This window comes from Cricetulus griseus (assembly GCF_003668045.3).
Source record: "Cricetulus griseus strain 17A/GY chromosome 1 unlocalized genomic scaffold, alternate assembly CriGri-PICRH-1.0 chr1_0, whole genome shotgun sequence".
Taxonomy (NCBI): domain Eukaryota; kingdom Metazoa; phylum Chordata; class Mammalia; order Rodentia; family Cricetidae; genus Cricetulus; species Cricetulus griseus.
The window spans coordinates 224,632,759-224,704,847 of record NW_023276806.1 but is presented as its reverse complement, the minus strand read 5'-3'; positions in this window follow the sequence as shown (position 1 = coordinate 224,704,847).

The following is a 72,089-nucleotide window of genomic DNA, read 5'->3' as shown; positions in this document are numbered from 1 at the left end:
CTTAGGCCACTATTCTGGCATTTCACAGTAAGAAACTTTTTCTTTTTATTTAAGCCTTCCTGTTTTCCCATAGTCACATCAAAGAAAAGTGTCTTTTAAATAATATTACATAAAGGCTGTAATGTTCACCACAAGAGCCAAAAAGTAAATCCAATCTTGAAAATATCCAAACTCAAAAATACTGAAGGAACAAAAGAATCTATGGAAAATATATACAAACATATACATAATGCATAGCCCATGCATATTAGTATTTGTCTAAAAAATTGTCCTGGCCTACAATATAATTTAACAGTTTTATTTGGAGGTTATTAAAATTTTTATCGTTTTTGATACTTCCTCAACTGTGATTCAAAAATATTAGTTACAAGTAACTAGAAATGATTTTATTGCAACCCAGGGACATTTGAATGATAACCTGCATTTCATGTCCATTTTAAGTGCTTTTATGTAACAATTTGTTTCCAGAATAATCAGTAACATATTTTATTAAAGAAGTGATGTTAAATATCACCTCTCCATATATATTTATTCTTACATGCATTTAATTTGAGCTGATGTATGCTTCCTGTTAAAAATATATAATTCCATGAAAATATCTGAAAAATAGATTTCTTTAAATAGAATTGATATTTCATGATTTTTAAAAAAATTTCATGTAGCATATTTAAATGCTAAGGAACAGATAGTCACCTCTATAGAGTTAAAATGTTTACCAAATATTTATTTCCAGTTCTTTAGTTATTTTCAGTAGCATGAGAGTGCTGACCTCTTTTTTTGTATGTGCATTAATTTTTATTTGTTCAAATTAGAAACAAGCTTCCTTTACATGTCATTGGTGTTATTGATTTTAGCCATTCTGACAAGAGTAAGATGGTATCTCTGAGTTGTTATGAGTTGCATTTTCCTTATGGCTAAGGATGTTGAGCACTTTGTCAAGTGACTTTCAGCCATTTTGGATTCCTCTGTTGAGAATTCTCTATTTAGTTCTGCACTCCATCTTTTAATTTCATTGTTTGGTGTTTTGGTTGCTAGCTTCTTGAATTCCTTGAATATTTTGGTGATCAGCCCTCTGTCAGATGTGGGGTTGGCGAATATCTTTTCCCATTCTGTGTGCTGGCTTGCTATCTGTGTCCTTGGCTTTACAGAACCTTCTCAGTTTCAGGGGGTCCCATTTATTAGTTGTCGATCTCAATGTTTGAGCTACTGGTGTTATGTTCAGAAAGCTGTCTCCTGTACCAATTTGTTCAAGGGTGCCACCTACCCTCTCTTCTAGGTGGTTCAGTGTGGCTGAATTTATGTTGAGGTCTTTGATCAATTTGTACTTAAGTTTAGTGCCTGGTGACAGATATGGATCAATCTGCAATCTTCTACACGTCTAAATCCAGTTATGCCAGCACAATTTGTTGAAGATGCTTTCTTTTATCCATTGAATAAATTTAGCTTCTTTTGTCAAAATCAGGTGTTCATAGGTGTGTGGGTTAATATCAGGGTTTTCAATTTGATTCCATTGGTCAACCTGTCTATTTTTGTGCCAGTACCAAGCTGTTTTCAGGTCTATGGCTTTATAAGTCAGGGATGGTGATGCCCCCCAGGAGTTTCTTCATTGTACATGGTTTTTGGCTTTCCTGGGCTTTTTCAGCAGCTAGTGAGATGATCATGGGGTTTTTCTTTTTCAGTTTGTTTATATGGTGGGTTACATTGATGGATTTTCATATGTGGACCATCCCTACATTCCAGGGATAAAGCCAACTTGAACATGGTGGATGATTTCTCTGATGTGTTTTTGGATTCAATTTTCCAGTATTTTGTTGATTTTTTTGCATCAATGTTCTTGAGGGATATTGTTCTGTAATTCTCTCTCTCTTTTTTTTGTTTTGTCTTTGTGTGGCTTGGGTATCAAGGTAATTGTAGCCTGATAAAAAAGACCTTGGCAATGTCCCTTCTGCTGCTATTGTGTGGAACAATTTGAGAAGTACTGGTATTAGCTCTTTGAATTTCTGGTAGAATTCTGCACTGAAGCCACCTGGCCCTGGGCATTTTTTGGTTGGTAGATTTTTGATGTTGCTTCTATTTCAATAGGGGTTATAGGTTGGTTTAAATTTCTTATCTGTTCTTGGTTTAATTTTGGTAAATGATATCTATCTAGAAAATTGTCCATTTCCTTTAGATTTTTGAATTTTGTGGAGTACAGGTTTTCAAAGTATGACCTGATGATTCTCTGGATTTCTACAGTGTTGGTTGTTATGTCCCCCTTTTCATTTCTGATTTTGTTAATTAGTGTGCTCTCTCTCTATCTTTTGGTTAGTTTGGATAAAGGTTTGTCTATCTTGTTGACTTTCTCAAAGAACCAACTCTTTGTTTCATTGAGTCTTTTAGTGTTTTCCTATTTTCTACTTTATTGATTTCAGCCCTCAGTTTGATTGTTTCCTGTTGTCTACTCCTCTGGGGAATGTTTGCTTCCTTTTGTTCTAGAGCTTTCAGTTGCGCTGTTATTTCTCTAGTATGACTATTCTCCGGTTACTTCATGTGGGCATTTTATGCTATGAACTTTCCTCTTAGCACTGCTTTCGAAGTGTCCCATAGGTTTGGGTATGTTCTGTCTTCATTCTCATTAAATTCTAGTAAGTCTTTAATTTCTTTTTTTTATTTCTTCCTTCACCAAGGAATGGTGCAATTGCACATTGTTTAATTTCCATGAGTTGGTATGTTTTCTGCAATTTGTGTTGTTGTTGAATTCTAACTTTAAAGCATGATGGTCTGATAGGATACAGGGAGTTATTCCAATTTTTTGTATCTGTGTATATTTGCTATGTTGCCAAGTATGTGGTCAATTTTAGAGAAGGTTCCATGTGACGTGGAGAAGAAAGTATATTCTTTTGTGTTCCGATGGAATGTTCTATAGATATCTGTTAAACCCAATTGGGTCATAATATCTGCTAGTTTTTTTGTTTCTTTGCTAAGTTTCTGTCTGGTGGTCCTATCTAGTGGTGAGAGCAGGGTGTTGAAGTCTCCTTCTATAAGTGTGTGAAGTTTTATGTGTGATTTGAATTTAGTAATGTTTCTTTTACAAATGTGGGTGCCTCTCTATTTTGGGCATAGATGTTCAGGACTGAGACTTCATCTTGATGGACTTTTCCCATGATAAGTATGAAATGCCCTTCTTCATCTCTTTTGATTGACTTTAGTTTGAAGTCTAATTTGTTAGATATTAGGATTGCTACACCATCTTGTTTCTTGCATCCATTTTATTGGAAAATCTATTCCCAACCCTTTATTCTGAGGTACTGTCTGTCTTTGAAGTTGAGATATGTTTCTTGTATGCAGCAGAAGGATGGATTCTGTCTTTATATCCATTCTATTAGCCTGTGTCTTTTTATAGACAAGTTAAGACCATTGATATTGAGGAATATTAATGACCATTGATTGTTGATTCTTGTTTGTTTTGGATTTGTTGATGGTGGTGTTGTTGTGTGTAGATTTCTCCACTTTTTGTGTTTGTCTATGGTTTTTTGAGCATAGTTTTCTTCATTATGTTTGAGCTTTCCTTCCATTAATTTCTGTAGGGCTGGATTTGTGGATATGCATTGCTTAAAATCTGGTTTTGCCATGAAATATTTTGTTTTCTCCATCTGTAGTGATTGAAAGATTTGCTGGATACAGTAGTCTGGGCTGACAACCATGTTCCCTTAGAGTTTGTAGAACATCTATTCATGATCTTCTGGCTTTCAAAGTTGCCATTGAGAAGTCGGGAGTAATTCGGATAGGTCTGCCTTTGTATGTTATTTGGCCTTTTTCTTTTGCTGCTCTTAATATTTTTTCTTTATTCTGTAAATTTGGTGTTTTGATTATTATGTGGTGAGGGGACTTCTTTTAGTGGTCCAATCTATTTGGTGTTCTGTAAGCTTCTTGTAATTTCATAAGCATATCCTTCTTTAGGTTGGGGAAGTTTTCTTCTACGATTATGTTGAATACGTTTTATGTACCTTTGAGCTGAATTTTTTTTTTGCCTTCTTCTAATACCTATTATTCTTAGGTTTGGTCTTTTCACAGTGTTCCATTTTCCTGGATATTTTGTGTTAGGGATTTGTTGGACTTGAGATTTTCTTTGGTCAATGACTGCATATCTTCTAATGAGTCTTCAACACCTAAGAGTATCTCTTCCATTTCTTGTATTCTATTGGTTATACTTACATCAGTGGTTCCTGATTGTTTACCCAGCTTTTATATTTCTACCATCCCTTCATTCTGTTTTCTTTATTGTTTCTAATTGTGATTTCAAACTGTGAACTGTTTGAATTTTTTCCTTCACTTGATTGGTTGTTATTTATTGGCTTTCTTTAGATTCTTTAAGAGATTTGTTTATTTCTTGAATTTTTTAGTTTGTCTTTTCCTCCATTTCATGTAATTTTTTGCTTGTTTTTCTTCTATTTCTTAAAGGTATTTCATTGTTTCCTCTTAAAAGGTTTCCATAAGATAATTTTTAAGGTCCATCTCTTCTTCATCCTCTGTCTTGGGCTTTTCAGTTCTTGCTGGTGTGGAGTCCCTAGATTCTGGTGGTGTCATATTGGTCTTTCTGTTGTTGAGTGTGTTCTTACTCTGTTGCCTTCCCATCCCTTCTTCCAGTGGATGCAGGTGAGGTAACTCCCTCTCTCAGGTGGCAGGCAGAGGGCTCAGGCTCAGGCAGTAGGCTCAGGCTCAGGCAGCAGCTGGAGGGCAGAGGACAGTGGGTGGACAAGGGTGAGGTGTGTCCGGATTCAGGGATTCAGGGATTCAGGGATTCAGGGTGGGTCTTCTTGTCTGGGCAGGTCCACTCTTGTGTGTGGAGGGCTCAGGCAGAAGTGAGCAGGGGTTGATGGGGGAGGTTTGGGGCAGAGAAGCACCCAGACTTACCTCAGGTTCCGGCGCCAGCTGGAGGACAGATGGTGGAGGGCAGACAGAGGTGAGGTATGTCCAGACTCTGCTCTTTTTTAAAAAATGAAATCACACATATATGTATAAATACATTTGGAAAAACTTATACACAAAATATGACAGTTAGTTTTGTTTTAAGTAGAATCTGTTGAGTTGAGTGTTTCTAGGTCTCAAATAGCAAATCTGGACAGATCCCTAACAGTTTGTAATTTATAATCTGTCACTGTTGTTACAGTTCATCTTTGGTTATTTATCTAGAGTTTTCATTGGTCTCCACAATGTTTCAAGTCACTTACATCACCTTTCCCATTATCATTTATAACATGATAAAGTTTGTAATACAGTAATACATATTGTATAAAAAGTAGTTCATTTTTCATGCTATCAATAATACTTTGTTAGAATCTTTATTTATTTATTTATTTTTAGTTTTTTGAGACAGGGTTTCTCTGTGTAGCTTTGGAGCCTATCCTGGCACTCGCTCTGGAGACCAGGCTGGCCTCAAACTCACAGACATCCGTCTGCCTCTGCCTCCCAAGTGCTGGGATTAAAGGCGTGTGCCACCAATGCCTGGCAGAATCTTTATAATTTTAAATGATTGTATATAAATATTATCTTTTTATTTTTGAAAATGTTCTCCATATATATCTGAATTGGGGGATTTTTCTACTCACCACCACCCTCTTTTATAACTCCTCAGTACTTCCCTACTGAAACCCATCTTGCTAACAATCCCCCTGTTACTTTAATATGTTTTTAGTTGAATTTAATTATAATTTGTTGCACAAGTCAGTGTGTGAGGCTATTCACTGGAGAGTGAGAAAATTGTTGGAACCTATGCCACTGAAGGAAAACTCTCCTTATCCTCTAGCAATGATTAAGTGTCCATAATCCCTAGTGAGGGTTGGGGCTTTGTGAGTCCCTCCCCATGCATGGTGGAATGGTTTGAATTCCAACCTTACAGAGATCTTGTGTAGGTATCTACTAAGGAGATGATTTAGAACCCTCTGAAGACTTACATTTGTGTGAGTTTGCAAAGCACACACACACACACACACACACACACACACACACACACACACACACAAACAAACAAAACCTTTTAAAACAGTTTTAAAGGAGTAACCCTGCATGACTGGATAATGTTCTTTTGTAAATCTTTATCCCAGATTATATGGGTCTACATCTTATATTTTTCCAGATGTGGCATTAACCCTAACTTTCATTAGACACCCTTAAGTGACTGATAAATGATATTCCAAGAGTCTCCTGAATGCCTTCGAGACAAGCTTCTATCTTCCTTTGAAAATTAAACATCACAGAAATTATGTTCATGTAGTATGAATAATTAGAAGAATTTAGTTTTAAAATATTTTGAATTAATTTTCTTAAGAAAAGTATGTCAAAGAAGTTTAACGAAGCTGAATTTTCTGCCTTTAGAATCTGAGTTAACCGATTTAATATCACTGCCGATGATATGACTGTGAGTCACAACTTCCTGCATAGCAGGAAAAGCAAGATGTGCTGGCATGTATCTCCTTCACTTGGACCCGATGTCCCCATGTTTGTCTCATCATTATCCAGCATCACCTCCCTTTCCTTAGCCTGTGAAGCAGAGATTCACAGATATTAAGATCCTGGTGCAAAGCCAGTGCATTTACACAATATACTTCAGTCTTTGCTAATAATGGGTAGAGTCCAGATTCTAATTGCCTGACTCTCTTCACTACACTGGCCTAGGCTTCCCACTGCAGAGATCTTCTAAAGATCATGCATCTTGGCTGACCTGCATGAAGACTACTGCCGATGCAGGGGTGTGAAATGAACTCTGATTACTGCCTGTGATGCCTCAATTGAAAATTCCTTCAAAGGCATTCCTTTATTACTAAGTAAGTCCCAAGCAGGATCAGCAGGGCCCTGTGAATTATTCACAATATAATGTGGGTTATCAGATGAACAGAATCAAGATCCCTGACAAAGAAGAGAGAAGAAAAGGCAATGGGAAATCAGAGCAATAAGAAGGAAGAACTGTCATTTTATTGGAACCTGTTACAGCTCAGCATGATTGTCTATGTCCACTAATTGTTCATGGTGTTTAGGTGGACACAATCTAAATTTCACAGTTGGCTGGAGACGGTGCATGCTTTCTTTGGACTTTGACTTTTCTCCAATGTTTGCCACCAATTAAACTCTATCAGAAATCATGGTGTTCAAAATCTTGATGAATTTTGGAAAGGAAGCGATGAGCAATGAAAGATTCATACTAGCATTATTGATCACATTGGAAAGAAAACTGCAATATTGCAAGATAATGAGATATAGATTTACTATTATATAGTGATATAATTTAAAAGATAGGTAAAAACAAAACATATACTGCCTTTTGCATCTCAAAATAGAGATACTTGTTGAAGGGGAGAGGTGCTAACTTGTCTGAACTGGTTACAACTCAGTCGACATGTGAGCCAGAACACCAACACATTTTTTTTCCTTCAGAAATGTGTGCAAATGTTGTATACAAATAAAAAACAAGCAGATAATATATAAGGATCGATACCTAAGCTGGAAAGAACACAATTCTTGATAACTGAGTGAACCAACAGAAACTATTTAAGAAAATTTAAAAGTTACTGTCAGACTTCATTCACCAAATTAACACAACAAAAACTATTGTCCTCTCCTCCCAGAGTAGTTTTTTCTAAAGCAAATAACTTCACCACACTGCACTGTTGGTTATCCACAAACCCATGCTATCTACCTTTCTTTCAAGCTTGCAAGTGCTAATCCTACTTCTATAGTGTTTAAAATGTGCCACCTCATGCAAAAGGACTGAAATGACAGAACAAAGACTTGTCAAGAGCCAGAGGAGGAGGAGGATGTCAGGTCTGTTTGCCTAATTAATTGCCCCTAGTATATAGGATATTGCGAGAATGATGGATCTAATAACTCTAAATTTCAGAATGCTGGATATGCTAGTGGAGTAGAATACTGATGAAAAGCTGTGGAGTGGTGACCACTGGTTTAAAAACGAATCAAACTAAGGAAGAGGCTCTCTATTGTGAACATTGTTGGGAAGGCATGTAACTCACAAAGGGGTGCTCTCTAATGATTGTAAACTCTTATCTGATTTCTAAAATCGATTCCAGGCATCTGTTTGGCAGCGGAACCATCTGATATGATGATCCCTTGATACACAAGATAAAATCAGCGGCACCGCCACTAGGTGAGTGGACACGACATAGCACACTCGCCACCTAGTGGGCATTCTCTGCAATGTCCCCTTTTTATAATTTCTCTCTCTCTCTCTCTCTCTCTCTCTCTCTCTCTCTCTCTCTCTCTCTCTCTCTCTCTCTCTCTCTCTCTCTCTCTCTCTCTCTCTCTCTCTCTCACTCACTCTCTGTCTGTCTCTCTCTCGCTCCATATATATATATATATATATATATATATATATATATATATATACATATATATGCAGGGCACGAGACCAAGCTATTAGTGACATACATATTGCTATCTAAACACGGGGAAAGTACAAGGAAGACTAAATTATAGCCATGTACCCATGGAATTACATTCTTTCTAAGGTTCTGACTGAGGTGGTCATGCTCCTTCCTCACAATTTTGACAGAAAAACCTACTCTATCAGTAACTGTGGATAAACCAGTTCTCCTTTTTATTATTATTTCTTTATTTTTTGAGATTATAATTACACCATACCCCCGTCTCCTTACTCTCACCAAACCCTCTCTTTCATATTCATGGTGTCTTTTTCATTAATTGTTTATCACATGCATATTTCATTAGGATTTTTCCTGCCTCCCACTCTGATATTGCTGCTCTCTTGATATCCTTTGGAGTTTGAAGAACCTCCAAGTTGGGCATTTGGGCATGATGTGCAGCCAAGGAGCAGCTGTTTAAAGATTTGGTTGGGATGGGTTTTGCTGATATTTATAACATCTCACAAAATCTTCCAATTGGCTGATCCACGTTACCATCCACCTACCAGTGAGGCTGTGCTTGCAGAGCCCCTCTCTCCAGCATCACTGAATTGATGAGACAGAATAATCACCAGATAGGACTGTCAAGGTTTGTCATTCCAGTCACCACAGTTTTAAGACTTCTTGGTACTTGTCTCTCTATGGCTTCACATCTAATGACTTGCTAAGCTCTCTTGCCTTTGAATTTCTAATAACAACACCAGCTCTTCTCACGATACATCCATACAGTGTGAGGTTCCCCAGATAGTCCCTTCAACTGTGCCATACTCAGCCGATATACCCAGTGCATCACTATGCATCACTACCCTACAATCTGCATAAAATCATTTCCTAATGGTAGCTTCTATTGTTATCTGATCCACTTCCATGGTCTCTTCTTTTCATTACTCCATTTTCTATCTTCTTTGGTACTATCTGAACAATTATGTTTGTCACTCTCCACTTAGCAAAAAAAATCTTTGAATCATATAAATCAAACACTAACTTTAGTAATAATCATTTTCACTAAGCAGAAAACAATGACCAAAAAAAAAAGAATATGGAAAACGAAATGTAGCTCATCAAATGAGGTGATGGAAATATAGAGTTAATGACAATAAGGATATAGATTAACCATTGAGTATAATAAAGTTATCCTGTGCGTTGCAATATGACAAGGGAAGGAATCGATAGTGTAAGAGTATGAATGCTGTGCTTGATTTTGGAAAGGAGTTCATTTAAAAAATCTTGAATTTTATCATGACTCAACATAGATGGAAATCAACCTAGTAGTGAGAACCATGAAAAGGACACACATTTCCTGAGAAAACAGGTTAAAATGAGGTAAGAAAGTGAATGGCTTTAAGAACCCTTGATATCTATTCTGTGTTGTCAACTTGACACATTTGGAAAAATTGAAACCTCAGTAGAGGAATTGCCTCTATCAGATTGGCCTGTGAGCTTATCTAAAGGGCAATTACAATTACTACTATTACTACTACTACTACTTGAAAGAGGAATGCTGAGCCCTTTGTTGGTGGTACTATTCTTAGTTAAGTGGTCTTCAGCCGTATCAGTAGGGTAGCTCAGCAGTTATCCTGGAGCAAGGCAGTAAGCAGCCTTGCTTCATGGTCTATTCTTCAGTTCCCCAGTCATTGTCCCTGCCTCAGCTTATCTCAATGGTAGACTCTAACCTGTAAGCTGCAATGAAAGCTTTCCTTCCCAAAGTTGCTTTTGGGTCAAAATGTTACATCAAAACCATAGTAAAAAACTAGAACAGAAGCCATGTGCAATGGTGTAGAATTTGAAGTTTAAAATTTTTGTAGTCAATTCTGTCCTTTATCCTATAGTAGTTACAGGAATTAGGCCATTTCATCATTTCATTCTCTGTCTCTGTCTTTGTCTCTGTATCTCCTCTCTCTCTCTCTCTCTCTCTCTCTCTCTCTCTCTCTCTCTCTCTCTCTCTCTCTCTCTCTCTCCCTGTCTCTTGTTCACTAGCTCACTCAGGATCACATTGGAAACAACACAACATCAGCAAATCACATTCAGGGTGCTGCAGTAGTATACTGATACAAATTTGAGTTTGTGTCTGACATGGGAGCAATTGATTCAAGTATTACATAATATTCCTAAACCAATGAGCTAACTGTTAATTTCAGCCATTAATGAAATTAAATTATATAATATAATTTATTATATTATATAATTTAAATAATATAATTAAATTAAATAATCATCAGAGAACATAGTAAGAATTCAATAATTCACCATTTCAATGTTTTCCTTTTGTATTTGCTGTTGATGTCACTCATACGCCCATTTCAACCAAGAAGCAGAAGAGTGTAAAATAGCAAGCAAGTGTACATATCTAAAACTCATCCCTTAGAGATGTGTAGATGATACATGATATATATATATATATATATTATGGAATATATATATGATGGAAATAAATACTGGCTACCATAGAGGGTATTTTCCATGGTGGCTAGAGACTAAACATCCATGAGTCTATCAAATGGAGGACAGCAACTTCATCATAAAATTCAGGTGATTGACCAAGCTTTGTGATCTTAGCATTTTTTTAAGTAAGAAAGTGGTAATTCAGTTTTTTTATTTAAATTAAATAAAATCATCTTTACATACCAATCCTAGTTCCCCCTCCATCCTGTCCTCCCAATCCACCCATCATCTCCCCATCCCACCCCATCCACTCCACAGATAGGGTGAGGCGTCTCTTTGGGGATCATCAACGTCTGACACATCATTTTGGGCTGGACCCAGGAACTCCTCCCTGTATTTAGGCTGAAATAATTTCCCTCCGCAGGGAATGAACTCCAAAAAAGCCTGTTCATGCACTAGGGATAAATACTGGTTCCACTCCTAGTGGCCCCATAGACTTCCCAAGCCCCTCAACTGACACCCACATTCAGGGGGCTGGGTTCAGTCCTAAGCTGGTTTCCAAGCTATCAGTCTGGGGTCCATGAGTTCCCCTTTGTTCAGGTCAGAAGTTTCTGTGGGTGTCCCCAGCATGGCCATGACCCCTTTGCTCATCACTCCTCCCTCTCTACAACTAGACTCCAGGGGTTCATCTCAGTGCTTAGCTGTGAATTTCTGCTTCTGCTTCCATCAGCTACTGGATAAAGGCTATAGGATGGCATTTAAAACAGTTATCAGCCTAATTATAGAGGAAAGGCATTTAGCCTCTCGACTATTGCTTAGATTCCTAGTTGGGGTCATCCTTGTGGATTCCTGGGAATTTCCCTAGTGGTAGGTTACTCATTAAGCCCACAATGGCTCCCTCTTTCAAGGTTTCTCTTTCCTTGCTCTCCTCTGTCCTTCTCCAAACTAGACCTTCCTGATCCCTCATGGTCTTCTCTGGCCTCCCCATCTCCCCTCCTCCCTCTCCTCCTTCCCTTCCCTTCCCCCATGCTCCCTGGAGATCTTGTCCTTTCCCCCTTCATGTGTGTCTCTCTTAGGGTCTTCTTTCTTTCCTAGCTTCTCTGGCAGTGTGGATTATAGGCTTATTATCCTTTGCTCTATGTCTAATATCCACTTATGAGTGAGTACCTACCATGTCTGTCTTTCTGTGTCTGTGTTTGTGTCTGTGTCTGTGTCTAGAAGAAACTCAGGATGGTTTCTTCTAGTTCCATACATTTCTTGGCCTGCTTCTTAAGCATTTAAGGTATGATTATATTAATCTCTTAAGCAGAGTGCTGAAAATTGATTTTTAATGACAATGTAAAGTTTTAAAATCTAATCTAAATTTATTGTCTCATGTGTTTTAAGGCAAAAGAGATGGCCAAACTTTAGCATTCCAAACTATGAATATGCATTCCTTATTTTAATATGACATGAAGTATATCAATAATGTGTCAAATTCATTGCATAGAATCATTTTTAAGTGATGTTCAGGAAAAATACACCTATCAGGTTAACTGAGTTTAACTGTTAGTATTTAGGCATCTGTGCTGGCCAGTCCTTGGAGTCCAGACAGGATACACCCTCAGCTGTTGCCAATAAGAGCACCACCTGTGTATGTTTACTACGTTCCCTTTTAAAAGGGCCCTGCCCACCTCCCATTCTCTCTCTTTCTCCCTCTCTCAGTTCCTCTCTCTGTCCCTCCCCTCCACCTTCTCCCCTGCCTCTCTCTTTCTTCTCTCCTGCTGCTCCTGTTCCCAGAGGCTGGGAGGCTGGTCAACCCCCTTCCCTTTCCCCATTTTATGATCCCTTAATAAAAAATAAAAAAAGCTCAGCTTTCACGAAGTCTGTGCAATGGAGTCTTTCCCTCTCGTGCCACTTTTAAAAATTACAACATTAATGATCAAGTATATATTTTGTAAAAATAGAATAATTTAACATGACTTATTTATTTGTTTTGTTTGTTTTTCAAAACAGGGTTTCTCTGTGTGGCCCAGCTGTCATACATCTAGCGCTTGTAGGCCAGGCTGTCCTCAGACTCACAGAGATCCACCTGCCTCTGCCTCCTGAGTGGTGGGATTAATGAGTATGCCACCACTGCCCAGATTTATTTTGTTTCTTTAATTCTGTAAAATAAACTTACTATTAATTGCTATTTTAAATTTCAAAGAATTGAAACTCAAAATGGAAGTCTGAAAATGCTACTTTTCTTTAGAGTAAGTGAAATTTGTTAAGCATTAAGTAATACAATATTCAAATTGATCAGTGAAATTCATTTATCCCATTTATTCTATTTTCTTCATATAAACACAGTAAAACATTTTTTGGAATAGAGAGATTTATATTTCAAATTCTATCACATTTTAATTAGAACATGAAAGAATTATTTAGAGAATCATTTTTATCATACAAAGCTGTTCTTTTTGAAGTAAATAGTAACACCATTCTGCCACAAGAAACAGAAAGAATAAAATAATATGACACCAATTCTGAAAAAAAAAAAAACTAGGTTCTTTTCCAAGCTCTCTCACTTAATGAATCTTTGAAGGTAAGAATAAAATAATAAAATAAAAATATAAAGAAAGAAAACAACAACCAAAAAATAGCAAAAACATGCAACTTCAGTAGGATGAGTTGTCTAAAATTGTGTATCTCCCATAGAGTGAACCTCACTTGTCTTCATGACTTATTAATAATAAAATCTTAAGGTGTCATAGAAACACATAGCGAATGTTAATGACTGGGATGTAGGTATCTTTTCTGATGATAATACCTTCAGCTTCTAAAAGTGCACGATGATTGCTTTGAAAGCATGGGGTTAAACCACACATGTGCTACGTTGGCACATTGCTCATTCTCAGTAAAACCCTCAGACCCTCAGACAGCTTGATGCTTCAGCGGATTTTAAGCATTTTCCCTATTAACATTCAGTTCACGGGCTGGAGTGAAAAAAAATAAGAAAGGGGTCTCAGAGTTGGAGAAGTAATTTAACAGTCATTTCAAAATGCAAACGCACATCCTCTCTGCTCCTTTCCACGCTGTTCCCTGCACGGGAGCATGTTCAGTCAGCCAGTCCCCTGTATGTAACTGAGTGTGTCAGCGTGCACTGAATGGCGCTATCCACCGATAGAGTCACAACACTGTCACAATTCCTTTCAGGAACTAATTAATAATTTCTATTCATAACAGAGCGGTGATGCAGATTTCTCGAGATAAAGTTTATTTTAATGAGCCTTTTAAAGCTGAGAATTAGCGTTGTTATGTATTGATGGGATTCAGTGTCTTATAATAATTTACGCTTGCACTATACAAACCCCACAGCGCCTCTAGTCATCACAATGGTACATGTAGGTTGACTTCTTAAATGGTTTGTCTTCCACATATGAGAGGACATTCGGTGTTTGCCTTTCATGACAAGATTCTATTCTTTCTAACAAAATTGTATTTCACATGGATACTATTTTCCTTATCCACTCATCTGTCGATGGGCATGTCAAGTCATTCTGAACCTGACTTTTAACAAAAACTTTACAGTAAACACGGGTTTGTAAGTGACCAGGCTGTGGACGGATTCTTTTCCCTTGAAAGTTGATGCAAATGTGTGTATACTGAGCTTCTGTTCTGCCTGGTCCCACAGCCATAATAACCCCAAATGGCTAAACACACAGAGACTTTTATTAATTATAAGCTGTTTGACTAAGGGATTAGGCTTCTTACTGGCTAGCTTTCTCTTATTTATTAGTCCATATTTATTAATTTATGTATTTCTACATGGTCTTATCTTACTGGAGAATGTTTGGACCTGTTATTCCTGCAGCAGCCACATGGTATCTTTGAGGATTCTCTGAGCCTCCTCTCCCCAGCATTCTTCTTGTCTGGTACTATTCTCCCTGCCTGACTACTGGCCAATCAGTGTTTTGTTCATCAACCAATAAGAGAAACATATATACAGAAAGACATTCTCCCATCAAATGTATATACTTGGATACTACTTTATAACTTTTTCTAGGATTTTTTTTAGGAAGTTTCATGCAGTTCTCCATAACAACTACACTAAATTTACTTTGCTTAGACCAAGGTATTATTGTTACTTATCTTCCGTTTTCTTGAAGTACTTACTATTTATTTATTAATAGTCATTGTAGCTGAAGTAAGAAGATGTTCTCATTGTGGTTTTCACTTTTTTTCTGATGGCTAATGAGGATGAATTTTTGATATATTTATTGGGTATTTGTATACCTCCATTTGAGAGCTATTTACTCGAGTAATTTGCTTGTGGGTGGAGATGTGACTTAGCAGTGAGGAACACTTGCTGTTCTTAGAAAGAACCAGATTCAAAACTCCATACACCAGTTCCAGGGAATCTGATGGCCTCCTCTCTCTTCTATGGGCATCAGGCATACAGAGCACATATACAACCATGTAGACAAAACACTGATACACATGGAAGTTTTATTTTTTTTTAAATTGGATAGATTATTACTAATTACATCACTTGAATGGTTGTTCTTGTTGCTGCTGTTTTTAAGTGATTGTTACTCATATTTTATGGCTATCAAACCCTTGTCAGACAACTGGATCAGAACTATTTATGCGTAGATTTCTCCTTTACTCCAATGATGATCTTTGACAGATGTGTTTGAGTTTGAACTGTCATCTCACTTTCATGTTTTTGCTGTGCTTCTGGAGCCATAACCAAAATTTTAAAAAATATAATAATTGATCACTATTGTTTTCCAGACGTAGCCTAGGATTTGTAGTTGTTTCATATTTGAGGCCTTACATTTATGTCTCTCATTTTAATCTTTTGCATGGCCAGAATTGCTGTTAGGATTGATTGCATTATTGGTGCTTCTTCCTTGTAAGTTTCTGGCACTAATGTGGAGAATCGATTGTCTTTAGTTACATGGATTTATTCCTGTGTTTTTATAATCTCCAGTTGAACTGTGTGTCTGCTTTTACAATAGTACAGTGCTGTTTTCGTTATCTCTATGGCTCTATATTATGCCTATAAGTTAGTACCTGTTTTGCCTCCAGTTTTGTTCTTTTTTTTTTATCCAAAACTGCTTTCAGTGTGGCATGTCTTTCTAGTTTCTCTATTGATGGATGATTTTACAAATTATACTTATTTCAATATTATGTTACTATTAAAAGTCAATGTCCTAAAGTTGCTTCAGTTAGTACAGAGCAGTTATTACAGGGGTATTATGTTTTCCCTTTATGTAGCCTACTGGTTTCTCAGCCCTGGTTTTTGCAAGAAAGCTGTGATTTCAAAGAGAAATGATCCATACATTGAACATAACAAACTCCAGGAATACTAAGTCCTGGTGTGCCTTTGAATTGCAATAGTGGTCTTTTTGGCTTTTGCACCTCTCTCAGGAGCTCTAAGGTACTTGTGTTCCACTAGTCCTTGGCCTTCTTCCAGAGATGTGCTCCACTGATATGACATAGAGTGAGCTGAAGGACTCAGGAACATTACTCAGTGTTCCAATCATTAGGAAAAAATGCAAGCAGATGGAGCAGGGAAATAATATCTTCTGCTAATTATCCAAATGGATGAGCTGACAGAACTTTACATTCTCCCAAGAGAGCCAAAGGGTCACATATATCTGGCCAAATGCTGGACAAACTGGCTGCATACAAAGAACAGAGGGATTGAATCTACCCTGCCCCTGGACACATCTGGGGCTTCTGTGGAGAACTCTAACCGTTTCCCTTCTCCTTTCTTTACCACTTTTGCATCTCACTGATGTGTTTCTTCAATGACAAATTTTGTATTAAGTGTTAGAGAAACAACATTCTGAAATGCAAATCTAGTTTCCTAAACATAGATGCTTAGATGAATATTTAAGTGTCTCTGTCTTTTCAAAAAAACAGATTATGATTTTTGGGTGCATTATTTTTCTTGTAAATAATGCATGGAAACGTTGATGAATTTCCCAGAACATCAACGACCCATTCTTCTTCTTGTTCCCTATCTCTCTAAAACATTTTCTTTTTCATCTTTATTTCTGGTTTTCAGAGTTTTAGCAAAGCACCGCCAGTGCTGGGCTTGCAAGTGCAATTGGTGCACCAGCCGGCTAGTGCCACCCTGCTCAGCAGCTTTCAGCTGCCCTCCTAACCCGCCACAGATGTCTCCTTAGCCTGTTCTCATGCTTATGGAGAAGAGTCAGGATGTGCAGGGTAAATGCATCACCCTAACAGCTCAAAGCACAGGACCTGTTGAAGGCAGGTCAATAATGCCACGCCCACATGTAAAGCAAGCATATTAGCAACTGCAGCTCCTTCCAGGTTGAGTCCTTATATTGAGATTTTTACACATTTACAGAAGATGTGTCAGCTCTCTGTCTACGTTTTCCACACTTCATCGAACCCCTCAAAGGCCCTGGCATTACCTCTCCCTCAGTCCATTACCTCCAGCCAAATGAGCTGCATCTGAGGTTCATGTGCCTCATCTTGTGAGAAATATTCCATTCCTCTGCCTGCCACAGGACCCCTTGCCTTTTTAAACCCCCACGAAGCTCCCTCTGCTAAGAGAAATAATGTGATCTATAATGGCAGCTGAAGTGAGACACTCCATCTCAGAAGGTGTTCCAGCCTTTTCTTGATAACCCACAGCTGTCAAAATCAAATTTGCTGACAACTATCAAAGTAACAATAAATAATAAACATAAATTGATTGAGAATTCTGGTTCTATTATTAGACAGTTGCTTTTGGCTAACAGAATTGGTCTTTCTATAGAAAGAGGATAAAATACTTTGTTTTGTATTGTAAAAATATTGTCTGATGACATTAGTTACTAAAAGTAACTATATCAAAATATGTATTGGGCGCTGAGGAAAACAACAATAAAGTTAGCATTCAAATGACCAAATAACTCAACTCATGAAGTAAATTTTGCTGTGTCATTGAGCATTATCAAACTTTCCCTGTCATTATGTCTTGATATGGCAGGGGTCAGGGATTGTAGACTTACAGGTGGAAAGGGTCATGTAGGACTAAACAAGTTAGATTATTGAAATATTATCGTTAACTCTTGCTCATAGTTTATATAAAATCCTAGATTTATTATATTTTTTAGAAAAAGAAGTCTTACCACAATACAGAGAGTTACTTTGTTATTGAATGTAAGTATGGGGAATTCAGACACTCGGTTATATTGCAATTTGGTCTGAGAGTAACACACACACACAAACACACACACACACACACACACACACACACACACACACACACACACACACTAAATGGAAAGAAAACCATGCTTGCTGTAGTATGGCCATTGTTCCTATTATGCTGAGAGAAATTAAAGCGGATAATCTTACATTAGAATGTTACAGCACTATTAGAATGTTACAGCACTACAAGAATTCTTGAATATTGCTACTATTCAAATTCTGACAAAAATACTACAATGTGGAACAAGTGGATAAGAATTTGTAGATTCTTTTGATTATGTTGTCAGATTCAGTCAGAAAATACAGGGTTCACTCAGAAGATATAGATGAGCAGAGGTTTATGGAGATGCTACAAACAAAAATATGGACAGCTATGAGGGACTGTTGACCTGTACACAGCATTTCTTATTCTAAAGCAGAAAGGTAACGTTAGTGATGAGTGAAACCTAAGTTTGATGAGAACAGAGAATAGCTAAGGTGATGGGCAACAGCCCAGTGAGTCCCGGTCATGCTTAAGATGCAGGAGAGCAGTAACTGCCACGGCTTTGTTTTTAATTCCCTCCAATGTCATGTCTTCATCCACACAACCTGTGCAGGGCACTCTTTATGAAAATAATGGGGGATGTTTACCTGAATACTAGGGTCTACAACAAGGAAAGATGGGTACAGTTTAGATAATTGTCATAAAAAGCAATGTATCTTATCAAGCTATTCTTTTCAAAAAGCTAACTCAGTTTAGGACAAAATTGTAAACACACACACACACACACACACACACACACACACACACACACACTGATAATTTCAGTAGTTCGAGGAAAAGTAAAATAGTCAATGTATACAATCACCAATAAAATGTCAGTAAAGAAGAATCAGACATTACACAGAAAGCTTTGATCAGAAAAGTTTCTACACAAAGCAGGTGCCTGCCACTATGTAGCTTCATAAATGGTCAATATTCTGAGAATAAGTGACTGGTGGTTTTGTGCTCAGCCCCAAATGAGACACCTATATTGCCTCTTTTTCAAGGCATGGGGAAGAAAATCAAAAGGGAAGCAGAAGAATGTAACAGAGTATGGAGATAAGTGCTACAGAATACTGCTGTGTGGAGATGAGAGTGTGTCCATGTATTTGCAATCATATTGGATACCTGTAGAGGAAGTGCAAAACCTGGGCCCATCAATATTCCATTCTGGGTGCAGGAGGAGCTCCTAAGGTCCCACTCCTCCAGTATAACTAATATAGTAAACTTAGCTAAATATAATTAAAATTTTCAGTGGAATGGTTAGTTATTTTGTACAGTAGTGGAGTCACTTGCACATTGCCCCTTCTAAAGCAAGTAACCCCTGTTCATGCTCATGCAGATGACCCTAACTAAACGGAAGGAAACAAGGACACACACACACACACACACACACACACACACACACACACACACACACACAAGGCATTGAAATAGAAGTGGATTTGGAAAGAAAATATATTTTGCAGAAAGGATAAGGTAATTAGAGATGATAAGGAAAGTGTTATTAGGCAAGGAATATTATATGCTTATGGATATATTCATACATACATATATGAATATATGAATATATGAAACTGATATAATGGAGACACTAGTCATAAAGCTGGGGAAACAGCATTGGACCAAACCAAGCCTTCTTAATGTGGGTGCCATCTAGAAGGCCAAGACAGTCTATAGTACCTCTAACAGTGGAGCCAGTCTTTAATCCAAGAGCACAAATGGACTTTGGGAGCCCATTTCCTATGGAGTGATACTATTGCAGCCCAGATACAGCAAGGAGGGCCTAGGCCCTCTCCCAAATGATATGAAAGAATTTGAAGTTCTCCCGTGGAGGGCCTCACTATTCCTGGGGAGGAGTTGGGGGGTGGGTTGGGGAGGATTGGTGGGGAATGAGAGGATGGGAGGGCAAGGAAATGGGGGGGATGGATATATAAATATGAGTAGTAATTAAAAATATAAAAATAAATAAGTAAACACACTCATACATGCCAAAAAAAGAGAGAAATGTCTATTCTATATATAAAAAAAAAACAACCAAAACACCAAGGCAAAATGAAAACAAATCAAGCCCCTCCCTTTGCTTTAGTTTTAACTAAAAGAGACAAAAATAAATGTGTGGGAGGCTTGTTTACAATTGTTAAAATAAAGACTACAGGAAAGACTTAGAAACTAAAAAAGGCACATATGCATGCTTTGTTGCACTAAGTGAGAGGGCCATAAAAAGTGTGTATGTTAATAACTATTCATTTTACTGATTGACAGTTATTTAGATCTAAGAGTTTAGATGGTGTTAGGATGGGGCAACCTATAAAACCTATAAAGCATTGTATTCTTCTTACAGTGTTTTGTTTCAAGTTTGTTTCAGAGAAGAAGTATAAGATCTTTTCATTGATGAGCCTAGAGTGCTGGCTTAGCAGTTAAGAGCTGGGACCCAGGCATGGTTGTCAGCATCTACAAAATGACACATGATCACCTATATCTCCAGTTCTTCATAGGGGAAGACCTTCTGTGTATATGTTTCTCTTATTGGTTAATGAATAAAACACTGACTGGCTGATTGGGCCAGGCAGGAAGTGACATAGCTGGGAAGAATCAGAATATAAGCAGGGACAAACAGGAAATCGCTCACTTCTCTTCTCTGTGGAGACACTGAGGAGATGCTATATAGACCCCAAGGGAGTAAGGGGCCCAGACCTTTTCTCCAGGAAGATAAGACCACAAGGAAATACTTAGATTTATAGGAATGGGTTTATAATTAAGACAGAGCTAGCCAATAAGAATCCATACTCAGTGGCTAACAGCTTTATAATTAATATAAGTCTTTAGTGTTCATTTGAGGCTGACGATTCAGTGGGTCCAGGCTGGGGGGAAGAGCTCACACTACAAGTTCTAGGATATTTGATGCCACTTTCAATCTCTGCTGGAAATAGACACCCATGTGGTTCACATGCATACATGAAGTTCAAATATACACACATATAAAATAAAACAAATCTAAAATAAATTTAAAGGATGTAAACATAAAATACATTTATTCATTACACAAATGAAAAACCAACTAATGTAAACATAATATGTGATTTCTTTAGTTAGTAGGAAAACATTTGACCCATAATCTCATATTCTCTGTGATTTTGATACCATGACTATGGGATTTTTCACAATTTAGTGCTATTATCAGATTAAGTTAGTTAAATGGGAATCTTCTAATTTAAGTCTATCAATATACCATAACTCATAATTTTGAATGCATTCATTGTCATGTGACTTGATTTTTCCTGCCCTGTATTTCCTATTTGTGTAATTTAAAAAATTACTTTATTTTTAAGTATGTGTACGTGTGTGTGTGTGTGTGTGTGTGTGTGTGTGTGTGTGTATGTATGAGCATATGTGTGTGTTTGTGTATGTAGTCATATGTGCACATGAGTACAGTTATTTGTGGAAGTTAAAACAGCATGTAGGTTTCTATGAAGTTGGAGTAATGAGGTAGTTGTTTCTGCCCAACTTAAGTTCCAGGAATCAAACTTAGGTCCTCAGAAAGAGGACCAAACACTCTTAACCACTAATTCATGTCTCAACAATTCTATTTGTGTGAATTTGAATTGTAAAATATATTTCAGTCTTATAACTATCTCTAATGTAAGAAGCCACTTAGGGATTTAGTAATGAAACTCTGCATGCCTAACATGAAATAAGTCTTTATGCATAAACCTGGAATATATTATTCTTAGATATGAAGAGCTCAAATAGAAAGAGACATGCATTCTCCCAGAATCAATTTGTTCATGTAAATGTTTATATGAATTTTGAAAAAAATTCTTTGATGATCCTGATATAGTAGATACATCATTTAATCATCTCAGGTGAATAAAGCATATGATCTTTTCAGTATTTGATAACTTGCTTCCCTAAATAATAGATAAATGAGAGCAGTAATTTGTGAAAGGTCAGCAAGTAGTGTTAATACTCAAAAACATCAGAAAAATATGACAAACATATAGCAAATTCCAAGTGATCTGAATTACATAAGAATATATAGTCAACACATTATCAAGAAATTATGTGAGATATAAAACTTACCTCAGAGTATAAATATTAATCAAATACTGATATTCAGGAACCAATGAAGGATAGCATGATCAATGAAAACTGAAGTGTTGATAAGGTTTTTCAAAGACTAACAAAACCTTAAAATTAATAACAAAATTGTTACTATATATTTTTATTCAGTGAAAAACAGACTTTCTTTTTTAAATGAGTTTTTATGTGAATTAGAAACAAGATTGTTTTAAAGGAAAATCCCAGTTCCCTTCTCCCACCTGTCCTCCCCTACCATCCCCCAACTGAAACCCTACCTATCACATATCCTTTCTTTTATTCTTCCACCAACTCAAACTCTCTGCTCCCTCATGACCTCTGCATGCTTCCTCTTCTTCCCTTCTCATTCTCATAGCTCCCTCCCCCTCTTCCCATGCTCTCAATTTGCTCCCAGGACCATGTATGTCTCTCTTAGGGTAATCGTTGTTTACTAGCATCTCTGGCAGTGTGGATTGTAGGCTGGTAATCATTTACTCTATGTCTAAAATCCACATATGAGTGAGTACATATCATATTTGTCTTTTAATGATTGGGTTACCTCACTCAGAATGGTTTCTTCTAGTTCATTCCGTTTTCCTGCAGATGTCAAGATTCCATTTTTTTTTTTTTCTGCTGAGTAGTACTCAATTGTGTAAATGTACTGCAATCTCTATCCATTCTTTGGTTGAGGGGCATCTAGGCTGCTTCCAGTTTCTGGCTATTACAATTAGTGCTGCTATGAACATTGTTGGACAGATGTCCTTGTTGTATGAATGTGCTTCTTTTGGGTATATGCCTAAGAGTGGAATTGCTGGATCTTGTGGTAGACTCATTCCCATTTTCCTGAGAAATCTCCAAACTGATTTCCAAAGTGGCTGTACAAGTTGGCACTCCCACCAGCAGTGGAGGAGTGTTCCTCTTTCTCCACATCCTCTCCAGCATAAATTGTCATTGGTGGTTTTGATTTTAGCCATTCTGACAGGAGTAAGATGGTATCTCAGAGTTGTTTTGATTTGCATTTCCCTGATAGCTAAGGATGTTGAACACTTTCTTGTGTGTCTTTCAGCCATTTTAGATTCCTCTATTGAGAATTGTCCATTTAGATCTGTACCCCACTTTTTAATTGGATCATTTGGTGTTTTGGAGACTAGCTTCTTGAGTTCTTTGTATATTTTGGAGTTCAGCCCTCTGTCAGATGTGGGGTTTGTGAATATTTTTTGCCAGTCTGTCAGCTGCCATTTTGTCTTGCTGACTGTGTCCTTTGCCTTACAGAAGTTTCTCAGATTCAGGAGGTCCTATTTATCAATTGTTGTTCTAAGTGTGTGTGCTAATTGTGTAATGATCAGGAAGCTGTCTCCTGTACCACTTAATTCAAGGGTATTTCCCACTTTGTCTTCCAATAGGGTTAGTGTGGCTGGTTTATGTTGAGGTCTTTGATCCATTTTGACTTAAGTTTTGTGCATGGTGATAGGCTTAGGTCTACATGTCAGCATGCCAGCACCATTTGTTGAAGATGTTCTCTTTGTTCCAGCATATAAATTTGGATTCTTTGTCAAAAATGAGGTGTTCTTAGGTATGTGTGTTAATATCAGGGTTTTCAACTCTATTCCATTGGTCTACCTGTCTATTTTTGTGCCAGTACCAAGCTGTTTTCAGGACTATAGCTCTGTAATAGAGCTTGAAGTTATGCATGGTGATGCCTCCAGAAGTTTCTTTATTGTACAGGGTTGTTTTGCCTATCCTGGGTCTTTTGTTTCTCCATATAAAGTTGAGAATTGCTCTTTCAAGGTCTGTGAAGAATTGTGTTGTGATTTTGATGGAGATTACATTGAATCTGTAGATTGCTTTTGGCAAGATTGCCTTTTTTAATATGTTGATCCTACCTATCCAAGAGCATGGTAGATCTTTCCATTTTCTGGTATCTTCTTTAATTTCTTTCTTTAGAGAGTCAAAATTCTCATGGTATAGGTCTTTCACGTTTTTGGTTAGTGTTAATCCAAGGTATTTTATGTTGTTTGTGGCAATTGTAAAGAGTGATGTTTCTCTGATTTCTTTTTCCACCAATGTGTCACCGGTATATAGTAGGGCTACAGATTTTTTTGAGTTAATATTGCATCCTGCCACTTTGCTGAAGGTGTTTATCAGCTGTAGGAGTACCCTGGTAGAGGTAGTCACCTTTATAGACTATCATATCATCTGCAAATAGTGAGAGTTTGGCTTCTTCTTTTCTGATTTGTATTCCCTTGATCTCCTTTTGTTGTCTTATTGCTCTAGCTAGAACTTCAAGGACAATATTGAAGAGGTATGGAGAGAGTGGACAGCCTTGTCTTGTCCCTGATTTTAGAGGAATTGCATTGAGTTTCTCTCCATTTAATTTGATGTTGGCTGTTGGATTGCTGTATATTGCTTTTATTATGTTGAGGTATATTCCTTTTATCCCTGATTTCTCCAAGACCTTTATCGTGAAGGGGTGTTGGATTTTGTCAAAGGCTTTTTCAGCATCTAGTGAGATGATCATGTAGATTTTTTTCTTCAATCTGTTTATATGGTGGGTTACATTGATGGATTTTTGTATGTTGAACTTGATCATGGTGGATGATTTCTTTGATGTGTTCTTGGATTCAATTGGTGAGTATTTTATTGAGAATTTTTGCATCAATGTTCGTGAGGGATTTTGGACTGTAGTTCTCTTTCTTGGTTTTGTCTTTGTGTGGCTTGGGTATCAAGGTTATTGAAGCCTCATAAAAAGAGTTTGGCAATGACCCTTCTGCTTCTATTGTGCAGAATGCTTTAATACTTTGAGGAGAATTTATATAAGCTGTACCTTGAATTTCTTGTAGAATTCTGCACTGAAGCCATCTACCCCTGGGCTTTTTTGGGTTGGGAGACTTTTGATGATTACTTCAATTTCATTAGGGTTTATGGGTCTATTTAAGTTGCTTCTCTGTTCTTGGTTTAATTTTGGTAAGTGAAATTTGTCCAGAAAATTGTCCATTTCCTTTAGATTTTCGAATTTTGATGAATATGGTTTTCGAAGAATTTCATTTTAATATTTTTTCTCTTTCCAAAATTTCTTTTTCTCCAGAACATTCTCATGAAGAATTTGAATGTATAGAGTAAATTCCTTCCAGTGACATCCCAAATCATGCTCTTAAGTGATTATGCAGTTTTCATCACTTCCAAAGAGTAAAATATTCTGCACACTTTTAGAAACAGGACCTGTGAGTAGAGTTATAATGGTAATGCAAAATCCATTGGAGACGCCTTGGGAAGAGAACACATTTTCATGGATGAAAAGGAATGTGTAGCCAGACTCTGTAAATAAGAAAATCATGATTGTTTCTTTTGGGGATTATGCTGGTCAAAAAAAATTCTTTGGAATACATCTTTGCCTGGGGCAGAGAATGTTATCAAACTCTGAAAATTTGCTGTGAAGAAGATAAAACAAAAAAATGAAAACAAATGGCAGGTTTTCTACCCATAAACCCATGATTATTCTTCTCTCCCTTCATAGGTTTCCTTCATGTTACATGTCTTTATTTTTAATCTCTCCTTCCTCTTTCTTTTCTCCTTCATTGTTCTACTCTTCCGCTGCCTTTTCTCCTCTTTTTCACAAACCACCATCTAACAGCAATTTTGCTCTCTATTCTTTCTCTTCATTAAAAGGGAAATTTCAATTGACATTTTTATGGGTACCCATTCATTATAAACAATTAAGTCAATCTTTATTTGAATAGATATGACCTTCTTAATATTCATACCTGATAAAGGATGATCAACTCAATGTAAGGGAGAGCTTAATGATCCTTCATGAAATGAGTCATGGAGCCAACTAGATTCTGTTTCCTCACTAATCCTTTGATGAAACCTCCTTTCTCCTTCCTGTGGTGACTATGAAAAAAAGCACAGAATAACAGTTGAGGCCCCAGATTCTATGGCTACATGACCTAGGTTTATACCTAGCTTCTAATTTAGCAGGTGTCCTAATTAGTTTCAGCTCTCATCTTGACATTGTCTAGACTCACCTGAGAAAGCAATCTCAATTGAAGAATTGCTCAGATCATATTGCCTTGTAGGAATATTTTGGAGGTATTGGTACATTTGTTAATTTTTGTAGGAAAGCATAGAAAACTGTGTGCAGTACCACCTCCATAATTTGTACTGGGATTCATAAGACATTCATTTCTGCAGGACCCTGAGACTGAGTGAACCAGCAAGCAGCATTCTTCATGTTTTCTATCTCGTTCCTGCTCTCATTTTTCTCAGGGATGGACTGTGACCTGAAAGTGGGAGCCAAATAAACCCCTTCTTACCATAAATGACTTTTTTGTCACAGTGTTTTAACATGGCAAACAAATGAAACTAGAATACTGGGTTTTGCCTGGGTTGAACTGACTTTCAACAAGTTAACCAGGCATCGTCACACTCCCCCCTTTTTTGTTTGTAATTGAATAAAGCAGTTCCTATGAAGAATATGATGAGCTAATGTAATTAAGACTGTGAGTGGCTCATGCAAGTGCTAAAGAAGCCTGCTGAACAATAAATCAAACTCCTTCACTTCCTGGAACTTAGCCAGGTAGAAAAATAGTTCTGAGTAGCCAAACTAGATAGCACTGATTATTGTGAATTTCAAGCCTAAGAATTAGACACTAGTAGAAATGCTAATGAAATCACATTGGGATTTACTTCCCTGGAATTCTGACCTCTGTTCTGTTCATCTATTCTGGAGCTAGTCAGTGCTCTCAGTAGAAGTCTCTTCTCTCCAAGTCATTTAATGCATGCATTCTTCATTTCTAGGCATTCTAAAATATTTAAAATTGTCCAAAAGATATTTTTTTTGGAAATGTGTAAGGAAAAGAAGATTGAATTAAACACAGCAACTGACATCAGGGTGATAAGCAGACAATCCCAGATGTTGTGTAATGCCATCTCACGTTCCTGCTTTTTACCTTCTTACCTAAATATTCTCTCTCTCTCTCTCTCTCTCTCTCTCTCTCCCTCTCTCCTCAGAATTTCCAAGAAGTCATGTAGTATTGTAACTCTAATGCAGTGGAAATATAATTAAAGACTATGTTTGAATTAAACAATATGTATTTCTCTTTTTAAGACTTAACTTAAAGAATGTAGAATAAAATTGTCTTTGTCTAATGTCCTTCAAGTTCTGTCACCATTTGAAGTCACAGGCAACTGAAACAATGGTCCCAGCAAAGTCTGAGTACCTCAATTTACATGACCATTGGTTTTACATTCATTTCAAGTCATGTATTACTGAGTAGAGTTATGTAGCTATAAAAATAATACTAGAGTTTTTATTTCCAATTCCTATTTACTACCGTAGATGCATTTTTGATTAGTATGTTTTAATAGCTTTCAGAAAAAGCTTTCAGTTCTTCTTACAATGAATCTGAACCTTAAAATCAGTGAATATTAAACATATCATGAGCAATACGGTGTAACAACATTCATACTCCATAAGTAAATACATGCTTTATCATTTGGTGATCACAAATAATCAATTGTATGTTCCTCTAAGTATCTACTATGCTTGGATATGTTTCCGCTAAGTATAATACACGTATATGAACTGAAAATAAAGCTAATTGTTACAGCTTGATAAAGTTCCACAGTGTGGTCATCTCAGAAAGACATTGCTTGAAAGGAAAATGGTTGATATTTGAGTTCTGAAGATAGCTAAGTTTTAAGATCCACAGCCTTGCTTACAGGATGATTTCTGTGGAGTAAAGATGTCCTGTCTGTAACTGGAGCTCTAGTTTGTACTCTGGAGACTTCACATGAGTTAACCTCATTTCCATATTTCTATACTAGCAATCTGGTGCAATCTATAATACAGAGTAGCTTCATTGAACACTTAACTGAATATGACCTATTGCAGCAAAAGTAATAGAGGCCCTGACCACAGATGTTATGCCTGACTACTCAACTAAGTGACACGGCTTCGCTCATGTTGCCTTCGATTCTCATTCTTATACATCAAGAGAAACACGAAGGCTGGAAGAGAAACTGTCTTTATGCTCAGGATTATACCCAGTTAATGTTTTAACTCAAATTATGTGTCTGTGTTGAACTTGATTTTTTTCCCTCTTTAAAGATTGCAAGATTTTGCTGGGCAGTGGTGCTGCACACATTTAATCCCAGGACTCGGGAGGCAGAGGCAGGCAGATCTATGTGAGTTCGAGATCAGCCTGGTCTACAAGAGCTAATTCCAGGACAGTCTCCAAAGCTACACAAAGAAACACTCACTGGAAAAACCATAATAGTAATAATAATAATAATAATAATAATAATAATAATAATAATGATAATAATAATAATAATAATAATAATAATAATAATGAAAGGAAGAAACAATTGTAAGATTCCCCTAACAAAGTACCATAGGTCAGGTGGTCTAACACATGCAGGATGTATTTATAAATAAACAAAACAAACGAAGGTTAGACATCGAAGACGAAAGGATTTTCTCTTTGCATCCTTCATTTTTTTTTTTCCATCCATTGCCTTGGTGGTGCTTTTCTTTCTTTTTCATGCCGTGTTCTGTTTGAATATTAGACACATTGGACTAGAATCCACCTTAACTCATTTGAAGGCAGTTATTCCTTTAAGGTTTCCTGTCTCCAAATGCCTTATTTTATTCTCCTAAATATTAGGCTTTCAATGTGTGGATTTTGAGGTCTCACAAGAGACATTCCTTAACAGTATACAGGGCATGTTGGAAAATATTTCAATAGATAAATGAATTCCCATGCATTTAAGAGGAATTTAGTTTGATTGTTAGCACCCATGGGGGAAAATGTCTACACCTTATAACAACAAATCCAGGCTTTATGATGTGCGTTTGGATTCTTAGCATTGTGAAGGCAATAGCATGAAGATTAATGGGGACCACTGGCAAGCCCACACTACTTGGTATATCTCAGGTTACATGGGAGACTCCTGAGGAGTGATTCTGTAGGCTATTCTTTGACCCTGACCTGTCCAAGTGTCACATGCTAACATACCCACACACACATGTACCAGTACACATAAACACACAAACATGTGCACAGTCAATCTCATCCACATATCTATAATTTCATGGCTTTTTTCCCCCTAGGGCACCACTGGAGGTCTCCTCTTAATGCATTTTTTAAAAAAATGCAGTGCAATTTTATTCACTATAAACAGTATTCTCTGCCTCAAATTTATTCATTTTGTCTATGAAATCACTTTGATCAGTAAATCTTCTAATCTCTCATCTTCACCTATCTTTTGGTAATTGGCAACCTGATCATAATTTCTATTGGTCTGATATCATTCATTTTTTCTTTGTTGGCACATATCCATTATGAATAGTACTGGCATCACAAAATTTCTTCCCAGTATATTGTGAATTTTGAGAATATCAACCCCATATTATTCCTTTTTCTCCTCCACTCCAGGTAGTCTCCTTGCTTTCATCAATCTCTCTTCCACTTTCATGACACCTGAGTATAAATGGATGTATGTATTCATATAAAATCCATTAGCAAAACTGTGAAATTTGCCTTTGAGCCTGGCTTCCTTTGTTTAATATGCTTAACTCAAGTTCCACCAATTACTGAGAAAATGACATATTTTTTATCATTTGTACCTGAATGCATCTTTATTGTTTACATATACCACATTTTCTTTATTCATTTTCTTGTCTGGCTAACACAATAATTTGGCTTTGTCAGTCTTTATACAATAAACAAGGATAAGCAAGGCTCTCTTTTTATACATTGACTTGAATTTGGGAGTATATACCCAGAACTGATAGACATGCCATTTGGTATTTCTAATCAGTTTTTGAGCTATCTTTCTACTGGTTTCATAGTCTCATAACTAATTTATACCCTTACTAATAAGAAAAGTTTTATTTTTCGAGTAGCCTTACCAGAATTTGTTATTTAAACTCATTTTTTTCATTATGTCAGCCTTTCTGGCATAGATGACATGAAGGATGTTTGGGTTTACATCACATTTCTAACATTATGAAAGATTTTGAATACTTTGTCAAACTAACTCTCCACTGAACTTAACGCTTTGACATTGCATTAGCCTATTTATTGGATTGCTTGGAATTTTGAAATCTTGCTTGTTTGTTTTGGCTTCTCATATGAGTGGCATAATGTGGTTTTATATGCCTCTTCCTTGTATATTTCACATAATATAGCTTTTAAAACGATGTTCATGCCAAATATTTCAGTGGCTATACTCATTTGTATCAATACAATATGAACCAGATTCCTTCTTTCTCTTTTCCCTTACTAATTCTTGCTGTACATCACCATTTTAATGGAAGCTATCCTAATAGACATGAGATATTTCATTATGGCTTTAATTTGCTTTTCCTTGAAGGTTAGGAACAGTCAACATCTGTGCTCATTTTATTCATGAGCCTTTATTTCTCTTCTGAGAAATATATGTTCACATTCTTTTTCTATTTTAAAATCAAATTGTTCTCTTACTAATGAACTGATTTCCCTATACATTATGACACTGTGTGTATTGTTTGCAAATATATATGTCTATTCAGTAGGTGGTCTATTTATTTTACCTTATAGCTTCTCTGGTTATGTTCACACCCTTAGGTATGAAGGGAGATGAAAATTTAAGAGCATAATACGGACTTCATTTTCACTAACAAATATTCACATGAATCCAATAATTATGTGAATTCATACACAATCTTGAGACAACTGTACAGTCTCTGCCACCTCTGCTACCTTTCCTTACCCTTTAACTTCCAAATCCTGGGGGTTTCTAAAACTCAATTCTTCCATCCATCTTCATCACTTTTCATATTCTTCTCTAGAAACTATGCCCTTTTTATGCTCCAAGCACTATTTTAAATTCTACAATTATTTAGATGAATGCATATCCTACTTCCAAAGCTAACTAAAGACATTAAAATGTCTTTGAAATACAATAGTTTACTCTAAATCTTCTGTCTCAGTTTTCCTCATTTCAGTAACTGATATCAGGATATACGTATAATCTAGATACAAAATTAAATATAAACACACAAGCACATAAACATACCCATTCACACTTGATTTTTCTTATTCCCATTTAATCCACCAGCTTGTCCTGAAACACTAGCTCCAAAATTTGACCCAAAGCATCTGTGTTTCTCCAGCTCTACTAGAATGAGAAAAGTTCAAGTGAACATTATCTCTGGACTAGTTATTAACTTTCCAATAGATTTGAGCCCATCATGCTTTGACCCTCTATAGGACATCAATGTACTCCAAAGACCTCAAGATCTGCTGCTTGTCTACAAGGTCCTTAACTTGTACACAAAGAAGCTATTGGTGCCATATTGATACTTAGTTAACCATCATAACCATTATAGCTTCTCCATGCAAATCATAATTAGTTCCTCTTTCTTGCCCATTGCATGTCAGTGTGAGAATCACTTCCCTACACTTATATTGATTAATGTCTGAAAGCCCTCTGGGCTCTAGATCTGCAGTATATTCTTTAACAATTTATTTGCTGTTGTGAAATGTTTACCCTAACCCATTATTATGTAAGTCTTAGCAAACCAGGCATCGTATTCTTTGTGCTCTATAGAAACACATAGAACAATTTGTAATATGTGGTTATTCACTAAGCACTAGAAGGAAGAAATATTTGAATATGAAATATTTGTGTCATTTAAGGTTTATTTGGTTTCCTTATCATCAACAAATATCAGTGAAAATAGTAATAGAACTTAAAGAAAGAAATCATGCTGATTTATAGGTATTTCATTGACTCTAACACTACAAAGGACATAATTGTTGAAAAGTTAAAAAATAGACCAGTGAGATGACTCAGATGACCTGAATGCAATCCTTGTGATCTCATGGTGGAATAAGAGAACCAATTCATGAATGTTGTCCTATGATCACCCTACACACACACACACACACACACACACACACACACACACACACACACACACTAAATAAACCAATAAAGATAGCCTTACATTAAAAATTATGTAATAACTTTCATAATGTCAGATCCACAACATTATTATTTAAACACCTAGTGGATAAAAGAAAACACTAGTTTAAGTAGTTCAGTCAAATAAATTTTGTCATTTCAATGATATATAGTACAAAGGTAATTCTTAGTAGTGCTATTTATTCAATAAAATTAGTTTCTAAATTGCATTGCATTGTGTAATAATGAAAAAAAATTTCTTTGAGCACAAAGAATGAGTATTTTGCTATGTTTTCATGGTGTGGGAAGCTGTTATGCTAAAGACTGTAGAAAGAGATGGAATAACAATTTGAATGGACAATAGCTTAATGATGCTTTTTTTATTCATTGGAAATTTTTTCATGCCTAGGTATTTCAAAATAGTGCTGATTTTGCCAGTCTTTGTGTTAGAACATATAAGAAAAAACTACCCTATTTCTTTATAACACTTAATATGAATGTTTTTAACTTGCCCTTATCTAATATTGTTTCTTTCAGGAACATATGAACACATATGCAACACACACACACACACACACACACACACACACACACACAAGTGAATGCAAACCTACACACACATGCATGCAAGCAATCATAGAGGAAATATATGACAATGTAGTCATTTTTAGAACACTTTCCTCCACTGAGTTTAATTCCATTGATTTTACATATGCAATGTTACAGGTACTGTGAGTATAACATGATAAACTAAATTAAAAATTAAAAGTTCAGAGCACAGCCTTTAATTTTTTATCTATAGTTTTTATTATAAAGTGAGAAATGTTGTCATATTCTTATTTAAATACCTTCCGTAGTAATAAATTCTTGAACAATGGAGGAAGGCCAAGCCTATTAACTACTCACATATCATCTTCAGCCCTAAGCCAGAAGAACATACCTGTTTACAATTACCTGTGTGGAATTAAGAACTTCCCCCTGCCTCTCTTCCACTTCCTCCTTTCTTCAATTCACCCTTCTCCCTCTTCTCTTATATTACTTGGTCTTTTAAGTCCGGTAGGTTAGAGTGGTTACTAAATTTCTCCCTGTTTAATCCTTTCTGGAATAATCTAGAGTAGAAAGCTACCTTCTTAGTTGATATGAAGAATTACACAGGCTTTGAAATTACTTTCAATTGTGATCAGAGGAAAGGACTCATTTGAGAAATTAGCTGTAAGAAATACACTATTAAGATTGGTGCATGTAGGAAATTCAGAATAAATGGCACCAGCTACATTGCTTGATCTCAAATGATAAACACTCCTTCATTTGACAAAATATTTTTTATAAAAGGTCACTACCAAAACATTAAGAACAATAAAACTCTTTATTAGTCTCTTCCTTAAGGGTAGAGATATCTGATTAAGTTCTGAAATTTTTAATGCTTCCAAATTTGTACTGTGGAGACAGAGTAAAACAATTCTATTCACCAAAACATAAAAATTAAAAAAAAAAACAAAGAAAGAAAGAAAAAAAGAAAGAAAGAGGAAATAAAAGAAGGAAAAAGAAAATAAAAGGGTCACATGTTTGTTGAACTTTTGTTTCCCTTCTGGTGACAATATTGAGCATCAGTTGGGTCACTATCTGTAGGAAGACACTGTAGCCCTGACTCCTAGGAGATAGCTACAAGTGTGCTTGACCACGCCTGTCAGGGTGTGGTCAGGGGAGGTTCAGGATGACTAGTGGGAAGTTCTTAAGGGGGTGGCAGACATACGGGACCCTCTCTTTCTGGCCTCCCTAGCTTGCTGCCTCTGGGCACGCTCTGGCTTAGGCTTGGCCAGTATTATTTGAATAAAGATATCCATCCTAATCTGTAACATCACCTATCCAGCCATCTTCATCTGTGTGTTAGTCCAGAAATTTTAATCCATCCCAGTCATTATTCATCAGACTAGTAGGAAGGGGGCCATATTGGAGCAAACAGGTCACCTGAGCATGTTTTGAAGAGTGTACTATGCATTCAGAGGATGTCTTCTCTCTTTTTGTGTTTCCTGGCTACCAGGAGGCAAATATCTTTACCATATCATGTCTCTTCTCCATAACATATTGCTTCAGACACAAGGGAGGCAGGCACCCATGGGTGGAAAATTCTGAAAATGTGAACCAGAACAAATCTTTCTCCTGCTAATTTTTTTTTCAGATATTTGGTCATAACTGGGAATGTGCTTAATTTACACAGAGGCATTATACTGAGAGATTTGCTAAACCATAAGAGATACATTTTTGTGAACATAACATTAAAATATTTAAATTTAATTTAAAAAGTACAAAATCCATGTTCATAGTAGATTTCCAGGCCTGATATGTGCTGATTTACTTTTTATGTCACTCTCTTTTTTTCAGGTACTGGAAAGGGGTAAATGTCAAACAAGTATTCTGTATAGAATGCAATGCTGTGCAATGGGTGAAGAGTAAAAGCCATGGCCCCTGTTTGTAATATGGAGGTGGCAGGCCAGGGAGAAAGCGGGAAAACACATGGCAGGACAGGTCCTTGGTAACGAATACCCTTGAGAGATTCATTGGCATCTCATCATTTTTTAGCTGCATTTTCTTCATGAATTTATTCTTCTTTCAGGGCAATCATCAAAGTTGGATCTTTAGGCAACTTTTAAGTTTTAGGGCAAATTGATTATCTTAGAGTAAGTAAGGTTTCTGTATTTTTTTTCTTATCTGAAAATCAACGGTAGAGGAACAAACACCAAATAAAAAAGTTTTTGGATTTCAATGGTTAATAGCATTGAGGGGATCCTTACAGATGCAATCTTCTGTTGGAGCTAACATCTAATGGCTTAGATCAAGAACTATATTATTATCAATCAAGAATAGTTTATTGAGTGTCTATTAAATGGAAGTTCAATCCATTTCCATTGCAATCCGCCTCTCTCAGCCTCTAGTGGAATTCATGCAATAGATTCTATTAGAATGAAGAAAGAAAAGTCTCCCTTGAGCCCATCCTTTCAGTTACTTGCTCCAGTGTGAATGTGAGTAACACTTCTTCCGAACATGAATTTAAAAAGTGATATGAGAAAGCTTTTTGCACTGACTCTGGATAATATAAATTGCAAAAATGGCCATTGGCATATATCAAATGTGCTAAAAGCAAATGATGCCATGTTTAGCTTTCCAATTATACAATAGTGAAATGCATGTTGCCCACTGAACTGTACCTGAGTGGTAACATTGATTTGATAACAGCTAAATATGGAACATATTGACAGATTATATTTAAAGAGAGAAACTTCTTTATTGTGAAAGTGAAACATATTCATGCATTACATATAAAATCAGAAGCATGATAGACAGACTCAGGCAAGGGTTCAACACCTGTGCATTCCACACTCCATCTATTTACTCTCATATATGCACACATTTAATTAATTCAGGAATTTATAGAGGTACAGCTAATTTATTTTAAAAAATTCCTGATACAGAAGCCTCTATAAAAATAACTTATTCTCTGCTGGGAATTTCAAGATAAGAGAAGAAAGGATTCAGTAACTTTTAAGGAAAAGACAATGTGAACAGGTCAGGCTCCAGCCCCTATAGCATAACAAACAGTAACTTATAAACACCGGCAGCTGAAATTCACTATTAATGAGCACTGTCTTCTACTGCCTTCATAAAATTTACATACATTAAAACTATTAAAGATTAAAACACAAAGAGTTGACTTGAAAGTATGAAAGAGAGTGACTCTTAGGATTCCTGAAGCAATCACAAATCCCAAGCCAAGTTCCCAAAAGATTTGAGCAAAATGGTATAAAAGGCAAATAACTCTCTAACTAATTACAATTTTGTTGAAGCTTGGCCAGTGAGATTCGGTGCCTGTAGCCAAATTCAATTGCAAATGCAATAAAAAAAATTCCTAAAGGCTCTACATCTATCCCTCTTTCCTTTAAGCACAATCATGAGAGTAAAGGAAGTGGAACTAGGGAAGCAAAAGTTGCCTCAGTTGGTCTCAATTTACAACCTAGCCATTTTAGCATTTTTAAGGAACAAAGGCAGCAGAAATAATAAAGAACTATCAAAGAATAGGTCTAATCTCATATGCCCCCTGTCCTATGCTATAGTGCATGAAGTTAAGAGAGCCAAGGAAATGTCAGGTTAAGGAATTCACTATATTCAACTTCCTATTCTTTCCATTCCTGACTAAATGGTAGTGAAGCAGGATATTCTGTAGACCAAGATATAATCAATAATTATATCATCATAAAAGCTGCCTTTTAATCATTAAGTTGCAATAATAGTTGCTAAAATTGCTATAACAGAGTGACTTTAATGTTTCTATATCCAAGAGAAAAAGATACTAAAAAGAAATATTAAATATATTTATGTTGCTGTGTATGAATGAAGACACTTTTAGAATTTATTTTGTAATTGTCTCGTAGTTCAAATGAAAATAAAATTTAATATTTGTTTTATGTGGTTGACACAAATGACAACTCTGAGTTACATAATTACCTTTAAATCTGAATCAGTTAATAGAGCATCCCTACTCCCTATTGCTAGCTGAGTAAGTGTCCTTACATGGAATTAGGAACATGCTGAACTATGGCAGCCAGCAGTAAATGTTTTGGCAGTGTATATGCAAACTAGCTTACAGATTTAAGCAGAAATTATCACCTCTGAATTTGTTCCATCATATACTTTCACCACCGCAAATTAAGGATATAGTCATTGAATATATAGATAGAAATAAATATCTCAGCTTCCCAGATGGTATACAAAATATATGCTTAATAACATTTATGTGGTGAAAGCTGGCCAACCATGAGTGGGATAGGGACCTTCCTGAAAGAGAACGGAGGGAGCATCTTTGTCATTCCTTCAGGTAAAGGCAGAGCTGGGGACAAAGCTTTACGCAGGACAAGGCCTCACCAAAATCCAAATCTTCCAAGAGATTTTTGAAGCCTGAGAAATAGACATGTGTTGTTTGTAAGTCACACTTTGGGTGTCTTTATTATTCCCGTCTAACCAAACTAAGACCAAACCTTCAGCATCTGCCTTGGGGTTTTAACATACACATTAAAAGATGATTTTCCTAAGTTTGTTTCAAATGTTGATGTTTCCTTGAGATGCCCATGCTCATGTTAGGATGTGTCAATATAGCCAAACTCATTTATGGTCAAAGAACTCTACACTATGCTTTGTCTACAGTTCTCTACATAAGATCCATGGTTGTCTATTTCAACTTCTCTGGGGAGTTTATTTTTTTCAGACTTAGAATACATTGCTGTGTGAGAGAAGATGACCTAGAAGTGAGTACATACAGAAAGGCTCTGTGATGCTCTACCACTCACACAACATGTGTGTGGTGGGTTTGCTTCTGTCTTTCTTCACCTCTCACAAACCATCTGAAACTGTATTTACTGCTGTTCTTTGCATACAACTTTCTTTTCCTGTATCTGGCTTTTGAACCTGTTTCCCTTCAGACAGTTCATAAATCTGTCTATATTCCCCTTTATTCTTTTGCTAACATTTTGCTAACATTCTCTTTGCTCTCAAAGAGATAAAATTATGTAATATGCAATTAATTTTTATCAGCTGGGATACATTCTCTGAAATAAAAGACATTTTGTGAGGAAAATATTGAACAGTATTTTTTGTGATGCAATATTTATAGTTATGACATCACTTGAAACCTAATTTTTACTGACCATTTCTGTCCAGTGAAGTCTGCATCAAACTTCATATAACACAGTTTAAAAGTAATAAAAGCATGTATCTTTAAGGTCAGACTAAAATATTTCTACAGATTAACTATTAACATTACAAACTGCTCAGACCTTTTATCCAAATTGGCTGTTTCAGTATGATTCAGGTCAATTGACTGAATCTGTAAAATCACGAAATACATATTTCAAAACCCCAAATATTTAAACCTGTTATCTACTCAATTTTCTTACCTAAAACGTTGCCATGTTGTGTGATCCATAATATGTTTCACTAAAACACACCTTTGGTAACAAAATACTAAATGTGAACTGCCCACTCTGTAACAACTTCTATTCTGTAAAGCCTCCCACAAGGCAGACATATTGATAACATCAAAAGCCTACAGTTTTAATCTTTGGTTGTTTGAGGCATAAGCTTGAACACAGCCTTGGAGGTAGAGATCTGCTGGTTTGACTTCTTTAGCACAAACCTTTCAATGTGAAATTTCCCTAGGCTCCTTCTGTCCATGTTAAATATGGCTTTACAATATGATCAGACTTGTTGAAGACAGTGGTTGTCTCTATACCCTTGTTCAAGTCTCAGTGAGTAGAGTATATGGACATGAACTAATGTCTTCTATTTCAAAATCTTATGAGATATCTGAGATTTGCAAACCCCAGCTTTGTTTGGGATATTGCACACCTTGCCTTCTGTCTTTATAGACCCTATTTTCCCACAGTAGTCTTGAATCCTAAACAGATTTCAAAATTGTATTTTAATATACATCCAATCTTTTTGCTACTAGTCTAACAATAATGTATGAGCTGTTCTTCTCCAGACAATTTGTTATAATTTCTGCTGGTAAGAGTCTTATTTCCATTCAGAAGTTTCAGGATGCTTTTGCAGTGTGAATTTAATCTAGAATAAACCTGAGATTCTGTGACTTAGATTTTTTCCACACTGTATTCATTAATCTAGATAATATTTATAATAATTAATGTGTAGGAGTGCCTATAATGTGCCAGATATATCACACACAAATTGTAGTATATTCTCTCAATAGCCCAATTTCATAGAAGCAAATATATTTCTAATTTTTAATGTGAATATTAAGCCAGGGCATGCATACCAAATCACTCGGAGATCTGCCCTGAGACTCAATACAGAAATCCCAAACAAATCCACCCACCATTTGTTTTTTTCTGCACAGACACCAGTTTCTTCCTAAGGCTTGTGTGATAGCAGTTTTCAAAACAAGGTGTTTACTTATTTTAGAAGACCATTGTTGCCCCTTGAGCGCAGTTTTTGTAACTTTTATCTCTTTGGCTTTTGGCAAACATTTAAATTGAAATCTTTACCATATATACTTCTGGTTTAAAGGTCAAAATAAGATTTTACAGGAATTAAATGTGCTTGAAAAGTTACTTGCATTAAAAAACTAAAATGTGTCCATTATTAAATAGCCATGTGCTCTGTAAAATGCTGATATTTTTACAATAATTGGCAGCTACCAGTTTATAGATAAATGCTTAATTATTTTGTTCCACTTTCTCTTCTGCTTAGTTATGTTTTCCTCAGTCCCTCTGCTTCTATAATACATCTTTGTTTGGATTAGAAAAAAACTCACTTTAAGTAGTCATTGTCAGACAATTAAGGTAAATGGATGTCTTAATCATTGTTCTCCCTCCTCTAAATTATTATTTCATATTGGCACACTTTAACATGTAAAATATAAGTATTTTTCTTTATATAATATATATATATATATATATATATATATATATATATATATATATATCACTGGATTCAGCAGGCCTTTTTCCTACAAAGATAAATCACATGTTTTATGTTTGCTGCTATGGCCTTCTATCTGAGATATTCATTTTCATTAATCTGTGGCATAATCAAATAATGAGCAATTTTACAATATAATCACTTCATAAATTTTAAGTTAGATTTGGCAGAACCAAACTACAACTTGCCAAAATAACTCATATTTTTAATTTGCTATTCTCCAAGAGTAGTTATTCTGAAATATATGTCTTGCCTTCTCTAATGTCATAGTAAAAGCAAACCAAACAACAAAGTGAAGGTTGGATTAGGGCCTGGAGAGATGAGCCAGCTGTTCAGACCCCTTGCTGTTTTTGAAGAGAACCTAAGTTCAGTTCACAACATATATATCTGTAACTCCGGCTGCAAGGGATCTGATGCTCTCTCCTGGCCTCTGCAGGCCAGAATGAATCTGTGTAATATGTTACATTGCCACATCGAGGTGCATACATATAATTAAAAATAAAATAAAACAAAAACTATTGAACGCAGTATCAGAGATGAAAACTTTTGCAGTGGTGGTTGGACAGGTAGTCCATGTAGCTCTCAAAACAATATAGACAATTGCTGTTATCCATGGTTGGCTCTAGGAAGCAAGATATCACACACTTAGGACAAAGACCATGTAGGATTTGATCTACCTGACAGTTTCTTCCATGAGCTCTATGTTCCATTGTATCAAAAAGTGACATAACATTAAAGTAGAAGCAAGCTGCCAAGGGAAGGAATTGAATAGTAGTCTTAACAAGCTGGGATGATGCCAAAGACCCACAATGTCCATCATGGCAAGATATCCCTAAAGCTCCACAACCATCAGCTATCTGATAGGACTTTAGGCATACATAACAAGAGAGAAATCGTGCCTTGTACTAGAATCCTATCTATATCACTGTGATTAGTAAGCCATGGATCTTAGAAGGAGTCTAAAACCACACTTTGGTTGATTGGCCTAACTTGTAACTGTATTTTCATAATTATCCTTTACACACATGGCAATTGTAGCTTTGACTAAGAATCAAAGAAGATTTATCTTTACAGAATATGGAGATCATTACAGAAAGCCAAAACAGAACACTGTGTAGAAATCAAAGAAACATGGTGAGCCAAGCTGCAAAGGGCAACTGGTGCATGTATGGCTCAGGGACATCAGAGCAGAGAAGGTTGAAAGAGTGTGGCAGTCAGGGTAATGGCACAGGAAGTCTGCCGTGAGTGTGCATCTGTTAGAAATTTTTGCCTAACCAAGACTTGGACAATGAAAATATCAATAGACAATGAAAACTCAGAAGTGGGGAAAACCCATGAGGTCCAAAGCCTAGGCAAGGGGCTTCAGGCAACCGCTGACTGGAGAGAGGAAGAACCAGCTTTTCCCAAAGATGAGGCTCTTAATAGCTTGCCCAACACTAAATGATTAAGCCAGAAATCATATACACCTAAACAACAAAATTGGAATTGGCAAATGTATTCTTTTATTTGAGTGTGTGTGTAAAACAAAAAATCAAAGAAAAATGAGACATCAGTTTGAGAGGGAGTGGCATGGTAGGGTTAAAGAGAGCGAACATGGGGGTTGGATGAAGGAAATGTTAAGGAAAGTATTATAATTTAAAATACATTTGTAAAAGATAGCACTCAATATCCTAACTTTTATACATATGCTTACCTATTTCTTCTTACTCAGGTCACCTAGCCTGATTATTAATTTCAAGTATATTCTTCTATGTGCATTAAATACTTTTTCTGAGTACAATGTCCTAATTATTGTTACACATCGAACTGATTGCTAATTTGGTAAATTAAATTCTGTAAACATTGTCCTAAGCGAATGTTTTTCAAGAATTTTCTGCAAATAATGGTAGACATCTCACATGTCTACCCAAAAGAAAGTGATATTTTTGACAATCGTAAATTTGTAAATTTTCTGCATCAGATTTCCCAGCTATTGGGGTTTGATTGTGATAAGGAGCATCTCACCATACTTCTTTCCTGCAAGCTCTGCTAAGTTCAGAATCTAGGTAAATGCTATACACACCAGAGGTTTCAGTGTAATTTTCAACCTACCTTAATCCTTTCTCACTAGATTGTGCATTTCAGTATCTCGGACATATTCCAGTACCCTCGAAGAAATCTGTGCTAAAGTCTTCTTAGGGTGTGTATAAGACTAGCAGTGTTCTATTGACAAAGTGGAGTCAGAAATAGGTTGATAACTGGTAGTTTATTGGGGGAAAAGTACTCATGCAAGGGAGCCAGTGACCAGGTTTGTACCTGAGTAGTGAGGACCCTGAAATCCTTCCCAGTCAGCCAGCCAGGCAAAAGAGCCCCATGGGTGCCTCTCTCCTTCTTCAACCCTTGTTATGTAACTCTGACCACACCCAAAGGTGTTTGTCAGCAGTACCTCTAATCAGGATTTCTCCCTACAGTGTTCCCTTCCTTCCTTCCTTCCTTCCTTCCTTCCTTCCTTCCTTCCTTCCTTTCTTTCTTTCTTTCTTTCTTTCTTTCTTTCTTTCTTTCTTTCTTTCTGGAATTATTCTATTTTTATAAATTTAATTTAAATTAAACAATCTTATTTTATATGTCTATCCCAGTTACCTCTCCCTCCCATCCTTCCATGGCCCCCAAAGCCCACCCCTTTCCTATCCCCCATCCACTTGCCAGGGAGAGTGAGGCCTTTCATGAGTGATCATCAAAGTTGTCAAGTCCTATGGGGCAGGGCCTAGGCCCTCCCCATGTATCTAGGCTAAGAGAGTATCCTTCCATGGGGAATGTGCTCCCATTCATTCATGCACTAGGGATAACATTGGTTCCACTGCCAGAGGCCCCATAGATTTCCCAGGCCTCCTAACTGACACCCACATTCAGGGGGTCTTCCTTTTCTTATTGGGTACTTAAAACATTTTGTGTGTATGAATACTTTGCCTGCACCACATACACGAAGTGCTTGTAGAAGCCAGAAGAGGGCCTTAGAAGTCTTGAAACTGGAGGTGAAGACTGTTGTGAATAGCCATGCAGGTACTAGGTTCTAATCAAAGTCTTTCGTAAGAAAGACAATACTCTACCCTTGAGTCATCTTACCCGTGCCAAGGATATACTATTTTTTTAATCATAAAGAAATTCACTGATTATTTGGTAGAGCTAGTTGATCTGCACTGCAGTATTAAACTCAATTCCATGAGAATTCCAAAACTTCTTTATGAAAGGTACTGTGATTTTCAGTGATTCATTCAATAGAGTTTTTCAATTGAAAATTGCTTGTGTCCAGAATCAGCTAGGGTTCAGGTTCTGAGACAGGAAAGGGGTGTCAGCAAAAGGAAAACTTCTGACCACCAAGTGGATTACACTCAAATGGCCCAGAATAGCTCAAATTGTCTTTATTTATACTTAAACAGTGATGCTTTTTCTTACCAGGGTTACATGAACAGCTTTATTGCTGGCTTCTATTTTTGCCTTTAAGAAATGCATCACAATTTAAGGAATACGTCCTGATTATTATGAAAGCCCCCATTGTTCCTCTTTATGCTTCACCAATAAACCTTCCCACTTCCAGCATAATCTTATTGTAGACATAGATTTCAGCATGTTTGGAGGCTTTAACTAAATATCGAGCCAGACACATCCCGCTCTTGCAGCCTTTATGTCAGCTGGCAGCTACTGGCTGTTACAAAGTTAAAAGTCATAGACATGGGCACAATGCTTTCAGGACAGCAATGTTCAAAGCCAGACAATTATTTCATGTCTGCAAGACATATTTTATGCAGCTCAATTTTCTACAAGAGGGTCCCATGTCTCAACCTCTCTGTAAAAGGCAAGACTTTGACAAGCACTTTTTTCCCATCTGACTATACCACACTTCTTCCACCAATATAAGCTCCTATGCATGGTAAAGATGCATCTCGGATCTCTCCATCCCATGTCTTATATTGCTTTATTCCTGTTAGAATATATTAGATCTTATCATTGATTCTCCATGATTAGTGCTCAGGGAACTTTGAACAGCAGACACTGTGTGTGTTCCTGAGGCTTTTTCCCTATTCTGTGTATGCATGCCCTACTCTTCCTTCCCGAACTGTGAGAGATGGTTAATGTTACAATTGTTGTTTCCTCCTATCTCTATTAATCAGAAAAGCTCCCAGGATTAGGAGTTGTGGCTAGTAATTTCAGATAAAAGATTTGAGAAACATTAGTCCTCCGTTGAATCTTAGTTAGTGGAAAATATTTGAAAAGGAACAGAATTTCCAGGGAAAATTACATCTATTGCATGTGTGACTGACAAAGTAAAAGTAAAAACCACCCAAAGCATCACCATTATAATGAGAGAGAAAAGAGCATGTAAGCTGAACAAATTTTGCAAATTCCTATGCTATCCTTGCCAAGTGAGAGTCAGGGGTGCTTTGCTGTGGACAGAAGTTTCTGTCCTGCCCAGTCCTGCAACTGTTTAGTACCAAATAGACATGGAGAGGCTTATATTAATTAGAAACTGTTTGGCCAATGGCTCAGGCTTTTTATTGGCTAGCTCTCTCTTAATTATTAACCAATCTCTATGAAGCCATGTATCTCCATGTGATCTTGGCCCACTGGAGAATGCCTAGTTTTCCTACCTTCTCAGTAGCTACATGGCGTCCCCCTGTCCACTCAGCCTCTGTCCTTCTTCCAGTATTCTCCTAGTCTGGTACGCTGCCTATACTTCCTGCCTGGCTACATCCTGCCAGTTCATTGGTCGAAACAGTTATCACCAACCAATAAGAGGAACATATAATCACAGAATACAGAAGAAGATCCCCATCATTTTGCCCCATGGAAATCCTTTGGGCAGTTATATGCTAATCCAAGACTAGACTGCATGGCTCCCAACAGAAAATATTGTTTGAAGCAAATTATATTAGGTCTTTTACCATGTCAATTACAACTTTAGTGCATTTTAAAGTATTTACTATGTGACACATTTTATTTTTAAATATCTTTGAATATATAGTGATAATTATGTACCTTTTGAATATTTGTTGCTAATAGCATGAGAATTCTACAGAAGTCATCTTATTAGCATTCAGTAGAAAATATTTGATATAAAGATAATATAAACTCATTTTTATCCTCAAATTCAAGTGTTATATGCCAATTCTGCTGATGATTATTGCCTATAAATATAATGCTCACATTTAGAACAACATCAGTTTCAATAATAGTAGCTACTGAAGAAATACGGATATAATGATGAATACGAGTGTGTGCATGTGTGTGAAGTAATAACACAACTCTATGTTCATATTAAAAATAAAAAGAACAAAAGTAATTCCACCGTTTTCTATTGGAAAACAATTGCATGTAATTTCCTAAAATATGAGGCGTACCCATGCCTTAATTTCTATTTCTTTGTATGACTAAGTGTCATTCTCAACTGGACTGTACACACTGTTACCACAGAGACTGAGAGGTAACTCTCGGTATGTCTTTAGGGACATTTCTAGATGATTAAATGAATGGAAAGAGCCAACTTGAATAAGGGGGGCACTACTAATGAGCTTCAAGGACTAACATGCTTAATTGGAGGAAAAGAGAAAATGAGTTTAGTATTAGCATCTTTCTTTCTGTTCCTCTATTATATAGAATGCTATACACTACCACATCTTCTCTGTCACTTTGAATTAACACCTCAGGAACCTTGAGCTCAAATGCATCTTTCTTTTGTCAAGTTCTTTCTGTTAAGTACTTATTCCAGTAATTGAAAGGCACTATTTTTTTCTCAAAATAATGCAGTCTTTCTCCCTTCATTTATAAGCATGCCCTTATTTTCTTTTTGTATGCCATTGGCCAGTGTTTTAGTACTAGCCTCAAGCTTTGATTTACTTTATATCCAGCTAATGTGACATTTAAGATCACTACCAACTCTAATCAATCATTTTTCCAACACAAATGCAATGCAGATACTGACCTGAATCTACTCTCTGAAGCATGATTGTCAATATATAATACCCATCAGTAAAGCTACTGACACACCTTCAATTATATGATCAGTATCTGACCAAGATGAATAAAGCTTTCTGATTCCAACTTTCTCACTAGCAGACATAGTCATAATTGAAGGAAAATGAAATTTCTTCACAGTGATTTCAATAGTGAAATGGTGAGGAAAAGTAAGAATGTTGCATTAGCATCCAAGGAATCACCATTGAAGCCTTATTGCTTCCATTGTGCCCTGTGTCGCCTAACATTGAAATTTAGTTAACAAGACTGGAGAGCTGAAAACCATGTAATGATGTTCAAGCTGACACTCAATGCATCTAGGCACTCTTTTGTTCACACATAAAATCACTCCATGTTACATAGCATGAAAGTGATACAGTGTGGCCTGTAACTTAAAAATAAAAGAACAGCTTGTTACTACCTGTTTTTTTTGTTTACTTTAGTCATTCCAAAATGACTATAAATTGATTATGATTTTAGGGGAAATAGTTATAAAACAATTAGCTAGATATGTCTATCACCGTTGTTTTTGCTCAACATTATAAGATATACAGTAGCTACAAATCTACTTACTGCCCACATTTACTAACACCCAATAGAATACTGTATATGTGATACTTTCAATTTGTTCCTCTCTTTTCTTTTGTCTGAAGTACTTTAGGACCACATCTGTGGCACCTTACACAACATTTAAAATGGAAAGACATACCTAAACAATTGGTTGTTGTAAAATGTTGTGGTGTTTGGCAATATTTTTGTCATGCTTTGTTCCTTTGTGCTCTTACAATTGGTTGATGGCAGTTCTGTCTAGAGTTCTGGCAATGGTTCATTGACTTGTGACAGTCCATGGGAATTCAAATAGAAAAGGGACATTTTCTTACTCACACAAATTCTCTCTCCACCCTATTCTGTGGTGAAAAGAGTGGTTCATAGCCGACCCCCCCCCCACGAGAAGTAAGGTTGTTCCTCCCATCATTGGTCAGCTGTGTTTTTTTATTTTTCCAGAGTTTACTCAATCTGTAGTTCTTAGTAGGGCAATGCATCCCTTTAAATCAATAAGAAAAAAAAGATTAAATTAATGCTGAATCAGGCCCATTAGCACCACACTGATTATGCAATGAACACAGAGTACCATTTACAGTAGACATTTCTGAGACCTAACCATAACATTAAAACTCAGAATCTATTCTGGGAGTAGGCAAATCTTCATAAAAATTTTATTTATCATGAAAGGCAAATGCTTATTCATTGCATAACACTGAAAGACATGGTTACTCCTCCTCAGACCTCCCTAAACATCATTAAGTATTAAGAAGACCGATAATTCTTAATTGTGTCAGTAAAGTCAGCGAAAGGATTGGTTCTATAGGGAGGAAAGTATCCAACTACTTCATGTGGGCTAGATGTTAGGAAAACAAATCAGTGTAAAGTGTGGCTCGATGGAAGCTAAGGGGAAAACTTGAGACTCATTATTGAAATCATCTAAATGATTAAAGAAAACATCCTGGCTGTAGACATTCCTATTTTCCTAATACTTGCAATGCCTTAAGTATCCTGGAGTTATTATCATTTGACTGCTTATTTATTCTAGTTTTGCTATTGGGTTTGTTTGTTTGTATTTGCAGAGTGTGGTTTTCTAAGCAGCGTGTGTTTGGTGAATGTGTGTATAGGTATGAATGTGCACATATGAGTAAATATGAATTAATTACACATTTAAAACATCTGCATCAGGTAAGTCTGCAATCTTCACTCTCTGCTCCAGCCAGTCAGGATGTTTAGACCTGTCACTTGGTGTTAGGACCACTCGGAAGACTGCCTTTCGGACGCCTGATGGTGGTTCCCGGGGGTTCGAAGCTCCAGGAGCCTGTACCATCTCTTTCCGAAGGGGAGGAGAGAAGGCGAAGAGAAAGCATCCCAGCGAGGGGTTTCTTGCTCCTACCGCTGGGTCAGGGACTAGCCAGTTCTGGAGCCGGGTTCTTTAGATTACACAGCAAATCCCCAACTTCAGCATCGAGGACAGCAGCACCTCTCGCCTAGAGGGAGGCACAAACCTCCCGCCTTGCCCCGGACTCGGGCTAATGGACCTGGGCCGGTTGCTTCTTTCTCTCTTTTGCTTCCAAACCAGACGAGGACAGGGCAGAAAGGTTATTACAGCAAGAGGAGTACGGTAGGAAAAGAGGAGGAGGAGGAGGAGGAGAAGGAGGAGGAGGAGGAGGAGGAGGAGGAGGAGGAGGAGGAGGAGGAGGAGGAGGAGGAGGGGCCGGGGAGGGGAACAAGAAGGGAAGGGGGGGAAAGGCTTCCCTTTGCCAGGCTCGCCCGGGTCTGCAGGCGCTGCTGGAGGCAGCAGCGTCTCCAGCTCCCAGCTGATGTGGCCGCTGCTGCTGTGACTCTACAGCTAGAGATGCTTATCAGTGCGGCTCCGCGCTGAGGCCAAGCAAGCACCCGGGGCTGTGCTCCACTCCGTACATCCTTGATCTCAGACTGGGAGCTGACAGCCTACTGGAAACCCCTCTGAGTCCGGCTGCCCAGTGGCCACAGGAGCGCTCGTCCGCCCGCAGTGGCAACAGCAGCATCGCTGGACACATAGCTCGCTCCGGTTCTCTCCTGCAGGCTCAGTGCTCTCCAGATTTCCCCCACGCGTCCTTTCGTGATATTTTTTTTTCCAGAGGAGAGGGCGGGGTAGGTGTCAGTCCCCTCCTCTCTCTCTCCCCTCCTATTCCTTCTCGGTTTGAATTTCTTCCCCTGGCATTTCACTGGCTCCCAGAGCAAGAGACCAGACCCACACGGAGGGGAAAGCAAAACTGCGCCTCCCTTGCTGCTGCTGCCAGCCCAGAACTGGAACCCGGAGCGGGTGAGGGGAGAGGAAAGGAAACAGGAGGAGCTTGGCTTTCTCTTGCATCTGAGGACAGACCAGTTCCTTTCAAGAACCCCACGGAGAGGCGGACTGCATCTCTGCAGCGAGCTTTGGAGTATCCGCTGGCCCAGAGGAGAAGGATGGTGGTGCCTCTGAGAACAGGCTGCAGGGCAGCAGCGCTCTCGCTCTGGATTCTCAGCAGCTTCATCTGCAGAGCCTGGATGGCTCCCTCCACGTTCCGTAAGTAGCCCCTCTGCTCTCCGTGGCTCCGTGCTGGAAGTCACTTCAGTGCCGCATTGGTGTAAGGGCACCCAGGCATCAACTCGGAGGAGCATTCGCAGTTTTTGCCCCTGGTGTGTGTTTGTGTGCCTGTTATGTGCAACGGATGCCTAGCCCTTGAAGCCGCTGCTGCAGAGAGAAACTCTAAACCCAGGGAGCTCCTTGTTTGGTGGAGATGGTTTTCATAGTGCTGGATGCTTCTGGAAAGTTGTTCCTAGTCTTGAAGATTTCTCCTCCGCAACTGCTTGGTTAGAGTGATGAGTGTGGTCGTTTCTGGGGACTGATCTGTGCAGAGTGGAGACAATTACATTTTACTTTGGTAGTGTAGAAAATGAGAAGAAGTTTCTGAATTTTCGTATTGATGGTTTTAACTTACGCATCGGTCTGAGGAGGAAAGAGAAACATAATTCAAGCACTGTGGGCATCTATGGATTCACTAATTTTCTCATTACTTAGTAGTTTGGGGTAATGGGCATGACTCATGCAGGCCATGACTTGGGACTGCCAGTGCAAATGCTACTAATGGATAATGAAGAGATAATTTAAAAGTTTTTTAGAAAAAAAAAACCATGTAGCTGCTTAAAACGTGTGTTTTTAAGGAGAAAGGGAGGGTATGATTCCTGTTTTTGATGAGGTTTAAATGAAATGGAAGATTCCAGCTCATTTTCTGCATTGCTTTAGAAATGAGTACTGTGCAGGAAAGAGAGGAAAGGCATAGTTGGCTTTGGCTGCAAAGAGTTAAATGCTGGACTGGTTTTCTGTAGTACTTTTCAGAGTGTTCCTAAGCACAGCCTTGTTTCTGAGGATGGGTGAATCCATTGGTGAAGGAGTGTGGAGCTGTGGAGTTCAGAGGGAAACGTTCTCCACTTAGGATAGATAAGTTGAGTAGATTCCAGATACCTCAAACTTGTGGTTCAGCCCCCTCTCTGTGTATACTTCTGTGGATGTATTCATGCTCACTTTTTGCCTACATTTCAGCATTAATATTATCATTACACTGTTCAAAATATTAGTAACCTTACAATGGGCTTTGTATGTTGTTGTCAACGATTGTCTACAGCGTTATATTGTCTTCAGTATTATATTGACATATTCTCCAAGTACCTTCTATAAGCTTCTTTGCAGTGCTTAAAGATAGAGAAAGGCAAGGACAAAGAGTACCAAGTTGTAGTGAACTTGAAAAAAGAGGAACTTTATGGTAGTCTCAAGGCACAAACAAACCTAAAATGTGTGTATTGCTTTTTATTCATATTGATTGTAAAGAGTTAAATTGAAATTATAAAGCTGGACTGATGTTGAAATCTCCAAAACTATGCAACACTACCCACTGAGAATTGTTCTGATGGAATTTCCATTTCCAATTCAAAAAATGTTTGTATAGAGATATAGAGATTGCTTCTATATCTCCTATAAGCTCATTGAAAGTTAAAGTATGTCATATTCTCTGATTTGAGTTCCTACCTCCTAAGAGCTCCAGAATTCTATATCTCATATTTCTGTATGCCTTAGTAGAAATGAGTCAATCTGAATCAATCACTATGTGTTCAGAATGGTATATTTGCCCTTATTACATGGCTATAATTGAAAAATTCAAAAGCTTTATGTTAGAAATATGTGCTTAGCTTTTACTACTTAGAATTAAGTGAAAAAATAACAAAAAATCACCACTTTACAAGTGTTTGTGTTTGAGCTTCAGGGTTTATTTAGTTCTTATCCTATATATAAACAGTTAAAATTTTAATGGATGAGATATTTTTATTACATTTAAATTTAAACTCTGAGACACAAGTCCAAAGTTGCCTTAAATCCTGGAAATGAACTTAACAGTGGTAATACCAGAATTTAGTGATGTGATTGAACTTTCAAATTTATTTTATTTTCAAACATAGTAAAGAATATTCATTTTATGCTGTACTTATTTTTGAAGCACTGTATGATAGTTATATTTTTAATATCTAGAAAGACTGAAGGCAGAAAGAACACAGTTTCATGAATCTAAGTTAATGAACAGCTCAACCAGGAGGGGTCATCATGACACAAAAAGTGGCAGAAAACTCACGTAGTTCTTGCTTTGAGAAAAAATGATGACTATGCTCAAACATCCTTTTCCTGAGTAACTTGGCATAGTATAAAATACATTTTATATAGATGATTAATATTTTGAATTTCATGATATACGTATTCAGTAGACCATTGCTTAAGGCTTGCTTCTTTTTGCTGCTCTGGGCATGTACATAACGGCTGCTCATCCTATGTTTTGTACACATTTCAATTTAAGTTAAAGAAGTTTATTTTTTAGATCAAATAATATCATCTATTTCTAAGTGATAATTAGAATGAGGCAGCACTGAGCTGAGAAGTGTATGCTCCCTTTCTTGTGAAAGCCCATGTGAAAGGCTCAGGAGGAACACTCCACCACTAGGGGGTAAATTGATTTAGAGCATGCTTGCTTTTAAGACTTACAGAGCTGTCCTAAATGACAAGGGGCTTGCGCTAGAACTTAGTAAGTTTGATGTTTAAATATTACTGAATTTTCACTTAAATGTTTACTCATAGAGGCTGATTCAAGTAATTATTATGGAATCATTCTCATGTGATTTACTTGATGCTCACATTGTGAAATGGGTTTGTATACATTTGAATGTTTTACAAATATACTGCTACATATACGGCATATACAAACAAATGAACATATATGTAGTTTAAATTTATAGTAGAATATACAGGCATACACTGTATGGATTCATTTATATCAAAATAGCTGTAAGCATGTGCATATTTATATATTATGTAGCTTTAATTAACAATTTTACTTTATTGTCAAGTTCATGGTTAGGACTGTTCCTGTACAGGAGATGGATAAAAACATGAAACGATAGGTTATTGATCTATTTTCTCTTTCCTAAGTTAACATATTTTCCCCAAAGGGGTATTTTCAAATATAATGTATGAAAATTATTAATAAATCAAATGCCATCACTTTATATCTAGTTCAGTTAGAATAGTGAGTTTGTTAATTTGAAAATATGCTTTTAATCAGTAGGATTCACTGGGGGAAAGGGTTATATATTTTTTAGAGACTGCAAATTAGTAAGAAGAAAACTGTTAACTGGTTGGAGATAAATGCATTTCTTGATTTTACAGGCATTGACACTGCTACTTAGATATTGGTAATTTTTAGGGTTTAATCATTTACCACAAAGTAGGACTAATTTTCAGAAAACATACTTCCATATATTTAATACATCTTTCAATTAACCTTCATGCATTTAAACATATGTGAGTCATCATTTGTGAGAATTCCAAAGCTGTTTTACATATAATATACTTTAAAACAGGTTTATAATATATGTTTCCATTATTTTAATAGCACCAACTTTCAAGTTCTATAATTTATTTAAGCTTCTGTTTTGTTTGTCTGAATTAATAAGTGTTATTAGCTAAAAGGACTTCATAAATATTTAAAAATGAAGGAATCAGCCTTTCTGTGGGACAGATTGTACACTGATTGGAAGATAAAAGTCTTGCCTAGCCTTGATTCACTTTTCTTTATAAAAAAAATGGTATCTTTATTTGTTACAAAAGTAGAGAATTTACATGTATTCTCTGTTTTAAGATTCCCAATGAAAATCTAATTTGTAATCTTACTAAACATCTTAACCACAGGCTAGAGAAATTGGTGAGTTGCTAAACTGCCTCCTGTACCTTCATGAAAACCAGATTTGAGACCCCCAGATTACGTGTAAATACCAATATCATGGTGCACATCTGTAAGCCTTCTCCTGAGTGAATGCAGACAGGTGTGCTGTAGAATATTACTTAAAGATGTGTTACATTTGTTTATGCTGTGGAACATTTGTTTAATGTTGCAAAGATGTGTTGCATTCTTTTATGTTGTACTTGTTTAACTATGTGTAGCTATGTTAGTTTGCCTGTCTAAAACATTTGATTCGTCTAATAGAGTCAAACAGCCAATAGTCAGACAGGAGAAAGGATTGGTGTGTGTGGGGGGTGGGGGGTGGAGGGTGGGGAGGGGGAAGCTGGAAGGCAGACAGAATAAATAGGAGGAGAAATCTGGGAAGTGGAGATCAAGGAAAAGAAAAGGAGGAGAGGAGGTGATTAGGGGCCAGCTCCCCATCTAAGAGAGCAAGCCACAGAGAAGTAAAGAAAGTTATGTAGAACAGAGAAAGATAGCCACCTAGGAGCAAAAGGTAGATGGGATCATTTAAGTAAAGAAAAGCTGACTAGAAACAAGCCAATCTAAGGCCAGATATTTATAAACAAGAATAATCCTCCATGTGATTTATTTGGGATCTGGGTGGCAGCCACCCTCCCCCAAAGAGCCAAAGAGCAAAACCAACCAACAACACAGGTGGATCCCCAGAGACTACCGAACAAGCAGTCTAGCCAACTTTGAGTTCCAGGTTCCATGGGATAGACAGTATCAACAGCAACAGAAGTAATAAATGAAGACATACACGACTTAAAATTCTGGCTTTCATATGCACAGGCACTCCAATATGAATCTAAATGTGCACATACACAAAACACACAAACACATATGCTACAAAATGACAAGTGTAAATTTCAACACTACCACTGAACATGCCAAAGTGCATGGAGAGAGATAAGCCTGCAATGTTTCAACCCTACACAAAGAACTACAGGTCACTAATGAAAGCCGTAAGCTGAAGAGGCTTCTCTCCCAGGAAAGAGGATATCAACTGATCATCTGTGCAAAATGGTCAGCCCTAAAAACATATATATAGAAGTAACATTATGTGGACTGACTGAGTTATATTTAGGAATATATATATATATATATATATATATATATATATATATATATATCACAAACATAGACGTATGAAATAACAGTTAACAAAAATGGAGCCATGGATTTAAAGGAGAGTGTGCCTAGCTATGTGGGAGAACTTCAAAGGAGTGAAGGGAGAAACTATATAATTACCTTATAACCTAAAAGATACAGGGATAATTGATACATGGTATCAGCATAGTGATTGATGTTCATAAAACACAGGAATACAGTATGTATGCACATGTTTTCACATATTTGCTTTGCTTTAAAAATGATTTGCTTTATCTTATTTTACTATTTCCAAAATAAATAACGGAGTACACGGTAACGTGAACCACTAGAAATAGTTGTGTGTGAAGTAAATTCTCTATTTCTGTCAATATCATTATTTTAAATTGGTTATTACCAGCAATTCCAGAGATATGAGTATTTTCCCAAAATCAGCTATCAGAAACTTCAGATATATGTCTATAATCATTTATTACTAAGTTTTTTGGAAGCTACATGTTTATATTTTTGCTATTTTGCATTGTATGAATATTAATTAGACAGTGTTGAATATTTTAAGTTAGAAAATAAGATGACTTCTTCACAATGAACATTTGAAATTGTGGATTTCATCTTCTCCTGAGATTACACAAACTAGATATTGGAATGTAAAACTATGCCCTGATCCTTGGTAATAGTTAATTTTATCAAGAATTAAACTATGCATGAAACAGTCTCTGTGCCAAAGAGCCCCTCCTTCATTTCCAGGTTAGGTGTAGGAATACCTGGGAAGCATTGGGAACATGTCAAACCCCTCTTCATTACATTCCAAGCCCCATTCTGTAGGCAGATGTACATGAAAAGTTAGCCAGAGCAGTAAGAGTAGTTGTGTGAGGAAAATCACGTTGATTCATTCTTCCAATATCTTGAGAATCTGTTGAAGGTTAGAATGAAGAATAATGAACCCAATTGTCTCACATTTAACCGCCATGTTTCCATATCATTCGTAATTGTACAGAAGTTAATATTTGTGCTCCATCTAAGTCCCTTTCTGATCAAGAATTCAAGCAGAGAAGAGAATTTTTATTATTGTGCCAGCTAAAACCACAAAATAATGCAATTTCCCATAATAAAATTATTTATAATTGAAGGAAACAAGTATGAGAGTATTTCTGCAGGCTTTAGAATAAGGACTGCGTGTGACTGTTTTTCTCATGTGATATGCTGTAGGAGAACAGAAGTTTTTATGAGATTTCCTTAGTGTCCCTCTCATTCCTTCCTTCTTCATGGCCCTATTAATGATATTTATTTCAGTGACAGGCCCTTTCCTATCCAGAGTGAATAATATTACCATTTACCGCATAGCCTAGTGGTAAACTGGTCCCTGCAGATTCACTTCTGTCCTATTTGTGCAGTAGGCAAATTCCGCAACTTCCTGACCTGTCATTTCATGTCCACTTTTATGCCCCTCCTCCCAGCTGTGCAATTATGAAGATACTGATACTTCTAGTCACCTAATCTGTGACAAATACCATAGTGATACTTTGACATCAAAGTTTATGATTTCCGTAGTTGAAAACTTCGTACAGGAAACTCTTTAAACTCTTGCTTGGTTCATTTGGGTGGCAGACAAATCATACTAACAGCTTGAAGTATCTGACTTTCTTTTTTATAACACTCCAGATTTTTAAACCTCCCCTGATAGTAGGAAATCTGGAAATAAAGATGTAGTCATTGGCTCCAAGTTTGCTTGCTGAAGATAACATATTTTTGGTACACTGTAAAAGTGTCGAAGAAATATAGAAGTGCTTCTAAGAGCTACAGTCTACATATTTCCTTTGATTTGAGATTGTTGGAAATGCCTTCATAAATATGAATGCTAATTATCTTTTAAAATGTTTTAATGCTTAGTAAAGTGATAAAATTAGCTTTGAGAATATTTAACTAGGGAAAATATTCTCAAAAATAGAAAAGATTTTGTTTGTTTAGGGTTTGCCTTTTCTGGTGTATCCATTCCCTTTGTTATTTGCACTGGGATGGTGGGCTGAGATATGAATTTCAAGAAATGACAGCTGAGAGAGGTGTGACCTACATATATACTGTCAGATTTGGTAAACCTGTGCTGTGTGGTGCATCTAAGTTAGAATTGTGTTATATAAACTTTAATGAAATGCAACAAGGATTTACTCACCTCACTGTCATAATGTCATGTTGGAATAGTATCTGAAAGGAGAAGCTTTCTCCTAGAGACAGTTTCCCACTAACTATGCGACCATATCAGTTTTGTCTTTCTGTAACGCTGTTATTTGAAAGCTCTGAACAGATGAAAGCAAATGAACACAGCTTTAATAAAACAGGTTTTAAAGCGGGGAAGCATCAAGAGTTAACAAACAAAACATCACACTTGGATTTTTATCCTCTGAAAACTGAAGGTGCCTATTGTAACTCATATGGACCCAGTTATTTCAACTAATGTAAAATGTAGGCCAATTAAATGGAAACACACTGCTGAATGGTTTTCCTAGGGAGCCACCATGCAATGGAAATTGAATGGTTAAAGGTGCTAAAAATCTGTAGCACCTTTTTGGGCACTTTGTGTCTGTTTTTCAGAAATTGAGTAGTATTCAGGAATGGAAGAGCAGTCTATGCAATGCCTTGTTTCTAGACGTTAGTGTATCTAGTGTCAGTGTCTCTGTAGAATGCACTGATCACACAGAAGACCATGGCCTGTTCAGACTTATATTACTTAAAATGATCATAAATGCAAAGTGGATATTTATATTTTTATACAATATATTTGAAATATTCTTATTGTAGACTAAAAACATCCAGATAATAAAATAATATGCCCCAACAATACTACTTTTCAAATAATTAAATGAGTGTACTAGGTTAATAGTATTTGGAATATCAGACTTTCAGATGAATAATGGGGCAAAGGTGAGTATTTTTAAGCCAACCAAACAAAGAACATTTTAATCCTAGGATTATTTCTCCTATCTCTTTTTCCCTAGACAAAAAGTTCTTGAAACGGAATATGTGCAAACAGTACTTCACACACATGATGTGTGAAATTATCACTATCCCATAATAAAACGCATGTTCAGCCCATAGTATCAACACCCAGCAGGCTTGCAAATAACTTTTATTAGTCATAAAAATGATGGTCATCACTTAAATAATTTGACTAACACTGTATATTCTAATATGTAGACAATATGAAATTATGCTTAACACTTGGGAGTGGCTTATGACGCTAACAATGAAATCTTCAAGGATCACATTTGTCAGGTATAAGCCATCCCATAGTTTTCACAAATTAGTCAACAAATGAGTAATTTAATCAGACAGCAGCCTCTCTTGCTTTCTGGGGCCTTACCTGAATGTGGGAATAAGAAAAAAATTAGAAAAATGTGGCCATGCACACCCTTAAGTTTTCCACTTGGTGGGTGAAGGCAGGTAGATTTCTTGAGTACAAGGACAGCCTGATCTGCACAGTGATTTCCAGGATAGCAAAAGCTACATAAATAGTAGGACCTAGTCTCAATATAGATAATTACACCACTTATCCCCATCCCTTTCCTCCCCCTAACCACACCCAGGCAATCACTGTTCTTTCATCTCTTTTTACAAATTGCTGTTGCACACACATTCACACACACATGCAGGCACACACACACACACACAACATGCAGACACACACACTGACATACACACACTGACATATTCACACATGCATGCAGACACACACACACACACACACACACACACACACGCACACACATGCAGGCACACACACACACAACATGCAGACACACACACACACACACATACACACGCACATGCGTGTATACACACACACACACACACACACACACACCACACATGCAGACACACAACACACACACACAACACACACACACACACACACACACACACACACACACACATTTCCCACATCAAGTGAACTCCAGGCACCAGTAGATATTGTTAGCTGCTACAGTCAGGAAAGACTCCTTACAGCAATACTGAAAACTGAGGCACATAATGGATTTAAGCACCATGCCTAAGTGCTTGGACTCTTCCTGTGACTTTGATTTAATGCATAGTGAGGCTGGCTGGGAGTGAACCCTGCACAAATTTGCTAAGTAATTATGATTCTCAGCTTGTATCCACGAGGCCTTTGAAATGTTCACTGACTACTTCTATAGACCTAACAGGCTAATGTCTTACTGCCTCAGTGTTTCCAGGTTTTCTTTATTCATAGTCATTTCGTTTATGCTTGGGCGATTTCAAGTTGTATTGTCATAAAATATGGATGACAAACACACATAGATTAGATCTTTTGATTATGAGTTAAGTCATTTTTGCTTTACTTTACATGACTTTTACAACATAATTTAGTTTTTCCTTTGAGAGTTGTCATTACTGCTATTTAAACATTTATTTAAAATCATGTAGAATATTAAACTGCTTTGTCAAGAATGTTTAAAATCTGACTTAAAATCAAATCTCAGTATGTCCTGATAGTTGATTTTTACAAAATATAACCCAAACTCTAAATACCTTTGCCATTTGCTAAATCTATAAGCAATCTTTGAAGTGTTCGTTTCATATTATCAAGCCTGTAAAGCATTTTTTTTGAGATTCTTTAGAGACATTTACTTCACTGGCAGAGAGAACATATATATTCCATTTTAGAGCACTTGTACTCCTTGTCTCTTCTCTCTGATCCTGTCACTGGTGTTTTAGTGAGGGTTTTAGCATTTCCCTTAAGTCTTACCTCTGTGGCCTTTGACAAGATCCTAGGCTTCTAATCTTACCCCTACATTTATCAATGACAGGTAAAAAAGAAAACCACTGTTCAAATATATTTTTAATTTTGTTATGCACTTCCTTTAGTATCTCTGCCTTAATTTTATTAAAATTTGTTCTTATGACATATGATAATAAAAATTCACTAATGTAGTATGTCAGTTTTGATACTTGTATGTCTATAATGCTCCTATCCCATTAGGTAGATCTGATGCCTCAAAAGATAGGAAAATCGACTGAATATATGCCAGAAATACATGAATCCAAAATCCCTTACTTGTTACATTATTTTTACATGGAGTTGTCCTGTTGTACCATCAAGCACCAATATGTCCTGCAAACTCACTTCATCCCTGCACCCAGTTCCTCCTAATCTTAAGGAACCAACATTTTACTCAGGAAAACCTTTTTGAGTCACTCCTTTGATTTCTCGGGTAATATTTGGTTTTAACGCCTATATAATGTCAGTTAACATCAATTGTTCCAGTTTTATCAATATACTAATGACATGGTTCCATTCATTTTATGGCTGCATGGTATTTCCATGTGAATATATGGAATATATGCAACATATTATCTTTATCCACCTACAGCTATTGGAAATTTAAATTGTTTTCGTTTGATAGATATTACAAATAGTATTACAAAAACCCATGAAAGTAAATTTTGTCTTTCAGCATACAAATTTTTGTTTGTTTTTGATGTATAGTCAGGATAACAATTGCTACATCGTAAGATGCTCTATTCTTAATCTTTTAAGGAACCTCTGCACTATTTTCCGTAATTAATTTACTAATTTATAGTCTAACCATCACAGTGCAAAGAAATAACATTTTTTGGTGCAAGTACTAATCTGGTTATCTATTTCTCCATTCTTCCCTGTCTTCTTAATGTCATCTCATTGATGCTCTGCATTTATATACTATAATCTTTATGCACAAATTCCCTGGTACTGTCAGCAATATAACATTCTTAGGACAATCACATGATCATATAACTACTCAACAACTGCCCTTTTTTGTAGAATTACATTTTTTTGTTTTTCTTATGCTGATTTAAGTAAAGTTATTCCTCTCACAAACCTCAGGATTTTGGACTAGACTGGAATACTACCTCCTTGTTACAGTTCAGTCTTAAAACAGGTGAACAAAACTCCAAGAAGTGATTTCTTAAAACTCTAGATTGCTTTATGTTTGGTATCCACTTATGTGTGAGTACATATTATATTTGTCTTTCTGAGTCTTGGTTACCTTACTCAGGAGATTATTTTCCAGTTCTGCCCATTTGCCTGAAAATTTTAGGATGTCATTTTTTTTTTATCCACTGAGTAGTACTCCACTGTATAAATGTGCCACATTTTCTTTATGCATTCTTCAGTTGGGGGCACCTAGGTTGTTTCCCAGATCCGGCTATTATGAGTAGTGTTGCTATGAGACAGTTGAGCAAATGTTCTTGTGGTGTCAATGTGCCTCCTTTGGGTACGTGTCCAAAAGAGGTATTGTGGGTCTTGAGGTAGGTTGATCCCTAATTTTCTGAGAAATTGCCATATCGATTTCCACAGTGGCTGTACAAGTTCGCACCCCCACTTATAATCCACAACTCCAGAGAAGCTAGAACCCTCTTCCAGAAACAGGTGGAAACAGATGCAGAAATCCACAACTAACCATTGGACCAAGATCCTGGAGAACAATTGAATGAGGGAGGAGTGATAATATGAACAAAGGAGTCTAGACTGTGATGGGGAAACCCACTGAATCAGCTGACTGGAGCTAGTGAGAGATCACTGACTCAGGTCAGACAAATGGGGAACCTTCATATGGCCGAACTAGACTCTCTTAATGTAGGTGGCAATGGTGTGGCCGGGACAATATATGAAGCCACTAGCAGTGGGACCAAGATCTAACTCTAATACACAAACTGACTTAGTGGAGCCCATTCTATATGGAGAGATACCTTGCTCAGCCTAGACAGAGGGGTGTGGGGGGTAGAGAGTTGCTTTGGTCCTGCCTCAAAGAGATAATGAGGCAGATTTAGTAGACTTCCTAGAGGAGGCTTCACCCTCTCCAAGGAGCAGATTGGGATGGAAAGTGGAGAGATATGGGAGGAGAGGAGGGAGGGGTAACTGGGATTGGAATGTAAAAAATAAATTAATAAAAGTGCCAAACAATCTAGCCTGTTAATGAATATATTGGTAGTAATACTAGTTATCTTATAAAACAATGAGAAGTTACCTCCAAACATAACACAATAAGATATACAAATATATTTATGCATATTATGGCTATAAGAAACTCTAGTTCCTTTACTATGAAAGACTGATAATTCCTCAACTATTTGGTTGGGATGACAACATTCAGGGACCTCTTTTGGGTTTCAGTTAATCCAGACAGTTTGGTCAAATTCTTCTCATTGCACAGAGCATCATTTCAAAGAAATGCTTTGTTCTATACACAGGTTAAATATAAGTGATGGTGGGGTTATTGTGCATGTAAAGTTCATTCAGCAAAGTGTATAAGTGGTGGATCAACTTTAGACATAAATGACAATTATATATGTATTTCATATGAAAGTCGGGCATATGAGTCAGTATTGTCAAATTAGTTATGAGATGTTACTGGATATCATTTATATTTAAAATTGTAACATACAATTTGGTAACTACAGAATAGTATTTAAGTCCTGTATGCATGGTGTGTGTGTGTGTGTGTGTGTGTGTGTGTGTGTGTGTGTGTTTATCTAGCTTGCCTTAGTTTTACATTTGAAATTTCTGTTCTGTTTTGAGTCACAGGGTCTCGCTCTGTAGCATTGGCTGTCCTGGAAATCACTTCATAGACCAGGCTGACCTTAAACTCATAGAGTCAGACATAGAGGAAAATGCTGAGAGAACAGAGAGAAGAGCAAGCCATGGTCACACCTTAACTCTTTAGCAACTCAGCAGACAAGAGCACAAGTTCCTGTTTCTCCCTGCTTATATCCTGTTTCTGCCCAGCTACCTCACTTCCTGTCTGTCTGCACAGACCTCCAGACCTCTATGGTTATCTAGTGGCAAGCTCCATTCTCTGACCTTCAGACAGGCTTTATTTGTACAAGCAAGGTATCATGAACTATAATGCATGGCTTTTTTAGAATTTTGCACATACTACCCACCCCTCCTTCTTTGGAACCATGCCCATGTAGCATAATTATTTTCTCACCTAATCCTATTTATAATTGTTCTTTCAACTTTGTCCAATGGATATACATGTGGTTTCACTTTTCTAAGCTGATAATTTATATGGACTATACATCCATTTACTCTTGATTTGGGTACAAAAAAAAGTGATTACATCAAATGAACTCACATTTAATTGTCAATTTTTGTGATACCAGACATTTACTGGTTTTATTGGATTCACCATATAAAATCACTCAATTGTGTCTCTGTTATAATGAACAATGGAGAAGCATGCTAAACATCAAAGCTTTCTGGTTTAATTTAATCCACTTCTTACCTACATGAATCTCTATCTTATATTTAGAAAATTTATAATCCTGTGACTTCCAGTCAGTACTTATACTTAGGGAGGAGGGTTTTAAGGTTTTAAAAAAACATCTTGCTACTTACCCAAAGACAACTTGATAGAATAGCGACATGATACCTACCTACAGGATTAGTAGTTGTTGAAAAAAAAATATGTTTAATTCTTAGTGACAATCACTTACATAGATGACTAAACAGAATTGCAAGAATTAACATATCCCCTAAGATAAAAGACTGGAATTTGTACTTATTTATACTCTCTAAATGATCGTTAACACTTCTGTCTGTATAAGCTTTGTTAAACTCACACATTTGTAAATTTCAGTTTAAAGTGCTGATCTCCATGTTCAATTTGTGTCCCTAATTGCATTTGGTTAGATTGTAGCAAGAAATGCAATTCTTTCATTTTTTTCATACCTGAGATTATTATAATCAGGAGGAATGTAATTGCACCATACTGTAAGTTAAAACAAAATCTATCTGTAAATAGTCTTTCTATTATATAAATCATGTGTTAAAATAGACATATCCATAACAATTGAAAAGCCAAAAGCGAACAAAAATATTTATCAGATTTGTACTCCATGGAATAGTGCCAGGGTAGGAACTTTGAGGAATATGTTACATCTCTTTGTTCATTGTGAAATACAATACCTTCTGGGATCTCAGTTTAATATCTGTTCTTTATAACTGCAATTTGAGTGGCCTTCATGTAATAATAACACATTTAATATTATACAATTATTGTATGCAATGGTCTGAAACAGTTTTACAAAAATTACATGATTGACTCAAATACATGTCCTTGGCATTTAAACATATGTTATTATAGTAGCAAAATTGAGAATACAGTGGGAAAAATTAGAGTTATATATCTACTTTCACAGGGAGAGTCCTAAATCTTGTAAACAAAAAATGACATTATTTTATCTTTTAAATTGGTATCAGTAGCACTTTCTTAAAAGCCTTAAGATTTGCTCTTTGATCATTTTTTGCCTATAATTACAGTATTTCGAGAGTGTCTCACACTGTGTTTGTTTTCTACACTTTGAATTTTCAAACAACCAAAGGGATAACTGCTAGAGCTACACAAATCTTGGTACTGGTTGAAGTGCTGGTTTATTTGACTGGTCTTAAGACAACCCTTTCCTAAGAACTATTTACAAAGGGTCTGCAGCAAGAGCTAATAAGGGCTTGACTTACAGGCATGAAGACAAGATTGATCTGAAGAATCCAAGTTAAGAAAAAATCCAGGCCATGTGATATTGGATAATGAGTCTGTGTGCTCTTTCCTGGGGAAGACTTCTCCTGTTCTTGGCTTTACTTGGCTGTTGCCCTTTGTGTAGGGATGAGGAATTCTGAACTTGCCCCTGACTTGTCTATTTTAGCATATCTATTGTTGTTGTCCTTGTTCAGATCAGATAGAACAGTCAAGATACTGAGGCTTTATGGGTGTAGCATCCCTAAAAACAAATGTATAAGTATCATTACATAGGCTGAGTAGGTGTGTGTGTGTGTGTGTGTGTGTGTGTGTGTAACAACAATTAATGTAAAAAGGGGGCATGAAATTTCAAGGAGGGATAGATGAGAATGTTTGGAGGGAGGGAAGAGAGGGAAGGGGAAATGATACAATTATATTACAATAAACAAAAAAATTAAAGCTATCCAGGCATAACAGCATGCATTTACAGTTGAAGCACTGGGTTGACAGAGATACCGGGGCTTTTCTGGCCAGCCAGATTAGTTAGCCTACTTGATAAAGTTCAGCCCAACACTCTGTTTTGAACAAACAAGTTCAATATTTTACGAGCTAAGTGCCACTGTTTAATAATTCCTCAGCAAACAGACCAGATCACCAGGGAACTACAAACAACACGTAAGTGCTGTCTTCAATAAAGTAGAAAATGCTTACTTTTTACAAAAGAAGGGGTTAAATAAATCTGATATTCTATTACAGAACTTAATTATATGACAAAATTTGCCATTTTAACGATCAAGCATACAAATGGATACACATGAAAAACACAGTTAATATTTGGGCTTACAGAAAAAGATTTTTTATTATTGTTCCTTTAAAATTACCTTCAGACTTTATGTATGATGAATATTGTGCTTGTGTATACTTTGCTTTCATTTTTGTATTTGCTTTTCAGGTGACCGATGATTTTGTACTTGAAATCTCTTTGATTCAGTTTTAAATGCAAAATTCCATTAGGCTAGGAAGAAATCCTGTAACACACAAAAAATTGGAATAATGCATGAGAAAGTTTCATGAATTTGCCCACTAGCTGTGAAATATGTTAGATATCTACTCTATGGTATACACCGCTGTTTATTATCTAGGACAGGATTATCTGAATCATCAAGGTTGGGCAACCTAATGGTGAGAATTAAATATTTATTTGAATTTTCACTATTAATCTAGACGCTACAACACTATTGTTATCTCACACTCTGAGAACATTCTTAAAATTATAATTATAATTAATGACCTACTGAAATATACTGGCATTGCTTTTGTCAGAGTTTGGGGATTATGAGAGGAGACTATGTATTCTTTGGATGGTCATCTTACTGTGGGTTTTAGCACAAGTTTGTGGTAAAGAAAACTAGAGTTTGGTGTTGGCTCCCAACCAGGATTCCAGGAGATGATTTACCATACTTTTGAGTCCAAGGTTTCTAATTAGTGGAATGACAATTGGAAATGTCTTCCCAAATGAAAGGCAGACTCTAAGAATTAAACACAATGACATGCATCTGCAGGTTATCATTAATGATGGCTTTGATGTTTTTAAGAAAATTAAGTATATGCATTTTTATGGGCATACTGCAAGCATGGAGTCTATAAATCTTTCTAAACCATTGGCAATTTATTAACAATTTAGTTCATTGGGAAGCTAAGGCATATAGCTAGAATAATTTACAGAAAAGGGGGCTAATCATTTATTTTATGATCACATATTAGCACATGAAAATAGCCCAAGGTGAAAGAGAAAAGTGGTTCTTTGTGATATTATTACAAACACACAAACACACACATTCATTTATCTGTATTAATTAATTCATAATTTAATATAAAATGTAACGATATGTAAATTTGTTAAACATTATCCATAGAGTAGTAAGTATTCTATTAATAGTCACTTAATAAAAATATTATTCAATGTTATAAAATATGAGAGAATTACTAAAACATTGTAAATGTCTGGTTAATTATTAAGGCTAATTTTATAGAGAAAGGATATCTGGTTAACTTACTCACAGGTGTTTTTTGCAGTACTGTTTGTAAATTAGAGAACTCTGTGGGCCCAAGGAACATACCCCAAAGTATAAGCATTTTCACATGAATGTGTTTGCCATATATGCAGATGGTATAAAGTTTGTTTTCTGAAGTGTGATGAAATGTATAAAAAGAAACATTACTTAAAAGCAAGTTTGAATTTATTATGCAAATATGTCAAATGATGGGAAATCAAACTTTGGATATTATTTTAATTCCTTTAAAATCACTTCTCAGGAACTTGAAACCTAAGCTGAACTTATTTATAGATATTTGTATTACTATAATTGACAGTATTTCTAGGGAGGTGAGACAAAACGTCTACACATCCTGGATAAAGAATTCAAATAGTCATCAATCTCATGACAGAGACAGTTGACCTAAGCAAGGGGAAGCTCATGGACCCCAGTCTGACACCTGGGCAACTGAACCAGGACCAAACCAGGCCCTCTGAATGTGAGTGTCAGTTGGGAGGCCTGGGTAATCTATGGGGCCTCTGGCAGTAGAACCAGGATTTATCCCTAGAGCACAAATGGGCTTTGGGAGCCCACTCCTCATGGAGGGATACTCTGTCAGCCTAGATACAGGGGGTGGACATAAGTCCTGCCCCAAGAGATGTGACAGACTTTGATGATCCTCTATGGGAGGCCTCACCTTCCCTGGGGAGTGGAATGGGGATGAGATGGGAGGATGGTGCAGGGGGAAGAGGATAGGAGGGAGAGAGAACTGTTATTGGTTTGTAAAATAAGATTGTTTTTAATTTAAATAAAATAATTTAAAAAAGAATTTCAATAGACCAAAGCAGTAGTATTGCAGAAGGCTAGCTTGATGAATCAATGAGTTTATAGAGGCTGCTCATTAGAATATAGACCAATTAAAGACAGCTGCATCTTTGAATGACCATTCTATCATTAATGCTGAGTCATGAAAGCTGGAACCCCAGGTCTCTGAATGAATTGTAGGCAGCTGGACAAAGTTAGAATTTTATTTCACCACTATTCCTAATGATCATATTGGAGGAGAGAGGACCACTTTCACTTTCTTTCTTTCTTTCTTTCTTTCTTTCTTTCTTTCTTTCTTTCTTTCTTTCTTCCTTCCTTCCTTCCTTTCCTTTCCTTTCCTTTTCTTTTATTGTTTTTGAGACAGGGTTTCTCTGTAGCAGCCTAACAGCCCTGAATATCCTAGAACTCACTCTAGACCACAATGGCCTCAAACTCACAGAAATCCACCTGCTCCTGCCTCTTCATTCCTGGGATTAAAGACGTGTGCCACCATCAGCTGGCTATTTTCTAAGTCGTAATGAGTCTCCTTTCATGATGGAATATTTTAACTGGGAGGAAATTACAATAAAACAGCCCCTATTAAATGGAGTCACAATGGAAAACACTTTGGTTACAAAAAAAACTTGAAAGGGACAACTTATTTGATTTTGTTTTTACATCCCAACCATATTTTCTCTTCCTCCTTACTCCCCACCCTTACCCCCACCCACTCCTCCTCTTTAGTTTCTCTTCAGAAAGGGGTAGGCCTCCCATGAGTATCAACCAGGCAGGCATACCAAGTTCCAGTGAGACTAGGAACCTTCTCTTCTATTAAGGCTGGACTGGGCAACCTTGTAGGAGGAAAGGTTCCAAAGGGACATCTTCTAATGAAAGGATTTTATAATTTCTAAGAAGGAAATATTTAGAAGTGAAATTTTGCAATAGATTACTCCATATGTAATTAAAACCATATGAGTTTTTTTTTCTCAAAAGCCCTGGGGGAAAAGTACAATTCCATTTTACTGCATAGGTGTAAAGGGTGTGAATTATAAATAAAAGGATCATAAAATTGATGGTTAAAGTTGGTCTCTGGAAAATTACATTTTAGAGACATATTCTTAGGACTTGTCAAGGGCACACAGTGAACTCTTGTCATTGCAACCTCCAAGGCAACATTCTCAAGTTCATATTACAATTCCTACTATGGGCTTCTCCTTAATCCTGCTCCAGATCATTTAGGTAACTTGATTTATAAATTCATAAATCATATACTTATTTCCTACAGTTTCAAATGCCTATAAATAGGTACTTAATGAACTCTCCTCAGTTTTTTGACGATTCTTTTCTGTCAAGACAGTAAAGATTAACTTTCTATTCACAGAAAAGGAAGAATGGGGAAAAGCAAGTCCAAGAGTGTGGTTTCTGCCTCTGGATAACTTCAACTAAGCCACACGTGCTCCTTACAGAGGACTTGATCTCTGTGTCTCATTTTCATCCTGTGCCTCACTCTCCTTCACCTAACTACTTCTGCAAGGGGGCAATCTGAGGAAGGAGAGGATGTGACTGTACTAGTGAGAGTGAAAGTACAGGTTCAGATATCTTCACAACTTTCAAATTCATAACAGAAATAAAAACCCATAATGATTGGTTGATATGAAATAAAACACAGTCCTTTCCAGAAAGACCCTAGATAACAGGAAGAAAGAATCTGAGCATTGAGGTTATTGCTGCTGTTTTAAAATGTGTTAATTCATCCATAGAAAAAAATGTATTTAAAAACAAAAATATTCCTGACAGTTAAACAATGGTTGTTACAGAATATCTTTCAATGAAGTCTATAGTTAATTCCTATGCAAATATTAAGATTACTACATTTTTAGGTTAAGCATATGGTTTTGTCATACAGATGGAATTTCCAGAGACTTATGCCAATTGATGTAATTATAACAAGTCAATATTCATTGCCTAAATTCAACTAATATAGAAAAGAATATTAGCTCCTTCAGCTACTTTTGTTCCTTGGAGACATAGATCCTAAGTAAATCCTTTAGAAATGCCAATACTAGTATTGATAATAACATAATTATATTTAGTTGAGCCAATTCTGGTAAATAATGAGGAAAGTAATGATCATTTGACATATGTGTATTATTGAAACATCATTTCTATTTAAGCCTTTATTATTAATTTCTTTAAGTGATTTTTATAGAAAATATTTTATATTACTCCAACATTATATCACCTAATTATCTGATGGCATTATAATAAAGCAGTATTTACCTAGTATTTTTAATAATTTTGAATGCAAGTAAATGTAATTGCATTACATTCTTAAGCACATACTTTGTGTATTCCTGTGTTCTATCTATCAAAATAATTTTCAGAGCTGGAGGAGAAATTGATCAGTGTGTATAGAAACATGGTGTGCACTGGGCTTTGGTGGTGCACGCCTTTAATCCCAGCACTCGGGAGGCAGAAGCAGGTGGATCTCTATGATTTCAAAGCCAGCCTGATGTACAGAATGAGTTTCAGGGCAGCCTCCAAAGCCACAAAGAAAACCTGTCTGGAAAAACCAATAAATAAACAAACAAACAAACATGCTGTGCAATCATGAAGCCTTTAGTTTTATCCTTAGCATCTATCTGAAGTAGAAAATTGGAAAAGTTGTCTCTGATGTCCACACACATGCATACATCTATACACCTACATAATAAAACGATTTTCATTTGCTCAGATTTAGGATCCTACATATATAAAGTTGGACACATCCTAATGTGTTTATCTCCTCATTTAACTCATTTTTAGTTAAGTTGTATATAATTGACAATATCATGTATTATTATACACTTATTAGTAATTTGATGGTTATTGCTGCCATCAAGAAAGTCAGCATACTTTTCAATAGTTTTATTAGAAACATATGGACACATGGAATGAAGGCAGATCCAAGACTCTTACTTACTGTTTCTGAGTCCCTCCTGCAGTGGGACTTCCTGGTTCCATGCTATTTCCTTTCTTTTAAGGAATGTAGTGCCACAATGATGTTAGAATTTGAAATAATGCACTCCTTCAAACAGAATAACATATAGCTTGCAACCTTCATCCTTCTTACAGCTTAACCTTACGTTAGCTGTAAACAACATTTTAACATATTTTTTTTTGTATTGATTCTTTGGAAACTTCACATCACCCATTCAAATCCCCTTCATTTCCCAGTCCTTCCGTATCCACCCTTTACTCTTCTAGCATCCCCCCAAAAGAAAATTTAAAAATAATGATAAAATTTAATAAGAAATAAAGCCACAAAACAACAACCAAACAAACCAAAACAAAGAAAAGAAACACTTCACTGCTCTGTCTTTTCTGCCTCTCCATCACCAATTCATTTGTCTTAGTGGTATTGGGAGCTGTGGCATGTCACTCAGTAGACCCTTTATCCAAATAGCTTTACTTGCCAGTGTTTGTTGTGTAATCAATTGTTGTCATGTTCAAGGCCTCTGGCTTCTGATACATCATCAACACTGAACCATCACTTAAACGCCTCCCCTCTCACATGTCCTGCTCTTGCTCTTCATCATGGAGATCCATCAGTTATGGTTCTTCAGGACAGTTCAGCCTTCCCAGTGGGTCATAGACAGGCTAGATGTTTGGGTGGGCCAACTCAAAGCCCTGGATATATGCCCAGGTGGCTGCTGAGTTTGTCAATCCAGGCCTCTGAGACCACCTTCACACAGTTGAGGGGCGGACCCAGCTCTCCCACTCCCATGGTGCGGGGTAGAGTCAGATTGTTAAGCATAGGCACCAACTCAAGGACAGGCTCTGTGTCTAGCAGTAGATGGACAACATAAAATAAATCCAATGGCATTTTGTCACATTATGCTTTTTCACAGACTTCTTTTTGTGAAACTGGTCTTTTGTGTGTATACAGTTGTTTCCAGCTTTGTATTTTCATAGAAAGTCTGTGTGTGGGAGTATGTGTGCTTCTGTATCTGTATGTGTCTGTAACGATAAGTCTTTCAGTCATGCCACCAGAGCCCCACCGCCACGTGGGCACCTCAAATAACACACAGAGTCTTATATTAATTAAAATGCTGCTGGCCAATAATCAGGATTTCTTACTAGCTAGTTCAGTCTTAATTATCAACCATAACCATAATCTATATATTTTATAAAGACTTATCAGATGCCAGCAGCAGGTGTCTTTTCTTGCTGGACTCACATGGCAGCTCCACAGAGAGGAGGAGGAAGAGCACGACTTCCTGCTTCTCCCTGCTTATATTCTGACTCTGCCTGCTATGTCACTTCCTGCCTGCATTACAAGACTATTCTTTACTACATTTCCCAGACTCCTCCTCAACTCATAGTCCCGCCTAACTTGCTTCTATTGGCCAACAGTACTTTATCAACCAATAAGATAAACATATACACAGAAGGACTTTCCCCATCATGTGTCTTTTTGTTGCTTTATCTTTGGATCCCTTTCTTCTGTTTATTTTGTCCTATTCCTTTTTGTTTGTTCATATTATTAATATCATTGCATGCTTCTTGATGGTGAAATAGCAATACTGGTCAACATCAGAGCTGGGGAGAAGACAGAGTAACTCTATACTGAAGTACACTGTAGGGAGAGCTGTAACTTCCTGTGACTATGCCCAAATGGGTGTGGTCAGCGTTACAGTTACATAGATCTCTTCTTACAGCACTCATCCTTTGTTTATAAGAACATGAACTGCCTGGCATGATCTCCTTCCTTTGGCCTAGAATAGAACTTTAAAATGCCTTTCATTATACTTCCCCACTTGGCAAGGATGCAGAGATCTACTCATGTAACTCACATTGTATATCATACAAGATGTATATGTAGGACACAAACTGGACCATTCATGCTAAATTTCTTATGTGTAAATCAAGTAATGTCCAAAATTAAGAGAAAATTTGATAATCATGATGGACTAAATGTTTGTTGTGCAAATATGAGCGATACAAGTGAGTTCTCTATGTCACAATTTGAAAGAGAGTCACAACAATTTATATTACTACTGTATAGTTGAATTAACACTCTTATAAATAAAAGAGAATTCAAATAGCGTGTTTCTGGTCTACTCCAGTTAGAAGAAAAAAACAGAAAGGAGACGGCTTCCTTTTATACTCAGTCTTGATTTCATGCCTACCTGAAGATTCTGGATAGAGTTTTTAAGGATATTTCTACATTTAAATAACAGTATGCATATGGATTGTTTAAAAATGATTTCCAAATAAGAAGTTCTCATTTGGTTTCAATTATTAGTAATGTTAGTAGATAGCTATGAAACCTGAATCTAAGAGAGCAAAGTAGAAGTAATTCTTCCTAAGATATTCAGCTTCCAAAAAGCTACACTAAATGGCACTATAACAATAAGAACATGCTTTAGTTGATAATCCATTACAAGCATGCTATTAAGCAAAGCCAGCCATTATGAGATATCAGATACAAAAGAAAAAAATCCAAGCTCAATTTTCTATATTTAAAAAAAAATCTTGTAAAATTCCACCATTAATCTAACCCAGTCTCCAAAACACTCTTGCCCTAGGGATGCACAAAGTCTACATGTATGTCCTTTATTTACTTAATGTTTCAATGAAGATACTAAGATTACTAGCCTGCAGTTGCCTCCAAGTATCAGGGAAAGAGCTGTCCATAAAATTCACTTTTGCTGGGTCATGGTGGCTCACATCTTTATCCCAGTACTCAGGAGGCAGAGGCAGGTGGATCTTTGTGAGTTCAAGACCAGCCTGGGCTACAAGAACAAGTTCCAGGACAGCCTCCAAAGCCACAGAGAAACCCTGTCTCAAAACCCTCCAAAAAAAAAAAAAAAAAAAAAACCAAAACAAAAATAACTCAATTTCATTTACTATCATACAATTATGATTGCTTCCTAATGTTGTTTCTGCCTAAAAGTTAAAACCATTCCTAAATTTGATTAAATTGATAGAGAAAGCCTAGTAAAGTGAGGGGGGTTAGTCAGTTTACTTAATGTCCTTATTAGTAAAAAGAGCATGAACCTTTCGTTGTATGAAACTCAAAAATCACCATATGGAATATGAAAAATAATTGCAATTCATTCTTAAGCATCCATTCCACAACACTTAGGCAGAGATGTCAAAATATTAATTTATATACCACAACCTAGGTTATTTTTAAATATGAAAACTATTAATGGGGAACTCAAAACGACTACTCCTGTATATTAATTATATCTTTGTTTTTTCCT